Genomic DNA, 72,089 nt, shown 5'->3' with positions numbered 1-72,089 from the left:
GGGGGAAGTGGCGTCACTAACGTCTCGTCCCTGGATACTCTGGGTACCAGCGACATCATAACAATGGCACCCCTTTTCTCACCGCACTCAGTGGGGAATTTCCTCCTCCCCATGGATGCTAACCGATAGGGATTGTCCGTGGTCTATCCTTTCCAAGCAAGGAAGCAGCACGTACCATTTTTAAAGTATTTGGTATGACTTGAACCGGTCCAAACCGGATGGGTGATTTTTAGGAGAGACCATCTCCTTACTGGATGGCCCAGTTGGCTCTCCACAGCAGCTCATCCTCCTTTTTTCAGATGTTGTTAGGGTCAGATGGCAAGGTGTCAGTCACCCTCCCCACTAGCAAAGCCAGGGAGGGGTGTCAGTTTAGTTGCCGACAACCCGACCATGCGGCAGGTAGCACTGGGTACCATGTTACCAGTGGCGATCCCAAAAGACTGACCTGACCTAAAATACTTGACAATCATACCAAAAGCTCGGTAAACTTCCTTTGAACATTCGAAGTAGAAGATGTCATTGATTGTGAAATTATATGTATTATGGGTAATCATTTGCTGGTATGTCTGTTAAATATATAATTTTTGCACCGTTTTGCTTCAGTAATTTAAATAATGGCATCTCATAACATAGATGTGGAATAGTGATCTTCAATAAAGACATACGAGCTCTTGTCTTGTTGCATTCATGTGGATGCAGAAAAAATGTTCACAAAATCCACCAACAGAGTTTAAAGAAAATGTAATCCAGATCTGTCTTGTCTAACTTGCCATTTGTTCTCTGTCCTATTAATTGTATGGTGAATCCATCCCCATGTCTTTTTCAACGTACTTACCTGGTCATGTTGTATTGCTTTTGTCTTTGTGTTTGTCTTCGCTCGAGTCTTAAGTCTTGCACGTTATCTCGTTACCTCTGCCATTGCAGGTGGATGGAGGTTACGTTTTCACCCCTGTTTGTTTGTTTGTGAGCAGGATGTCTCAAAAAGATGTGGACGGATGCCACCAAAACTTGCTGGACATGTTGGGTGTGTGACAAGGACGAATTGACGAGATTTTGGTGAAGATCCGGATCCGACAATTTCTTAAGTGATTCTTCATTATTGGGAGATAGGGCCAAAAACGATATATAACACGGTATCTCAAGTTGTGGACGGATTATGACCAAACTAGGTGGATGAGTTGGTTAGGTGACAAGAATAAGCCGATTCGATTTTTGTTCGGTGTACAGAAGCATTTTTTTTAAATAACAATAAGTACAAGGTGCAGGGACGTGGAATTCACTGCACGTGATGTGCAACACATGCAGAGTGAAATTAGTATTCATTTATGTCCGTAAAAAAAGAAGCATTTAACATTAAAATTAATTAATGACTATTATTAGTAGCTCTGTTTTTGATACTTGCCTTGTGTTTCACTCCAAGTCTGTTGCTAACTTACTACATTAGTGCTGAACCTGTCCTTCATGGGAATTCTTATTCAACTCATTCTTTGCCATTGCTCCCCGATCCAAAGATACTGCCCCTCCATTGAAGCCAAAGTCATTCGCTTCCCTGGACGGGAGCATCGCGTGTGGCTGGAACCAGAAGGTTTCTCATCTGAGATGGTGTACCCCCAGGGTCTCTCTGTGTCACTCCCTGCAGACTTGCAAGAGATTATGTTGAGGACCATGCCTGGTCTTGAACGCTGCCAGATGCTCCGTCCTGGTAATTGATTGTGATCGTTAAATGTAGACCGAAGAGTGCCAATTAGAGCTCATGATCTCAGTGCTGATGGTGGTGTGCCATGGTCGCTCCTGCAGGTTACGCAGTGCAGTACGACTGCTTGGATCCTCGGGAGTTGAGTCCGTCACTCGAGAGTCGCCGTCTTCAAAGGCTGTTCCTCGCTGGACAGATCAATGGGACCACAGGCTACGAGGAGGCAGCTGGACAGGTTTGGGAAGATTGAGGTGGACAGATTATGGCAGAATGGATGTTAAAACAAAAGTTTGAGCTGCCCTGTCTCTGTTTTCCAATTCCCCATATCTTTCTCCCTCTCTCTTTTTCATTTGTTTTTTTTTTAATGCTTTTGTATTTTTGCATTCCTTACCTTCTATTATACCTTTATGCCAGGGCCTGCTGGCAGGGATAAATGCAGGCCTCTTGAGCCTGGGAAAGCCTATGATGGAGCTTGGTCGTGACGAAGCCTTTCTTGGTGTCATGGTGAGTGATATGCTCTCTGGGATATCTTCAGATGAGCCTTACCGCATGTTCACCTCTCGTGCTGAGTTCCGCCTCACCTTGCGGCCCGATAATGCTGACCTTCGTCTCACTGCCAAAGGTTAGTAATTATTAAGAATGTGTTTCAGGGTTAATGGCATTGTGTGACTAGGTGTTGATTATGAATGGAAGCTTTTATTTGAAGATGACACGCAATTGATTTGGTGTGAAAGACATGGCAACCATGTATGGTATTGGGTTGTGCTGTAGGATGGGAACTAGGCTGTGTGGAGGAATCTCGCTGGCTCAAGGTACAGGAAACAGCCAGGGCTATGAATGATGGCAAACTTGCTCTGTGTTCCATCCGCTGCTCATCCCCCCGCTGGGCAAGTGCTCTTCCTGACATTCAGATCAGTCTTCAACGCACCAACGTTCTCAGGTTGGTATATGTACGAAGCTTTTCCAAGAAAGTTGACCTCATTGCTTTTGGTTTTTAATCTTTCTGGCTTCTCTTCTTTTGCAGTGCATTGGACATTCTACAGTACCCGGGAGTAACCATGGAGATGTTGGCAGCTCTTTACCCAGAAGCGCTTACAAAATATGCTGAATTGGTCGAAATTGCTAAGCGCCTGAAGATTGAGAGTATGTAATCATTGAATCACCTTCACCCATATGATTACATCTGGAAGTCCTAATGCAGTCAGCATCGGTATGCATTATTCGTTGCCGTGGCTGTTGGAGTTCTGCAGAATACTGAAAGGGAAAGGGTGAAGTTCAATTGACAAAAGGGTGAGATAGGATGAGGATAAGACATACAAGGAAAAGGGTATTGGAATCGGGAGGTGGGGGAGAAATGGGAAAGGAGGATGTGATAAGGGAACAATAGGAGGGAAAGGGAGTTTATGAGTCGTATGAGGTTACAACAACACAACAACAGGCATTTTAAGGCCATCTTCCCTGCTAGGGGGGGGGGGGGGGTTAGCCTTGCAGTCCCCATGACGATCTTCTCCATTTTGCCCTATTTTCTGCATCTCCCCTTGTTAACCCCCTTGCCCGCATTTCTTCTTCCACCATCTTCAGCCAAGTCTTTCTCGGTCTTCCCCGTCCTCTACTTCCTTCTACATTCATTTCCATCACTCTTCTCAACCAGTCACTTTCATCCTTCCTCAACACATGACCAAACCATCTCAACCTGTTCCTCTTCACAGCATCAATCACAGGCTCTATTCCCATCATCTTTCACAATTCATCATTTGTCTTCCTCTCTCTCTCAATGATACTCCGCACATCCACCGAACCATTCGCATTTCCACCCTTTCCAGCCTTCGTTGCTGCTCTACGTTCATTACCCATGTCTCGCTCCCATAAATCATAACACTTCTGAGTATGATATTGAGTATATATGAGTCGTATGAGATATCAGGATGGAAACTTGTAGATCGATAGCCCATGATGCCCTGTGATAAACTGGGTCTTCAAAAGTCAGCGTTTTGTCATGTGTAATACTGATTGGCTCGTCATACAGCTTATTCGTTGTGTTAAACCATTAATTTGCGTTACTAGGTATGTACGCTTTCCCCATGGAGATGGAGCAGGAGGCAATGAAGGCGGTGAGAAATGAGGCCAACCTGCCCTTGCCCCTTGACCTGGACTATACCTCTCTGCCCATATCACTGTCCGCTGAGGTTCGGGAGAGGCTCGCCACCACGAGGCCTACCACGGTGGGTTTACATTGGATGTGGAGATTATTCTTCGAGATTCAATCGTCGTTTTATGCTGATTTTGTGCTTTGGCACGAGGTTGAGTTGGCATGAGCTCACTGGGTCAAGGTTTGATTCATGTCTGCACTACTCCAAAGACTTGTCACTCCAGCCCTTTTTCCCCCTTTTATTATCCACAGATAGCGGCCGCAAGCCGAACACCTGGTGTAACTCCAGCTGCTATTGTTAACCTCCTGCGTTACGTCACACAAGAGAGACGGGAAAGATCTCGACTTCCATGAGCATCTCCTCATCCTCACCGTCTTATCATTAGATGATGGTAAAAAGGGGGGAAGTTAGGGGAGCGGTAGTGAGAGCTTTCAGGTGAATGAAGAAAAAACCGATGATGATGCAGTGGTGAGGATGTGAGGAGAAAAGGAGAAAAGGAGAAGGCTGTTTTATTTTTCTACATTATTTAAGGTTCATGGAAAGCTTTGTACATGAATTTCATATGGACCAAGGATATTAGGATATTAGTTTGAGTTTTTTTTTTTTTTGTATACAAGATCGAGGCTCATGTAAGAGCTAACATTAATCATAAAAAGATAAACTAACACATAAAACATAAGATAAAGGGAGCGGGAGACAAGATGGGGAGAGAGAGGGAAGCACACAAGTATAACATTTCAGAGCAGGGACATCTGGAGATCTGTGGGAGGAAGAGGGCTTGTGGGGAGGAGGCATGGGAAGGGGGGGGGGGGGGGGAATTAGAGCTAGAGCTCAGTTCATTAGAGTTCATTGTACATTAGAGCATGCTCCCGGTTCATCATGCAGGAAACCAGTATCCTATGTACACGAGAGACATTTTTCATGGACATCAATCCTGTGCTTGAAAGGCAATTCGAGTGAGCCGCTGTGCCCGATGTTGCCCTCGTGTATTTCATGCTTTGCGGCTCTATGCTTTGTAAACTAATAATAATGATGCAATAACTATCACTACACAATTATAAGGAAACGCATTGGTGCTTTCATGTTGTTGGTCCTTTTTATTATTGCAATAACTCTGTAAATCATGCATGAGGGTGCGAATGTGTGTTGTGTTTTTGAAGCGTCCGTAATGATCTCGCAGTTAAAACCTCGTTTTGAAAATGAGATTGAGCGCTCTTCCAATTGCAGAGGGTTGGTGTTTGGAGGCCATGAAAGGAAACTTGTAAACCGATTTATATTATTTTTTTACGCTTCACGTTTGTTCAGTTTCCCTTCATGTGAATGTCATTTTGCAAAGACGATCAACATTTCAAAATTTTGGAAAGAGGGAAAACTCCGCGAGGATTTCAATTTGAGATGTCATTTATTCTGGGATCGGTCATTCGATTCATTTTGCTTCGTTCGGCGAGCTCTGACATCAGCCCACATGAACGTCATGGTAACACATTGCACCTGGACTTGTATGATGTGTTGGGGTGACATGAAAACGCGCACTTGAGTTATCCGACTTGTCATAATTACCCGTGCCCGTAGCGCAAAGTGCGGTTAAGCAATCGGCTCGCTTGGTATGTCTGACAGTGTCAGTCATCAGTCTCAACAGTACTTTAGCTCTGAATTTGGCAAATTGTTTGAGTCTCGTCCTGAAAGCACATGGACAAAGAGGAGTAAGGTGTTCGCTGCAGTCTGTGTGCTTGTCTGGCAGTCAAACACATGAATAACTAATGTAACATGTGAATTAAGGTGGTGTAAAAGTTGCTGCATCGACGACGGTAAACCTCCAAATAAACGTTGCTGTTTTTTTTCCACAACTTGTAAAATTTTAATTTTATTACCTCCACCACCAAAGGTCGTTGGAGGTTGTGGTTTCACCCCTGTCTGTTTATGATGAAAACTGAAAAATTTCGTCATTATGTCGGTCTGCTGTCTCCTTTGTTTATCTGTGAGTGTGATAACTCGCGAACGCTTTCAGTTATCTTCGTCAAACTTTAACAGATGATTCCGAAGGACAAAAGTGAGGTTGTCAATGTTTTTTGACTATATAGGTCAAAGGTCAAGGTTCTCTCGTTTGTCCGGGCGATACCTCAGCCATCCTTTGAGCTCGGAATCTGAAATGCGGCACAATAGTGAACAATTGCTTTAGCCAAAACGGTATTTTTAAATTTTTTTATTAATCAATTTGTTGATTAAATACTTAATTGTTATCGAATTATTAAGTGCTTATTTATTTTCTTGTCTGGGCAATATCTCAGGCACCTTTTGAGCTTGGAACCTGATATTGGACTTGACAGTGACCGAGTGATTTGGTTATAAAGGGTATTTCTGATTTATTGATTAATTGATTATTTATTTATTTGAACAGTTAATTAATTTTCAAAAAGTTACAGATTTGGATGAAGCAGTGGTGGTTTAGGTATTCTATTTGCCAATTGATTAATACATTAATTTTTTTATGCCTCCGCCAACGAAGTCGGAGGCATTATGTTTTCAGGTTGTCCGTATGGCTGTCTGTCCGGGTCACGAAGTCAAAGGTCAAAGTCTATAATAGGTCTATAACTTGAGAACGGCTGAAGTGATCCAATTCAAACTTGGTACAGGTATGCATAATGTCGTAAAGATTAAGTGATTATATTTTCGGGTTAAAGGTCAAAGTCTATAATAGGTCTATAACTTGAGAATGGCTAAAGGGATCTAATTCAAACTTGGTACAGATATGTGTAATGATGTAAAGATTAACTGATTAGATTTTGGTCAAAGTCAAAGGCCGGATACATTATATATTATTCATATATTTTAATTACACTTGATCAATCAATTATTGTTTCTCTTTAATTTCGGCATACCTGTCAGGCCACCGCCTTACACCTTCTTGTTACTTGCAAAATCGAAGATTTTTCAAGTATATTGGTCGGTTGCGTTTGTTATTCTGTCTGTCTGTTTGTTTGTCACCGGCCTACAGGTCACAATTCTAAACCAATCATCGCGAAACTTCACAAAGTTGTCGAGGTCGTCACAACTGAGAAGCCTCTTGATTTTGAGGTCAAAGGTCATCTGGAGGTCAAATTTCTAAAATCCCCATTTTAAATCGGAATGACTTAAACTTAACAGCATTTGTATATTGAGTCTCTAAATTGGGAAACCAACTATTTTTGAAGTCAAAAGGTAAAAAGTCAACTCAAGGTCAAATCTCCAAAATCATCCATTTTCATCCAATTGACTTGAAAATTGAACAGGGTTTGCATATCGAGTCACTAAATAGGGAAACCAACTATTTTTGAGGTCAAAGGTTAACTCAAGGTCAAACTTACAAAATCATCAATTTCCATTTGAAAAATCGTCACTTTTCATCCTATTAACCCGAGCTTTGATCGAGATCGTCAATTTTAATCTGGATGAAATGGACAATTTGATGGATCAATGTCATCCTTTTGGGGGAGGGGGTGGGGAGGGGGTGGATTTTGCAAGTATCGTGCTCTGCATGACGTTTTCTTGTTTGTTTATTGTTTTGTCTGTCAGTTTATCTGTAAGCAAGATATCTCAAAAAGTTGTCTGGATTCAGACGTAATTTGGTGGACATGTTGGGTGTGTGACAAGGACAAAGCTATTCGATTTTGTTGAAGATCCGAATACGGATCCGGATACAAGATTTAAAAAAAAATTAGTCATTCTTCACCATTAAGTGATAGTGCCAAAAACAATATGTGGCATGATATCAAACTTAAATACGCCATTTGTGTCTGTCTGATGAATTTTTGACGCCAATACATTCTGTTGTTCCTTATCCAATCTCAACCAAACTTGACAGGATGACCAAGGGTTACACAATGAACGTTGTAGCGCATTCATTTGCCCCCTCCCCAAGGGGGATTTTGTCCCCCGAGCGGGTTTTCCCCGCCATTGCCGTCAATGGGTTGCGTGTTGAGGTGTATAGCCATATTAAGTTAGCTTTATCGTGGCGTTTTTCCAAGGCCGCTTCGAAACAAAACTAACTATAACAGTTTAGGAGTCGCGGAAGGCGAGAGAACGAGGCCATTCGTAGGGTTCGAAGATGGTTTATTGTAACAGCAAGATCCAGCACACTAAACTCGAACGGAAGTCAGCATGCTTATATAAAGCCAAAATCCCTCTTCGGAGGGCGTGGCTCCGGCAACCGCGCGTGCGTCACGTCCGCACAACCACAAGTCCAACAGGCCCGTGCATTATGCCCAAATAAGGTAACCACCACATGCGGTTACCTGCACACATAAGGTAACCGCCACAACAGCGTAATATTAATGTTATTACAAAAAAAAATAATACCAATAATATCGCATCTCCCCAAGGGGTTTTTCCGGCGAGTCAACGTATATAAATAGCTTATCTTGGCGTTTTCGTGGGACCAACGGCCTCTACCAGAGGTAATGAACAGTAATGAATATTATGAACCACAAACACGTATGATTAGCTTTTTAAACAGTCGCTAATGCTCTTTATAACACTAAATGAAGAAATTTGGAGGAATCCTGACATCCGTGAGGTAAGTTTTACTTACAGAACTGAGCGAAGATCTACTGTACTCTAGGTACCCCATAAGTGTTGGGTTAATAACATGACCCTTCCTCCCGCTAACGTGGCATTTTTCGTGGTGAACTTTTGAAACTCGCTCCTTCTGTCTAACACGAAAGTGAAAGGGAGGAAGCCCGGGGTGTACTCATTTACCAAGCAGCTAGCTAGCGCTTGCCAAGCCAGCCGTTCCTTAACGGTTTTGAATGGAGTGCTTGCTCGAATGCTTAAACCACTTGGCGATCTCGCCATAAGAAACTTTGTAAATGAACACACCCAATGTTCTTGAGACCCGACCATAGATCGACTGTAATCTATGTACCCCAAAGAGGAATGACCCTTCCTGCCCCTCCCGTAGTTAGCGGGTGTACTAGTTTAAAATAAATTGTGGATGACTTATGACAAAACTTGGTTGATGAGTTGGGTAAGTGACGAGAACAAGCTCATTCGATTTTGATTCATGTCGGTTCCAGATCTGACCTATCAGTTGACACAAAATGTAAACTGTTCAGCCTGGTGGAGGTGTGCTCTCTAACGAGTGCTGGTCTAGTTTCAATTGAATTATATGCTTGAACAATGTAGAACACAAATCACCTTGTTTGCACTTACAAAAACATTCAGTTTAGAAGAACAGTACTTGGGCAAAGTCTCAACCAATGAAATGTGCCGTGCACGTTGAGAGTGGAGTGGACAGAGGGTTCAGCTCTGGGCTGTTCCGTTTGGCCCATCAGCTTCATAACCTCTTGTTCAATGTTCACAAACAAAGGTAATAACTAATATAAATCGTGCTCAGAAACGCAAAGCAAGATTTGAAAAGACCCTCCCCATGTTCTTCTTCTCAAGAGTACATGCGATATGGTGTTCTCATGAAATCTCTACTTTACATCTATTTTTAGGCATTTTGAGTTGTCAGGATGCCCCAAAGGTGTGCACACTCACCTCTGAGGTGTCTAGCCTTGGATTGAATTCCGACCCAGCTATAAACGGCCATCCTGGTGTTTCACAGGCAGGTCGATTCATCATTGTGTGTGCTGTCCCATGGATGGGTGTTAAATGGGCGTGCCATCTGCAGGCATTAGTTGGTGGATTTTAAAGTTGTCCTTTGTGAAAAGTAGGTGAGCCACACTACTGGTCAAACGTTTTAGAACACCTCAATTTATCCAGTTTTTATTGAAATTTACGCAGTTTAATGTCCAGTTAATCACCTGAAATGGCACAAAGGTAAGCAGTAAACTGCTCGAGGTTTAAAAAAAGTTTAGGTCAGCAAAAACGGGAAAATAATGTAAATTTCACAGTTATATTGTAAAAAAAAAGCCTTCTTCAGGGAACAAGTAATGGGTTAACAACTTACAGCTGTTGTGCAGCAATGTATGTAAATTGAGCCTTGAAAGTTGATGCAAACAGTTCCTACAGGTGTCCCAACCTCTGCTGATTAATTGATTACAAACCCCCTGTCTGTATGAAAGCAGTATTGGAACAGACTGTTATTACACCCTCTGAAGCATTATTTGAACAATATTGCACTGCAGGAAGTAGTATATTGCTATCATAATGGTGAGAAAAAGGCAATTAACAAAGGAAGACAGACAGACCATTATAACCCTTAAAGGTGTAGGTCTTTCCTTTAGAGAGATTGCAAAGAAAGCCAAGGTGTCAGTGAGTACAGTTTCCTACACCACCAAAAGGCAATTAGAAACTGGAGGAAACTCTGACAGGAAGAGGTCTGGCAGACCCAAAGCCACAACAGAATCAGAAGACAGGTTTCTGAGTCAACAGCTTGCGTGATAGGCGTCTCACAGGACAACAGCTTCAAGCACAGCTTAACACTGGTCAAAGTAAGCAAGTCTCAGTTTCAACTGTGAAGAGAAGACTTTGAGCTGCAGGTTTGACAGGTCGAGTGGCAGTAAGAAAGCCATTGCTAAGATGGCAAAATAAGAAAGAGGCTTGCCTGGGCCATGAAGCACTGCCAGTGGACTACTGAAGCCTGGAAGGTCTTATGGACTGATGATTCAAAATTTGAAATCTTTGCTTCACCACGCAGGGTTTTTGTACACCGTTGAGTAGACGAAAGGATGGTTCCTCAGTGTGTGACACCAACTGTCAAACATGGAGGAGGAAGCGTGATGGTCTGGCGCTCTTTTGCTGGATCCAGAGTCAGAGACTTGCACAGAGTGACTGGCACCCTGAACCAAAAGGGCTACCACAGCATTTTGCAGCGCCATGCAATACCCTCCGGTATACGCCTAGTTGGTGAGGGGTTCATCCTACAGCAAGATAATGACCCTAAACACACCTCCAGGCTATGGCAAAACTACCTTCGAGGAAAAGAACAAGACGGTCGGCTTCAAATCATGGAATGGCCAGCACAGTCTCCAGATTTAAACCCCATCGAGCTGGTTCGGGATGAACTGGACAGAAGGGGAAAGCAAAGCAACCTACAAGTGCAACACATTTGTGGGAACTTCTGCAACAGAGTTGGGAAGAATTTCCCGAACAATATTTGATTTCCATTGTAGTAGAGAATGCCACGAGTGTGTTCGGCGGTTATACCTGCTGAGGTGTGCTACTTTGCTGTCAAAAATTTAAATTAAATCTTTTTTATCTGCAATTGTTTATTTGTTCAATGCTTAATTGCAGAGTACATTGAGACATTAAACGGCGTAAATTTCAATAAAAACTGAAAAAATTGCGGTGTTCTAAAACTTTTGACCAGTAGTGTACGTCACCAGCACCCTGAACAAATTACAACTTCCTGCCTTAACTAACGCTGTGAATGCAACGGCAAACCACCCAGTACAATCAAATCCTTCCCAATAAACTGCGACGACAGCACCTCCACTCTGTAACATTGTACATCAGAGTATTGTACATCAGCATCGTCAGAATAAGGATACGGTTTTAGACAATGGACAATATGACACGGGATTCACTTTGGGATTTGGAGTTAGAATCCCAACTTCAGGTGGCAATGTCATACAGAACCTGGGTGGGATTGATGTTCGGATTCCTCCCACAACATAAACAAGTTTACCCCTCAATTAGTCTTCCACTATTTGCTGACCTGGCTTCCACTGACCTCTGACACCGTCTGTGCTTCACACCCTAAAACTAACAACCTTCACTCGCCACAACCCTAAAGGTCATGGTCGCCTTATCTAAAGTTAGAACCAAATCCAGGCTGCCCCCAGGACCTTCAAAGGAATATCTCATGTTCACGTCTGTACTTGGTGACAAAGTGTAATATACAACTATCGTAAAGTGTTGTGTTTTCGCTGCTTTTACACAAATAATAACACGAAGAGTTCATTTGATTGAAAAGTCTATTTACAATTTGAAAATTGGACTTTGAAAGTAACGTTTTGTTTTGATATTAAATATTGCATCCTATAAATAGATATAAAATATTTCAGGAGGTTGAGTCTGTCATCATCAATGTACCATGTTCTTATACAATGGTGGAGGTGCTGCCGATGTACTCTCACAGCAAGGATTATGATGGGTGGTTTGCCATTGCCTTCTTGGCAGTCAGGGCAGATATTTTAAAATTTTTGGCGAAAGTGCCGGTCCATCCATCATCAACCAATGCTGACAGTTGAGTCCTCGGGATAGGCCAGACAGCTGCAAAACAAGTACACGTACCAGTCGTACCATACCTGTAAAGCTATCCTGCCAGCCCATCAAAGGTGGACACTCCTTACATTTTGCTTCAAAACTTAGTTGGAAGTGGAGGGAAAATTGAGAAGTCTATGATCAGCCTACAGATCACATAAGGGTTATGGTTATGGCTAGGAGTTAGGGCTCGGAGTTGAGGGAAAGAGCGGGAGCTCGGAGTCATGGCTAGGAGTTGAGGGAAGGAGCTAGGGCTCGGAGTTGAGGGAAGGAGCTAGGGCTAGGAGTCATGGCTCGGAGTAGAGGGAAAGAGCGAGAGCTCGGAGTCATGGCTAGGAGTTGAGGGAAGGAGCTAGGGCTAGGAGTCATGGCTAGGAGTTGAGGGAAGGAGCTAGGGCTCGGAGTTATAGCTAGGAGTTGAGGGAAGGAGCTAGGGCTAGGAGTCATGGCTAGGAGTTGAGGGAAGGAGCTAGGGCTCGGAGTTGAGGGAAGGAGCTAGGGCTCGGAGTCATGGCGAGGAGTTGAGGGAATGAGCTAGGGCTCGGAGTCATGGCGAGGAGTTGAGGGAAGGAGCTAGGGCTAGGAGTTATGGCTAGGAGTTGAGGGAAGGAGCTAGGGCTCGGAGTTATGGCTAGGAGTTGAGGGAAGGAACTATGGCTAGGAGTTATGGCTAGGAGTTGAGGGAAGGAGCTAGGGCTAGGAGTTGAGGGAAGGAACTATGGCTAGGAGTTATGGCTAGGAGTCATGGCTAGGAGTTGAGGGAAGGAGCTAGGGCTAGGAGTCATGGCTAGGAGTTGAGGGAAGGAGCTAGGGCTCGGAGTTATGGCTAGGAGTTGAGGGAAGGAACTATGGCTAGGAGTTATGGCTAGGAGTTGAGGGAAGGAGCTAGGGCTAGGAGTTATGGCTAGGAGTTGAGGGAAGGAGCTAGGGCTCGGAGTTATGGCTAGGAGTTGAGGGAAGGAACTATGGCTAGGAGTTATGGCTAGGAGTTGAGGGAAGGAGCTAGGGCTAGGAGTTGAGGGAAGGAACTATGGCTAGGAGTTATGGCTAGGAGTCATGGCTAGGAGTTGAGGGAAGGAGCTAGGGCTAGGAGTCATGGCTAGGAGTTGAGGGAAGGAGCTAGGGCTAGGAGTTATCGCAAGGAGTTGAAGGAAGGAGCTTGGGCTCGGAGTGCGGGATCTTTGTTCCTTTCACATTTCGTTCTACTTTTTCATATTTCTCTTTGTTCATTCTAATTTTTGCTTCTTCTTGATTTCTCTATTTCTTCATCTGTCTTCGGATTAGTGAATTATTGCAGCATTTTGTTTTTTCTGGAAGGTTCATTTGGCCGCGGTTTGAGGGTGGTGGGGTGGCGGCTGAACCCCGAATCCGATCCAGGTTCCTCCTCATGACTCCATCTTTACTCTTTACTTCTTTTTTTTTTTGGGGGGGGGGGGGGGGGGATTTCTGATGACTCCAATGCAGCATTTGGTTTTCTATTTCACAAGACGTCAACTTTTTGTGTGCTCATGAAACAGGTGTACTTCTGTCAACAAGTCCTACATACCATTATTTAATCTGGTCTGGTCTGCAAATATCTTCATCAGAGAACTTTGGTTTCACTGCAGCGCATTCAGTGTGCAATGGCATCCAACTTCACTTCTTTCGATCTGTATAATTATTGAGACGTCGGACATTCCTGGGTGTGTATGAGCAATACTTATGGAAATAAAGATATTGTCAACCTGAGGAACATCTGTGCTGCACATCCACCTGCTCTGGGCTATTATTTTCTCCATCCTTGTGGCACGACCTCCACACCCACGGCCTTCATCTCGTGAGACAAATGAAGTTTGCAATCTTCAGATCAGCACAAAATAAATTGTGCTTCTGTTGGCAAATGTTTGGGACATCTGTTTTGATGAGTAATTGTGTGAATCTTTACTGGTCTCCACTTTGACTGCAGTGGGTTTTTTTATTCTTGTCGAAAAGGACCTTTTCTTTTTCTTTTCTTTTTTCTTTTCTTTTTTTGTAAACAAGATCGTGACTCGTGTAAGACCTAACATTAATCACAAAAAAAAAATACGGTCACATAAAACATATAATAAGGGGAGCGGTAGACAGATGAGGAGAGAGGGGAAGCACAAAAGCACAACATTTGACAGCAGGGACATCGAAAGATCTGTGGGAGGGAGAGGGATTGGGGGGAGGAGGCGTGAGAAGGGAGTTGGGTGCGGGAGAGGTATAAAACACATGGACACTGCAAGGACTTCCAGGAAAGAAGTCGGAATTACACAAAAAAGTGGATCTGGGGTGAATTAACAGGGGTAGAAAACATCAAGATTTTGGATGGGAGAAGATAAGAGATGGTGGTGAACAGCTGTTTTAAAGACCTGGAGGGAGGAGTGGAATTGAAGAGAGTGAGGGAGTTTGTTCCAGAGGTGGGAGAAAAGAGGAATGAAAGAGTGAAGGTGAGCAGAGAGCCTAGATTTTGGCAATTTCATCAGAAGAGGGTTGCTGGCAGATCTTGTGCGACCTGCCGGAATAATTGGGGGACCGAGCACAAATAGAGCTGGGGGAGCTAGACCGGATAGGAGTAGGTAGAAGACAAATGCCCACCTACCTGCCTGCGGTGAGAGAGTGAAAGGCCCTCGGAGTTAGCTTAATCACGGGAGATTCCAGTGATTCTGAAAGCTTTCGTTTCAACAGCGTGAAGACAAGCTAGGTGTGAGGCAGGAGCACCAGCCCAGACGGGAGACCAGTATTCCATTGAGCTGCGGATGAAAGCCTTGTATGTGGTGAGGAGCTCAGGTGTGCCGAGGAAGGACTTCGCATGACGGAGGATGCCCAGTCGGCGACTGGCTTTGGAGGCCAGCTTGAAAATGTGGTTTTCCCAGGAAAGATCATGGCAGATAGTGAGACCCAAAAGCTTGAGTGACAGAACTTCTTGGAGAGATTTGTCCAGAAAGTAGGTGGGAGGGTTGTCCAGACCGTCTTTTCGGAGAGACATAGTAAGATTTGTGAGATTTGTCAGGATTGAAAGACATGTTCCACTTGTTTGCCCAGTCTGTGATTTTGTCCAGGTCTGCAGAGAGTGAGGAGGCTGCAGACTGGCGATCTGAGGGATGAGGAATGGAGTGGCAGAGAGTGGAGTCATCAGCAAAGAGATAGAGAGGATTTTCCAGAGAGTCGGAGAGATCATTGATGAAGACCAGAAATAGCACAGGGCCCAGAACACTGCTTTGGGGAACTCCAGCCTGAAAAGGAAGGGGAGATGAGAGACCTCCATTCACGGCCACACGTTGACTACGACCAGAGGGGAAGTCCGCAAGCCATGCATGGAGATTTCCAAGGATACCATAGGAGGAGAGTTTGGTGAGCAGAGCTGGGTGCCAGACCGTATCGAAGGCATGTGATATGTCAAGTGAGACAGCTCTGATTTCCTGTTTGGCATTGAGGACCTCCATCCATTGTTGAGACAGCAGAAGCAACATGTCCAGAGTGGAATGACCTGGTCTGAATCCAAATTGATGATCAGAGATCAAGCCATTGGAGAAGAGGAAGGATTTGATATCCGAAGTAATGATGGATTCCATGGCTTTGCTGATAATTGGAAGCAGGCTGATTGGTCTGTAGTTGCAAGGATCTGTTTTTGCACATTTTTGTGTAAAGCGGTAATGTTGGCTGATTTCCAAGCTGATGGCAGATGACCTTGAGCAAACGAGAGGGTGAAGAGAACAGAGAGAGGGAGTGAAAGGGCGGCAGAGCAGGATTTTAGGACCTGTGGGCTGATGCCGTCTGCTCCAGTTGCAGAATCAGAGTCGAGGATTGACAGAAACTTCTCCATCTTGTCAGGAGAGAAGGACACCGAGTCCAGGAGCAGCTGGGTATGACTGTGTACGGTCGGTATAGAGAGAGATGGGTTTGGGACACAAGATTTTGAGGCAAACACGGAGTTGAGGCATTCACCTTTTTCACGTGCGGAGTCAGCTGTCTGGCCGTTTGAGGTAAGGGAGGGGATGGAGGGGGAACAAACACCACAAAACCGATATATATTTTTTAATGAAATCGGTTGTTATTGATTCCGATTGTTAAAATTACCATCAATATCGAAAGCATCAGCGTTACGTTTCTTCCAACAAAACGGTACGTACGCAACCCTTGTGGGGTATAATCTAGATTACAGTAGATCTTCCCTCAGTTTTGTAAGTAAAACTTACCTCACGGATGTCTGGATTCCTCCAAATTTCTTTGTTTAATGTTATACACAGCATTAGCGACTATTTAAAAAGCTAATCATACGTGTTTGTGGTTTATAATATTTTACAAGCCCGGCTGCCCCGCTGTTAGACTTTCGGTCTTGTTATATGCAGATTAACCTTCTGTAGGGTGGCAAAGGGCCTGTGAACAATGTAGAGATCGAATGTCCTGCGAGGGAGACTGGGAGAGACTATTTGCGTTTTTTGCCTGTACACGTGCCACAGTGCAAGTGGTTTATTGACCCCTGCTGTACACAAGTGGGGAGGGGGGGTTGGGGTGGGGGGTATGGTTATTGTCCACGGCAAAAAATCTATTTGCTCCACCTCTACCACTATCCCACCAGGCTGCCCCCCAAAGGGCACGTGTATTTATAGTGTAATGGAATTATGTAATATCATGTAATAAACGAATATGCACAAAAACGTAATTGTACTGGAGATAAATACTAACTTCCATCGGGTAACAAGATATTGTGGCCACCTGTACATTATTGGAAGTGAAGCAAAAGTTAGGAATTTTTCATGGGGGTTATAACGTCTTGATGAACATCTTGCATCGTTTGTATAGCATGAGGCATAAAAGTGGGAGAGTGTTTCAAAGAGGGAAACTTGTATAGAATTTAGATTATTGTTACTTATTCATTGCATTAGGATGCAGGAAATTCACACATTTACTTCATACTTCATTGTTGTTTTCAGAACGCATTACCGTCAGGTGTTTTAAACCAAATAAAATAAGGGGTGGAGTCCATTGCAAAACACCTCGAGACAAGATTTCAACATTCTCACAATCTTTACACAACTTACTCCCCTCCTTATGTTAATTTTAAAACAACCTACCCCCCCCCCCCCCCTCCTCCACCAGCGCAATTTTACGAAACCCCACCCCCTGTAGCCATATATGTGTCCAGTGCCCGACACCACTGGGCTTGGGTTATTGCATACCTGTGGAGCTGAAGTCTCCCTCGATGCTCAGATCGGTTGTTCTTGGAAAGAGTCTTGTTGTACCTTAATATTTTCTGAAGCTGTTTCCAACACCTGATCGATACTCGTGAAGCTCTTGACTCATTCCTGGGAGTCTCCCATCCTTAACCCCTCTCTCTGTCACATATGTACCTTTTTCTTGGTGTATCTCATACAACGTTTTATACAATTTGGGTTTTCCATTGTGCTTTTCCTTTTTATTGCATATCCGATCATTATTTACCCTGAAGACGCCATGTCGTCAGTAACCCGGAGACGTAGCGTTGATCAAGCGAGACAGACTCTGCCAGAAGTCCTTGAGTCTGGAGGAATCGTGTATAAGCTTGGCCTAGCAGGGGATGTCAACAAATATGTCTCGGATTCCAGGGATGGAGAACCTCCATCCACCAGCAAGTATCCTGGGTCTTCAGGCTCTGTGAAATATGCTTTGTGGCCAACAGGAGGGTGGCCGCTTGTGTTGGTGGGAGTTGTATGGTTACTTCTATTTGGTGCTGGAGTAATCTCTCTGATGTACATCAGTGTGACGGTGGGAAACCTGGACCAAAGGGTCAATCCAGGTGTTGCTCCAGTGTGGATTCAGGTAAGTTACCTATGATCACACACTTGAAATGGTTTCTCATGATCCAAAGTCAACTTTTTGGCCTTGTCTGACACCAGGTTGACCTTTGCTTACTTGGTTATTGTCTGGCCTCCACTTGCTGAGCTAATCCCAAAGATGTCTGTTCCATCAGGTGGCTCCACATAAACTGTATGGCCCTCCATCTCCTGGAAGCATCTCTTCCAATAACGGAGGTATTTCTTAGGAAACTTGGATGCAGTTATCACATTTTACATTTTATTGAATGATACTCAGTATTGTAACATTGAAAAACAGTTTCTGCTTCATCTTCGTGTTGTGGTATTTAAAAAATCGCATCCGTGTCCAAAGTAAGCGGTTCAGTTTGACATTTCTAATATGAAATAGGTGAAGCCTATAAACCAACGAAACCCATTATAATTACCCTTTAGAACCCCTTAGAATTACCTTTTAGAATCCTTTAGAATTACGCTTTGGAACCCACTAGATTACCCTTTGGGAACCCATTTTAATTGCACTTTAGAACCCATTATAATTACCCTTTGGAACCCATTAGAATTACCTTTTAGAACCGATTAGAATTACCCTTTAGAACCCATTAGACCCATTAGGATTACTCTTTAGAATTCCCCTTTGAAACCCATTATAGTTACCCTTTGGAACCCACTAGAATTACCCTTTAGAACCTACTAGAATTACCCTTTAGAATTACCCATTAGAACCCACTAGAATTACCCTTTAGAACCTACTAGAATTACCCTTTAGAATTACCCGTTAGAACCCACTAGAATTACCCTTTAGAACCTACTAGAATTACCCTTTAGATTTTTACCCTTTGGAACTCGCTAGAATTACCCTTTGGAACCCATTATAGTTACCCTTTGGAACCCACTAGAATTACCCATTAGACCCACTAGACTTACCCTTTGAAACCCATTATAGTTACCCTTTGGCACCCACTAGAATTACCCATTAGAACCTACTAGAATTAATCTTTAGAATTACCCTTTGGAACCCACTAGAATTACCCTTTAGAACCTACTAGAATTAATCTTTAGAATTACCCTTTGGAACCCACTAGAATTACCCTTTGGAACTCGCTAGAATTACCCTTTAGAACCTACTAGAATTACCCTTTAGAATTACCCTTTGGAACCTACTAGAATTGCCCTAAAGAATTACCCTTTGGAACCCACTAGAATTACCCTTTGGAACTCGCTAGAATTACCCTTTAGAACCTACTAGAATTACCCTTTCGAATTACCCTTTAGAACCTACTAGAATTACCCTTTAGAATTACCCTTTAGAACCTACTAGAATTACCCTTTAGAACCTACTAGAATTACCCTTTAGATTTTTACCCTTTGGAACTCGCTAGAATTACCCTTTGGAACCCATTATAGTTACCCTTTGGAACCCACTAGAATTACCCATTAGACCCACTAGACTTACCCTTTGAAACCCATTATAGTTACCCTTTGGCACCCACTAGAATTACCCTTTAGAACCTACTAGAATTACCCTTTAGAATTACCCTTTGGAACCCACTAGAATTACCCTTTAGAACCTACTAGAATTAATCTTTAGAATTACCCTTTGGAACCCACTAGAATTACCCTTTGGAACTCGCTAGAATTACCCTTTAGAACCTACTAGAATTACCCTTTAGAATTACCCTTTGGAACCCACTAGAATTACCCTTTCGAATTACACTTTAGAACCCACTAGAATTACCCTTTAGAATTACCCTTTAGAACCCACTAGAATTACCCTTTAGAACCTACTAGAATTACCCTTTGAAACCCATTATAGTTACCCTTTGGAACCCACTAGAATTACCCTTTAGAACCTACTAGAATTACCCTTTGAAACCCATTATAGTTACCCTTTGGAACCTACTAGAATTACCCTTTAGAACCTACTAGAATTACCCTTTAGAATTCAACACTGTGGGGTTGAAAGGTTCTCCTTCTACATTTTTGACGGATGTCAGGAAGGACATAGCAAATATAAAATAGGCTTCGTCGCTTAAAAATAATTTCTATATCTACTCACTGAAACAACAATACTGAGTATCATTAAATGTAATCAAATGCATGCACGAGGTTGGGGATTTGCTTGTTTAATCAGGTGATTTTGGGGTTGAGCCCAAATTGATGGCAAGTGTTCAGAAGATCAATGGCACCTCTATTCCATTACCTCAGTCATGAACTGTGTACGAACCTTCTTTAAAGCTCACCCAGACATAATCATTGGGACCAAAGCGTCAGCATTTCAGTGGCCAAGCATACCTTCCTGTGCCCCTTGACCTGCTGCACCATCAGTCATTATACTTTCTGCCAAGAATTTTCGTCAAACATTATCGGATTTTTTTTCGACAAGAAATTCATCTTCAAAGTGTTTGTGGCTGGAGGGTTGAATTGGTTCGGGGTTGTGAAAATATCTATGCAATTTATGTGGTTTTTGATATTAAAATTATTTGTTATGGTACAAATTGGTTCCGTGGTTTTAATATCATGTGGTAATTTGCCTGGTCCTGGTATCAGAATAAGTGGCCATCTATTTATTATGTATGCATGAGGTGAAGGAGAGCATCATTTGGACTGGTGCATGTAAGGTAAGGTGCAGGAGGAGAAGGGGATCAACAATTCTACCATATTTGTGCACCTCGTATAAATTCTGAAATGTAAAGGTTTGGTAAGAACAAGGCAATGATTACGAAAGACTGATTAAAGATTTTGAGGTTTCCAATTAAATATGGAGCATTGAATAGATTTGTTTAATACTCAAGAGATAAATCAAGGGAGGTGCAAAGCGCTCCTCCCTTTATATAAGGGATCGTTTCTCTGCATGCACCTTTAACATGGGGACTGAAAATGCGTTTCTCAGCTTCTACTGGACGAAATTGGCTGCAAATTTCAGAAGTAAATGCTTTGTGCGTCCAGGTAATATGGTACAAATTTCAGCAACGTCCGTTTCCACATTCTTGAGTTTTATTTAGAAAATCCTCAAATTCACGTAGGTGTCTGTCAGTCCGTCCGTCCGCCCAAAACGTGTCGGCGCTCATATCTCAAGGGCTATACATTGAAACTAACTGAAACTTGGAATATACATCGGCCAATACATCTAATTAATGGGTTACAAAAGAAATTACACCTAAGTGCCATAGTTTTTACTTTCAAATTAAATATCTATAAATATAATATACATTCTTGGGAAAAATTCCAAGCGCATAGAAAATGCCCCTTTATATAAGGGTATGTGCCATGTGGCAAAGTAGAGAAAAGAAGGGACATTCCATAGCATGGGGCAAAGTATAGAAACGAAGGGACGTTCCATAGCTTGTAGAAAATGCCAAACAATACAAAATAAGGGGCATTCAAAAAAATCTCGTGTGCATGCTGGACTACCTTTGTGTTCTTTGGAGGAACCAAGTAATGCTCTAGAAAAGTTCATGTAAAGGGACGTCCCACATATGGCAAATAAAATACATTTACTTCTTCATGCAGCTGTATGAATCAAATTGTTGCCCCTTTTTATGAACCTTTCAATTGGTATTAAACCACTTTTGATTGCAGGCAATATATTATTCTGTGGTATGATGTATTTAATGTAATAGTGTATCTTAGAGTATCAGAGATATTGTAAAATCATTCGCCCTGTTGTTTTCTCAGATTCAAACAGAAATCCTGGCTCCTCGAACCCCACAGCCTCTGACGCCATCCTGAAGATCAATGCAGGTGAGATGTGGAGATGAGCTGGGAGATCCTCCATTGCGGCTTCATTAACAGATGCTCCTCAAAATAGCGAGAAGTTGGAATTATATATATATATTTACTTTCATATATCAATTATATAAAACATGAGGACAGAAAGTGAAGTCCACTTTACCATAAACGTCTTCATTTCTTAAGTTTTCCTCTGACTGGCCATGTATAGTTCAGGATTGACTGTGATTTCATCTACAAAGTCACCTGATTTAGTGTTAATAATTTCGATGTATTAATTACCCTGCGCTCACGAAGAGAAAGGCAGGGTTAAGCATTCGGGTACGTACGTATGTACGTATGTGCGTGCGTGTCTGCATTTTAAAAATGCATTTTTTCGGGAACCATTGGTCTGATTGACATGAAGTTTTTACCATAGGAGGGCCTCCTCCTGTAGAATATTTTAGTGAATATTATGACATCACAGGCCCCGTGGTACTGGCGCCATCTTGGAAAAAACAAAAAAATTTGCACCTCTGTATCTCAAAAACTGCTGCACATAAATAATTGAGACAGGTCTCATTGCAAAGAACTCTCCATGCCGAATGACATATGTGAATGATGACGTCATATGTGCCGCCGTTATGACGTCATAATTCGACAAGTAAAAAACTTTATCCGATCAGGATGAAATTTCTTGAGCATCTTCTCGGTATAAATTGATGCAGAAATAAAATGATAATGACGTCGTAGGTCACGTGGTTCGGCCGCCATATTGTTTTGAGTAAAAAGCCTGGAAAACCACTAAAATCAAATTTTCTCCAAAACGACTGAACAGATCGAGGCCAAACTTTGCATGCAGAATCGCATACCCATGGCAAACAAAAATGTCAGCGAGCATGACGTCATGCATCACATGGTTTCAGAGTTATGACATTTTCAAGCATAAACTTTTAAAACCCTGCTCCTCCCTCATTTTTGATCCTTTCGAGGGGAAACTTCACAGATGTGTCCAGCATATCAGTCTACTAAAATGAGCTTTTTGAATTTGTGATAAGTGACGTGGTTTGGCAGATATAACTAATTAAACGATAATATTATAAAAATTTATAACTCTTGCACTGCTTCATTGATCGACGTAAAACTTTATATTATAGTAGAGGTAATGAAGTGTAACAAGTCTGAAAAAATTTCAAGATGATTGGATGAACGGTCTGGAAACTAGAAGTTTTAATTGTTTGAAGAAGAAGAGGTTTCTAGAGAAGGGCATGGAATTAATTATCACACTGCACATGACGAGCAGGCAAAGTACGGAGCGACATCATGGGGTCATTTTGACCTCAAATAAAATTCTAATTTCAGATTTGTCAATCGCTGAGGTATATTAACACAAGACCAAACAAAATTTCGACGATTTTTGACGAAAATATAACATTTGTGTCTGCATTTCAGTAAAGTAAAGTGTGTGCCGTGTCAGCATTTTAAAAATTGAAACGTGGCTCATTGTAAATAACTCCATATGGGGAATAGGTGTTGTTAACGATGACGTCATTGGTGCCATAATTATGATGTTGTAGCGGTTACCGCTGGATGTACATAATCGCCTTGCACCGGCCAGAACACGGCCAGACGCGCCTCTCCCGGGCATGCCCGGACTCACTGTTCCCGGGCACGCCCGAACCTCCCGGGCACGCCCGGTCTCGTCTTTCCCGGGCATGCCCACTCTCGCCTTTCCAGGGCTCGCCCAGAGCGTCCGGGCATGCCCGCTATCGCCTTTCCAAGGCTCGCCCAGAGCGTCCGGGCATGCCCGCTATCGCCTTTCCAGGGCTCGCCCAGAGCGTCCGGGCATGCCCGCTATCGCCTTTCCAGTGCTCGCCCAGAGCGCCCGGGCACGCCCAGCCTCGACTTGCCAGGCCGCAGCCAAACACGCCCGGGCAGGTCCAGACTCGCCTTTCCAAGGCTCGCCCTTGATACCCGGGCATGCCCGGTATAGCTTTTGCCGGGCAAACTTCCCGACATAAATGTGTATATATATTGTTGCCCGAAAAACGGGCTTGTGAGAATACCTGAGCTGTTTTGTTTCAATAAAGCAACTCGGACGAATTCCGTCTTTGGTCGCGTTGTTACATATTTATGTGAATGTATGGGAATTACCATTCAGGTCTTTGCTTATCCGTGTGTAGTATATTAAGGGTTGTTGTGATTGGAGGGTCAGGAGCCCTTCTGAACAAGTGGCCGGAAACGGAAGTGACCGGAAACGGAAGGAGAAAAGACACGAGGAAGAAAAGGGACGAGTAGTATTCTTCCTCGCCCCGCTCCGAAAAAAGGTGGGATCGACCTTGCGCTGCGTGGAAAAGCGGCGTTCCGAAGCCTGTCTGGCGAGAGGAATTACCGGGACGTGTACCTGCCCGGTGGAGACGTCAAGTTGACGTGGGGCCGTGCATCGACCCCGCGTCTGGCATCGTTCGCGGCACCGTCTAAACAGACGCGTGCGGGTCGCACGTTGGGGCCTAACGCGCCTTGCAAGCGGCGTGGGGTTTGGCTTGCTCTACCGTACCCGCTTCGCGTGGCCACGAGGGGCTGCAGCCACGGTGCCTGGTACGATACCTGCCCGGTGGAGAAACGTCCACCCGGGGTTCGTTCAACCGCCAGTATCTTGGTCAGGAGGGGCCCAGAGACATTGTGAGGAGCAGAGACCGAAAGGGGGTTGTGAGTACTCACCGGGACACACATATATAAGATGGCCATCTTACTCATAGGGAAGTGTTTGTGAATTGGGAATTGTTGATGGTTGTGTATTGTTGATTGCTCGGGGAAAATCTCCGTGGTTGTGTCATTGAAATTGTATGGTATCATTACCATTGGAAATATATCCTTGAACATCAGTTGTCTCCTGGGTGAAATTCATATGGATTGCGTGGCGAAAGCGCATATATAATACAGCATGCTGGCGGAGTTCCTCTCACGGTCCGGGGGTCACCGAGACCAGGTATTCACCGAGGGGACCACGTAACAGAATTGGGGGCTCGTCCAAATTACGATTTGCAGTTTCGCAATTGGGTCTACGTCCGGGATTTAAAATTGTATAAAATAATAAAATAATAATTTTTTTATTAATTAAAATTTATTAATTAATTATTAATTGGTAAAAAAAAAATTGAGAAATTGGGGTAAAGTCTTGGGTGAAGGTTAACAGGTGTTAACGATAGGCACCATGGCGTTTGTGGCACAGAACTTTGGGGTAACCCCGAGTGAGGCACAGTTCCGAGCGTTGCTAAAGTCGGACCTCTTGAAATTGGCCAAACATTTTAACTTGGAGGTCCGAACTAATTTGAGGAAGGCAGAGTTGCAGGCCACGGTGATACAATCTATGGTGGGATTAGGAACATGGGACGAGTTAGCCTGGGAGTGGCTACCCGAAGAACCAGAAGACGTTGAGCTCCGGAAACTGGAGTTGCAATTACGGAGCCAGGAACGGATCAAAGAAGAAGAAAGGAAAGCAGAAAAGGAAAGAGCAGAAGAAGAAAGGAAAGCAGAAAAGGAAAGAGCAGAAGAAGAAAGGAAAGCAGAAAAGGAAAGAGCAGAAGAAGAAAGGAAAGCAGAAAAGGAAAGAGCAGAAGAGGAAAGGAAAGCAGAAGAGAGGAGAGAAGAGAAGCAAGCAGAGGAAAGGAGAGTGGAACGAGAACTCCAGGAAAGGTTAAAAGAAGAAGAAAGGAAAGCAGAAGCAGAGGAAAGGAGAGTGGAATGAGAACTCCAGGAAAGGTTAGAAGGGAGAAAAGCGGAGGAGAGGAGAGCTGCAAGGGACCTCGAAGCAGAGGAGAGAAAAGCGGAAAGGGAATTAAAGGAACGTGACATGGAGCTTCAGCAAGAAATCAAATTCAAGGAGCTGGAGTTAATGAGAGAACGGGGAGAGGCACCACCCTTGCTGACGGGGTCGACACCTAACCAGAAAACCTGGGATGTGGGCAGACATGTGAGGCTGGTTCCACCGTTCAGTGAAAAAGAAGTCGCGAAATTTTTTCCACACTTTGAGAAAGTGGCTCGACAATTAAACTGGCCGGAGGAGGCCTGGACCATACTCGTGCAAAGTGTGCTGGTGGGGAAAGCTCAGGAAATTTATTCGGCGCTACCAATGGACCAATGTGCAGATTATGAGGTACTGAAGAAGCACATCCTCAAAGCCTATGAGTTGGTTCCGGAAGCTTACAGACAAAAATTCAGGAATGCCAGGAAGAGGGAGAGTGAGACCAATGTGGAGTTTGCCAGAGTGAAAGAAAACATGTTTGATCGGTGGTGTGAGTCAAAAGGAGTCGGGAAAGACTTCGAGACATTGCGGGACTTGATCCTGGTGGAGGAATTCCAGCAGTGTGTCCACGAGGACATCAAAGTGTACCTGCAGGAAAAGAAAGTACCAAAGTTGTGGGACGCAGCCACCATGGCAGATGATTATGCCTTAACCCACCGAATAGGGGTCCACGAACCTAACTCCTCGCCTAGATCTCCGCAGGGGAGGTGGGGAACAGCAGGTGCGGAGAACGACCATACATGGCGGCGGCCTCGAGATGATTATGGGGACAACTATGATACCCCACCTGTTCGAAATCAGAGGGATGCGGGCCCAAGACAAACTTATAGTTCGGGGGGCCCGAGGCAGACCACGAGTTTTTCCTCCGGGCCTACTTGCGCTTTTTGCAAGAAACCTGGACACTTGATGTCCAGTTGTTACCGCATGAAAAGCGAAGACCCAGAGCGGAGTCCGACTACTACGACTCCAAACGCAATGGCCATTGTGAGAAATCGCCATCAAAAGGGTTACCAACCATTTATTTCAGAGGGGTTTGTGTCACGGGATGGAGCCTCGACTAACCGGAAACCGGTTAGGATATTGAGGGACACAGGGGCACATCAATCTTTAATGCTTGAAGGCATTTTGCCATGGTCCGAGGAGACGGCAACGGGGGATAGTGTTCGTTTACAGGGGATCGGGGGTGGTGTTAGTGCTCCCCTTCATGTCATCCATTTGGAGTCCGATTTGGTGCCAGGACCGGTCACCGTCGGTTTACAAGCCACGCTTCCTGTAGAGGGTGTATCTGTGGTTATCGGGAATGATTTGGCCGGGGGGCAAGTTTATGGTAACCTGAGGGTTGGTAAAGAGCCCAGCAGGGAAAATAACGCCACACCAGCTCGGGATGGCGACAAAAGTGCCAAGTTATTTGTAGGGGGACTGAACTTCAAAACAGAGGAAGAAGTTCTGACCTCTGTCTTCAACAGATATGGGCCGCTGGTGGAAGTGCGGTTGGTAAGAGACTGGGAAACGCAACAGTCAAGAGGGTTCGGCTTTGTCACGTTTGCCAGCACAAAAGACGCCAGAGAGGCAGAGAAGAATTGGAATGGCAAGGATTTGGAGGGTCGGACCATAACAGTAGGGAAGGCATTTCGTAGACGTCGAGAGGTCTACAGGAGAGGACAACTGGGCGGTAGTTTTGGTGGTGGCCGCAATCAATATTATTATGGAGGCTCCCTGAGTTACGGCCGCTCCCGAAGGAAGGATTGGCAAAGTAGTGGCCGAGAAGGAGACCGCTATTCCTGGGACCACAGGGACAAGTGGTCCCACCCTAAGTATTAGGGAAGTTCTGAGAAGTTGAAGCACTGAATGCGGCGGAGCCGCCGAGCCAAGATTCCTACACGGATTAACCGTGAACGCCGTTCCTAAAGGCGTCCATGTAGTGAACTTTCATGCACGGACTAACCGTGAACTCCACGTTCCTCAAGGCGCCCATGTAGAGAACTTTCCTGCACGGACTAACCGTGAACTCCACGTTCCTAAAGGCATCCATGTAGTGAATACTCGGCTTGGCCTCCCGGAAAAAGTGCTATCGAGTGGCTTAACTTTGGATCTTTGATCAACCCCTTAACCTTCATTCACAAGAAACTGACGGTCCAATTCAGAGGGTCATGAGATGGAGTTTGATTTGGCAGGGACAAGGTCGTTGCTGGTGCTTAGTCCAGAGTGAGTAATCTGGAGGGGTTGTGGTGAAATTTTGGTTGCTTTATTTTTAAGTGATAACTGTGCCCGGGGGGAACTGATAATGTGGGGGGGTTGAGTTATCTGGTTTGTTTCTCCAAATTGGCCGGCAAAGAAAGTTTTCGCTGGGTTCAAACTTTCTTTCTTGAAGGGGGGGAGTGTTACATATTTATGTGAATGTATGGGAATTACCATTCAGGTCTTTGCTTATCCGTGTGTAGTATATTAAGGGTTGTTGTGATTGGAGGGTCAGGAGCCCTTCTGAACAAGTGGCCGGAAACGGAAGTGACCGGAAACGGAAGGAGAAAAGACACGAGGAAGAAAAGGGACGAGTAGTATTCTTCCTCGCCCCGCTCCGAAAAAAGGTGGGATCGACCTTGCGCTGCGTGGAAAAGCGGCGTTCCGAAGCCTGTCTGGCGAGAGGAATTACCGGGACGTGTACCTGCCCGGTGGAGACGTCAAGTTGACGTGGGGCCGTGCATCGACCCCGCGTCTGGCATCGTTCGCGGCACCGTCTAAACAGACGCGTGCGGGTCGCACGTTGGGGCCTAACGCGCCTTGCAAGCGGCGTGGGGTTTGGCTTGCTCTACCGTACCCGCTTCGCGTGGCCACGAGGGGCTGCAGCCACGGTGCCTGGTACGATACCTGCCCGGTGGAGAAACGTCCACCCGGGGTTCGTTCAACCGCCAGTATCTTGGTCAGGAGGGGCCCAGAGACATTGTGAGGAGCAGAGACCGAAAGGGGGTTGTGAGTACTCACCGGGACACACATATATAAGATGGCCATCTTACTCATAGGGAAGTGTTTGTGAATTGGGAATTGTTGATGGTTGTGTATTGTTGATTGCTCGGGGAAAATCTCCGTGGTTGTGTCATTGAAATTGTATGGTATCATTACCATTGGAAATATATCCTTGAACATCAGTTGTCTCCTGGGTGAAATTCATATGGATTGCGTGGCGAAAGCGCATATATAATACAGCTTGCTGGCGGAGTTCCTCTCACGGTCCGGGGGTCACCGAGACCAGGTATTCACCGAGGGGACCACGTAACAGCGTCAATTCTTTCGACTCGCGTTGGAGCGCAGTTCCTTCATTGGTGACCTACCGACATGGATACGGCAGTGACGCTTAAACTGCCTACCTTCTGGGAGACTCACGCGGCTGTTTGGTTCGCCCAGGCGGACTCCCAGTTCGCCCTGCGAGGCATCACCGCGGACGACACCCGCTTCCACCATGTTGTGGCGGCGCTCGGTCCCGCCACCGCGGCCCGCACCTTGAGCCTCCTCCAGCACCCGCCGGCTGCTGACAAATACGACGCGCTGAAGACGCTCCTCCTCGGCGCTTTCGCCCTCTCACCGGCAGCACGCGCACGGCGCCTGCTTCACCTGCCCGAGCTCGGCGACACGCGCCCGTCCGAGCGCATGGACTATATGCTCTCGTTGCTCGGCGAGCACTCTCCGGCATTCCTGTTCCGGGAGCTGTTCCTCCGTCAGCTGCCTAACCCGGTACGCCTCGCCCTGGCTGGCACGTTGATCACGGATTCCCGCGCCCTCGCCAGGGAAGCCGATAAGATCTCCTCGGCGGGCCAGCACAACGGCGCGGTTACCTGGAGCCCGCCGCCGTCCGAGGCGACGCCCGAGCGCCCTGCGTGGTTGGAGGCCGAACTGCCGGTGCAACTGGCGGCCGCCACGCCGCACCGCCCGCTTCCGACACGACGGCCGGGGCCTCCACCTGACCGGGCGTGGTGTTATTACCACGCCAGGTTCGGACACAAGGCTCGGATGTGCCGGCCCCCGTGCACTTTCGGCAGATCGGGAAACGGCCGGGCCGGCGTTCATTCCCAGCCATGAGCGCCGGCCACTCGGACAACTTGCTGTTTATTCGGGACAAAGCGTCTGGACGGCGTTTCCTGTGCGACACCGGCGCCCAACTGAGCGTCATACCTGCCTCCGAGCAGGACAGGCTGGACGCAGTTTGCGGCCCCTCTTTGGTCGCTGCTAATGGCTCGGCCATACGCACTTTCGGCCCACGCGTCGTCACCCTCTGCTTCGGCAGCCAGCGCTTTCAATGGACTTTTGTTACCGCCAGCGTCCCCGTGGCTTTGCTGGGCGCCGACTTCCTCTGCGCGCACGGGCTGCTGGTCGACGTCAAACGACGTCGCCTTGTCCACGCCGAGACCTTCAGCTCCCTGGCGTGCACAATGAGCAGCTCCGCGCCGACTGAACTGGCGTGCGCCCTCCCGGCAACGAACGAGTTCGCTCGCCTGCTCGTGGAATTCCCGGCCCTCACGCGGCCGACGTTTTCGGCCGTCGCGGTGCGGCACGGGATCGAGCACCACATACCCACTACGGGCCCGCCGGTCTACGCCAGGGCCCGCCGCCTTGACCCAGCCAAGCTCGCCGTGGCAAAGGCCGAATTCGACGCGTTGGAGCACCTCGGCATCGTGCGGCGCTCCGATAGCGCGTGGGCCTCGCCACTGCACATCGTGCCAAAGCCGGGGGGTGGATGGCGCCCGTGTGGCGACTACCGCCGTCTCAATGACGCTACCACCCCCGACAGGTACCCGATCCCGCATATTCAGGACTTTTCCGCCCGTTTGGCGGGACGGGTCATCTTTTCGAAAATTGACCTGATACGGGGCTACCACCAGGTACCTGTCCGGGCGGCCGACGTCCCGAAGACGGCTGTCATCACGCCGTTCGGCCTGTTCGAATTTTTGTGGATGCCGTTTGGCCTCAAGAACGCGGCCCAGGCGTTCCAGCGCTTGATGGACGGCGTGCTGCGCGACCTGCCGTTTCTTTTCGTCTATCTGGACGACATCCTCGTCGCCAGCACGTCCCGCGCCGAGCACCTCCTCCACCTCCGAACACTGTTCGGTCGCCTCAGCGAGCACGGCTTAATTGTCAACCTGGTCAAATGCCACTTCGGCGCGACGACCGTTGACTTTTTGGGCCACCGCATCACCAAGACCGGGGCCGTGCCGCTGCCGACCAAGGTCGAGGCCATCACCACGTTCCCGCGTCCCCGTTCCATCAAGGCCCTCCAAGAGTTCCTCGGCATGGTGAATTTTTATCACCGATTCGTGCCCCGCGCTGCTCAGCTCATGCGGCCCCTTTACGAGACCCTCCGGGGCAAGCCGGCCAAGCATGACATTGTTTGGTCCGCGGCCATGGACACGGCCTTCGCCAGTGCCAAACGGGCCCTCGCCGACGCAAAGCTGCTGGCTCACCCGGTGCTCAACGCGCCCATCGCCCTCACTACGGACGCCTCCAACTACGCGGTGGGCGCCGTCCATGAGCAATGGGTGGACGGGGTTTGGCAGCCACTCGCTTTTTTCAGCCGGCAACTCCGGCCGAACGAGTTAAACTACAGCACGTTCGACCGCGAGCTGCTCGGGCTATTCCTGGCCGTTCGCCATTTCCGACACCTCCTGGAGGGCCGCCCGTTCACGGCTTTCGTCGACCACAAGCCGTTGGTCTACGTAATGGCTAAGGTCACGGAGCCGTGGTCGGCCCGCCAGCAGCGCCACCTCTCCGCCGTGTCGGAGTTCACCACGGACATCCAGCACGTCGCCGGCAAAGACAACGCCGTGGCCGACTGCCTTTCGCGGGCCAGCGCGAACGCGGTCCACCTCGGCGTGGACTTCACGCTCATGGCGGCCGACCAGACCACCGACGCCTCGGTGCAGGCACTCCGCGTGGCGGACACGGGCCTCCGCCTGGCCGACATCCCCGTCGCGGGCACCGTCCTGCTCTGCGACGTCTCCCAGGGCCAGCCTCGCCCCATCGTGCCCGTTTCCTGGCAGCGCCGCATCTTCGCCTCCATCCACGGCCTTTCTCACCCGGGCCGGAAAGCTTCTCAGAAGCTGGTGTCGGCGCGTTTCGTCTGGCACGGCCTTCGACGAAACATCCGCGACTGGGCCAATGCCTGCACGGCCTGCCAGCGAGCCAAGGTCCACCGCCACACCCAGGCCACGCTGGCACCTTTCGCCGTGCCTGAACGGCGTTTCGACCACGTCCACGTGGACCTGGTGGGTCCCCTGCCCCCCTCGCGGGGGTTCACCCACCTGCTCACCATGGTGGACAGGACCACCAGGTGGCCGGAGGCCGTGCCCCTCACCTCAACCACCACCGCCGACGTGGCGCAGGCGTTCATCGCCACCTGGGTCGCGCGCTTCGGCGCACCAGCGGACATCTCGTCCGACCGCGGCCCACAGTTCACGTCTGAGCTTTGGGGCACGGTCGCCCGTTCGTTGGGGGTCACGCTGCACCGCACCACGGCCTACCACCCCCAAGCCAATGGGTTGTGCGAGCGGTTTCACCGCTCCATGAAGGCCGCACTCATGGCCGGCCTTCAGGACGACGGTTGGGCCGACCGGCTGCCGTGGGTCCTTTTGGGCCTTCGCACGGCCCCCAAGGAAGACCTCCAGGCGTCCGCCGCCGAGCTCGTCTACGGCCAGACACTCCGCGTCCCGGGCGAATTCGTGCCTGACGCTACCAGTCCTTGGTCCGCCGCTCGCCAGCGCTCGGACCTCCAGGAGGCCGCCTGACGATTTGCCCCCGTGCCGACGTCCCGCCACGGTGGCCCCCAGTCCTACCCCCCCCCCCCCCGGCGCTTCGCACAGCGGAGTACGTCTTTGTGCATCATGACGCGCACCGGGGGCCACTCCGGCCGCCGTACGACGGGCCCTTCCCGGTCCTGCGACGGGGCGACAAGTCTTTCATCGTCGACTTCGGCGGCCGGCCGGACCGGATTTCTGTGGACCGCCTCAAACCGGCGCACATGGACGTCGACCGATCACCACGGTTGGCCCTTCCTCCGCGGCGAGGCCGCCCCCCGTCCACAGTTCCCCCCGCTCGACCACCCACCACCACGTCAGACCCCTCCCCACGACCCTCCAGGGGTCGCTTCGGCCGGGTCATCCGGACCCCCCTTAAATTGACCCTGCCGGTGCAGGTCGATTCTGGAGGGGCGTGTGTAGCGGTTACCGCTGGATGTACATAATCGCCTTGCACCGGCCAGAACACGGCCAGACGCGCCTCTCCCGGGCATGCCCAGACTCACTGTTCCCGGGCACGCCCGAACCTCCCGGGCACGGCCGGTCTCGTCTTTCCCGGGCATGCCCGCTCTCGCCTTTCCAGGGCTCGCCCAGAGCGTCCGGGCATGCCCGCTATCGCCTTTCCAGGGCTCGCCCAGAGCGTCCGGGCATGCCCGCTATCGCCTTTCCAGGGCACGCCCAGAGCGTCCGGGCATGCCCGTTATCGCCTTTCCAGGGCTCGCCCAGAGCGTCCGGGCATGCCCGCTATCACCTTTCCAGTGCTCGCCCAGAGCGCCCGGGCACGCCCAGCCTCGACTTGCCAGGCCGCAGCCAAACACGCCCGGGCAGGTCCAGACTCGCCTTTCCAAGGCTCGCCCTTGATACCCGGGCATGCCCGGTATAGCTTTTGCCGGGCAAACTTCCCGACATAAATGTGTATATATATTGTTGCCCGAAAAACGGGCTTGTGAGAATACCTGAGCTGTTTTGTTTCAATAAAGCAACTCGGACGAATTCCGTCTTTGGTCGCGTCAATTCTTTCGACTCGCGTTGGAGCGCAGTTCCTTCAATGTCATAATTCGACAGGGACAACTCTTTGTCTGATCAGTTTGAAATTTATTGAGCATGATCGATGCAACAATTATTTAGAATACTAGGGCATGCCCGTACAAAATTATATCCCCCCCCCCCTCTATTTACATGAAATGGTTTGGTCCATTCGCAAAGCCAAAGCGGACGGCTTGTGAGTACGGTGACAATCCCCCCCCTCTATTTACATGAAATGGTTTGGTCCAAAGCGAACGGCTTGCGAGTACGGTGACAATCCCCCCCCCCCCCCCCTCTATTTACATGAAATGGTTTGGTCCAAAGCGAACGGCTTGCGAGTACGGTGACAATCCCCCCCCTCTATTTACATGCAATGGTTTGGTCCAAAGCGAACGGCTTGCGGAGTTTGGTAAAGAAATCGCCATAGCTCGGTAACTACTTCTCCGATTAATATGAAACCTTGAAAAGGCACATCCTCGGGTCCCCAGCAATATACCTGGCAAGTTTCAAGTATATCGGACCGGTAGTTGTCGAGAAACAGCGGTCGCATACACACACACAGACACACACACAGACACACACACAGAGATTACTGGAATTATAGATAGATAAATTTATGATGTCATCGCTCACGTGGTCTGGCACTGGCAGCCATATTGGATCAAAAAAAAAGAAACGGTCAAAAATAGAAGAGTTGGCTCACACCAAGTTGATTGCGCAGGGTAAGTATTCTACGTGTACCATCTAGTTGATGAATGTGCTCGTCGCATCGCCTAAAGTTAGGCACACTCCTCTCGAAGTTGCCCAGCCTGGGTTCAAATCCCGAACCAAGCTATAAACTGTCATCCCTTTGTTTCGCAGCAAGGTGAATCATCAATGTGTGTGCCGTCCCTCGGATTTACCCAAAATGGATGTCCCGTCTTCCAGCATTTGTTGGTGGACGTTAAAGATCCCACTGTGATTAGACGAGCTATTGCAGACACCATGAACAAATTCCAAATTACTACTCTAACCTGCAGGGGGCACTGCATCAGCGGCAATGCCGTGTCCCCAGCGAATGATGCCACCCACAATCATGTGCTTCTTTCGAAAGAAGATTGATTAATCATATTTTTATTTATTTGACAGTAGGATGAGGTTAATATTCCCGATGGAGCATTTCTCGACCATTAAAATAGCAGTTTTGTTGAAATTCCCCGATTCTCATGAAAACATCTTTATTCGGAAGAAAATAGTTTTCCTAAAAATCTGGGAATTGTACCCCCAGTGTTACTTAGTCGTCATTATGAGGAGATATTAACTTTGTAAAACTCCCAGGTAAGTATAAACATTAATAACCGAATGAATCAGAATTCTAATCATAAACACCACAAATGACTTCACTAAATGACTGACTGTTGGTTGTTGTTGTTTTTTGACCTGACTCTTTCTCTTTCCTCTTTTTTTTCTCCCCTGATTCCCACCATTTTTCTCTTCTTTCTCCTACCTCTTTCTCTCCCCCTATTCCCCACCCCTTCTCATCCTATATCTCCTACCATTCCTCTTTTTTCTAATCCTCCTCTCTCTCCCCACCCCAGATTTGGAACATGAGCTTATTGAAGGAGATATTCTTTCCAGTGTAAGATTTTGTATGGCTTGGACAAATTTATATAAGATTCCTTGTATCTCTGCTATACAAAATTAGAAATGCTACATTTCCACAATTGGCATATTCGGTTTATAAAGGCAAATCTGAATCGTATTCCATTTCCAGAAAAAGCCACCTGAAAAACTTACCTTTAAAATCCAAGAGACAAAGAAGCAAGTCATGTCAAACGAAATAGCAGCAGAAAATAGGGCACTCAATACAGATCGTTCTCTGAGCTCCGACTACCACCAAAAATGGTGCACTCAATCCAGATAGTTCTCTGAGCTCCGACTACCACCAAAAATGGTGCACTCAATACAGATCGTTCTCTGAGCTCCGACTACCACCAAAAATGGTGCACTCAATACAGATAGTTCTCTGAGCTCCGACTACCACCAAAAATGGTGCACTCAATCCAGATAGTTCTCTGAGCTCCGACCACCACCAAAAATGGTGCACTCAATACAGATCGTTCTCTGAGCTCCGACTACCACCAAAAATGGTGCACTCAATACAGATCGTTCTCTGAGCTCCGACTACCACCAAAAATGGTGCACTCAATACAGATCGTTCTCTGAGCTCCGACTACCACCAAAAATGGTGCACTCAATACAGATCGTTCTCTGAGCTCCGACTACCACCAAAAATGGTGCACTCAATACAGATCGTTCTCTGAGCTCCGACTACCACCAAAAATGGTGCACTCAATCCAGATAGTTCTCTGAGCTCCGACTACCACCAAAAATGGTGCACTCAATACAGATAGTTCTCTGAGCTCCGACTACCACCAAAAATGGTGCACTCAATACAGATCGTTCTCTGAGCTCCGACTACCACCAAAAATGGTGCACTCAATCCAGATAGTTCTCTGAGCTCCGACTACCACCAAAAATGGTGCGCTCAATACAGATCGTTCTCTGAGCTCCGACTACCACCAAAAATGGTGCACTCAATACAGATCGTTCTCTGAGCTCCGACTACCACCAAAAATGGTGCACCCAATACAGATCGTTCTCTGAGCTCCGACTACCACCAAAAATGGTGCACCCAATACAGATCGTTCTCTGAGCTCCGACTACCACCAAAAATGGTGCACTCAATACAGATCGTTCTCTGAGCTCCGACTACCACCAAAAATGGTGCACTCAATACAGATCGTTCTCTGAGCTCCGACTACCACCAAAAATGGTGCACTCAATACAGATCGTTCTCTGAGCTCCGACTACCACCAAAAATGGTGCACTCAATCCAGATAGTTCTCTGAGCTCCGACTACCACCAAAAATGGTGCACTCAATACAGATAGTTCTCTGAGCTCCGACTACCACCAAAAATGGTGCACTCAATACAGATAGTTCTCTGAGCTCCGACTACCACCAAAAATGGTGCACTCAATACAGATCGTTCTCTGAGCTCCGACTACCACCAAAAATGGTGCACTCAATACAGATAGTTCTCTGAGCTCCGACTACCACCAAAAATGGTCCCATTCATTCACAAGCACTCCCTTTCCCAGGTTATTGTGATTTTCCCTTTCTCATCCAATTTCGTTTGTTTGTTGTCTGTTGGTTTGGTCTTTTTCTGTTTCATTCCCACTTTCCCCTTCCTCTTCTTCCTGTGTTTCATTCAGCTTGTGTAGAGCTTGTTCACCCCCCCGTGTCCTTCTCCCCACCCCTCGATCTCACTCTTATTTCTACTCCACTGTTGGTGCTTCCCTCCTTCTGTTATGTGTCCTTCCATTCTGCCCCAGCTCCTTCACAAGCCTTTATCATGTAGTATATACAATAAAAACATTTCAAACAAAATTTGATGCAAAATCATATAATGCGAGAGAAGAAGCAATGGGCCAAACATGAAAGAGCCCATCTTTCACACTATCAAAGTTCTGACCCTTCCTCTGGGCACGGAAGTTAAACCGGTACCGGGACGCGGTCACGTTCTTGCTTGGCTCGCACAAGGCCTGAAATTTGTCAACGAGCAGGCCTATCATGTCTTGGTCTTCTGAGGAAAACGGCATTGTCGCATGTATCTCCTGGGCAGCTGGACCTGTCACATGTAGGAATGTGGCGTATTGAATATCCTCACTTTTCATCGTAGGTTCTGCCGCCAATGCGTACAGTTTGTAGGCCCGAATCCACACCTGCCAGTTTTTTGAGACATTCACCCTGAAGGGATAAGTGTCCTGGCAGCTTTAATCCGGACATCTCGTCTTTACTTCCGACACCATGTAAAGGTACTCTCCTGATTGAGGTCTCAGCACGCACTCTCTTTATTTCTGCTTCCTCTCTGTAGTGGGCGTGCTCATGACAACACAGTACACTACTTACAGCCGCCATCTTGTTTGCAAATTGCAAATGGCCTCCATCGAGAAGTGCGAAAAGGTTGACAAGCACATCTTCAAATGTGTTTTTCAAATACACCAAGGACAGATACAAATTACACTCTATTTTCAACCAATATATTCGTGCAAATTTCAATGACTACAGTATCTGCATGAATCTGTCAGCAAGTCCCCTCATTGTAATGGAAGTCTGTGCAGTATTTAAATCTCCATTATATCATTTTTTCAACCATTTATTATTGTTAACTCCGCATGACTCGAACTTCTTGTTGTTTTGTCCGGTACGACATCAGGTTCCATGTTTCCAATTTGTCTCACTTTCCGACCCCATCTTCCTCACAGGGTGACACTTCCCGGAGTGTGGTGAAAGATCAGGAGTTACTTTGGCCTCGAGGAGACGATGGGAAAATCCACATTCCTTACGAACTCGACTCGATATATGGTTTGTTTGTCCATTTTTGTTTGTGCATATAGGTGTGTTTGTCCATTTTTGTTTGTGCATATAGGTGTGTTTGTCCATTTTTGTTTGTGCATATAGGTGTGTTTGTCCATTTTTGTTTGTGCATATAGGTGTGTTTGTCCCATTGTGGTGCGGGTGTGTGTTTGTCCCATTGTGGTGCAGATGTGTGTTTGTCCCATTGCGGTGCAGGTGTGCGTTTGTCCCATTGTGGTGCGGGTGTGTGTTTGTCCCATTGTGGGGCAGGTGTGTGTTTGTCCCATTACCGTGCAGGTGTGTGTTTGTCCCATTACCGTGCAGGTGTGTGTTTGTCCCATTGTGGTGCAAGTATTTTTGTCCCTCCGGGCTCCAAGGGTACCGAAAGGTCTTACTGACATTGTGAATCAATATCATCGTTGCAGTATGTTTTTCTGTGTAAACATGTGTGGTCGAATCCCTTGGACCGGTGATAAGCCGGGTGTCCTGCCTGATAGCATTAGTGGGTGAATGTTAAATATCCCACGGTGTCTTTCACGACTAGTGGGCGAGTTATCGCCGGTATTCTGAACCAATTCCAACTTCATGTCACCTCCAGTCAAAGGTCATGAGGCCTGAACAACCAGTTTGTGAATCGGTATCACTAACCGACCACATAGGTAGGTGGGAACAATAGAGACTGTTAGAGTAGTCGGAATTAACATGAAGCACTTTCCAGTCAAGAGATAGTAACATCCCGAAGGTTTAATAACACATTAAGTTCTGTCATCTCTATCTTTTGGGGCAAAAATTGGCAGAACATTGCGTAATGTTTGCTTTATCAGCTTCTTTACTAAAAGACCATCCACAGCATTGCATCATCCTTCTTTAGGTACTTCCATTGTTCCAGCACCGAAAGAGTTAAAATCTCTCTTCCAGTTGGAAAGTGAAACAAACATGCTGGAAGTTTGTATTGTTTATGGTTTTATCACAACACTTGGTATCGAAATATCATTACCAAGTGTGGTGGTGATTTGACCGTTAAGGTGGTGGCTTACGATCTCAGGGTCTTGTGTTGGAGTCCCTCATGTCATGCCATTAGATAACACCACATGGGTGGTGACTGTCATCTCAGCCTGTCATCCTTCCAAGGTCTGCAAATTGAGTACCAGGTTCAGCAATGATGCAACCAGCAGTCACAGACTACATATGAAATGATGAATATCCTTACCGAGGTTCCCTTGAAATTCATAGTGGAGGGGTGAATGACCATTTTGAACTCTGACCTCTCCACAAAATAATTTAAACTCAGATGAGGATTAAACCCAAATATATGTTTTATATTAAACACGATGATATAGATATTGTATTATGTCGGAAGCTATGTTAATACAAAAGTTCTGGATTTTTAATTTTTTTTATGTTGAAGGCTCCAGTCACGGACTATATAGTCCTCATTGATGCCAGGCCTTAAATAAAAGAGGTGCATCAATAGAAAAGTGAAGAAAGAGAGAATAGTCTGAGTTTTTGAGGAAGTAAAAAAATCTGCTTTTGGAAAAGGGGAATGTCGTAAGTGTTTGGAAATACATGAGAGGGTAAAGAGTTCCAGAGTTTGGCAGTGGAGGGGAAGAAACAAATATCATAACAGCCCACCCTTGAGTTGCCAATGGCGTCACAATGATAATGCGATGTCGTGACTTGTGGAGTATTCCGTGGTCTCTCCAATGGCGGAGGCACACAAGCAGCAAGTTCTTGGGATCAGAAACCAAAGTAATATCTGCAGAAAAGAGAAAGAGCCAATTTTGTGGCATCGTTTGAGTGAGTCGAGTTTTGAGGTCAGATTGGGAGAGTTGATAAGTCGGATTACTTTGGATTCAATTCCGTCCAGTAAGTTTGTGGAGCTCGAACCTCCCCAGATGTGAGAGCAGTACCGTAAAATGGGGTGAATAGGGTGAGCAAGGTGAATAGGGACACAAACTGAAAAAAAGTTCGGAAACTTTTTTCACTGAAAATTGATAACCATACTGATTTGTTGATATTTGGGTTCAAAGTATTCTCTTGTTTTTTTAAAAAGCAACTTATAGTCCCTATTAACCCCATATATGGGTTAAAGAGGAATAAATAGGATTCTTATGGCTGTCCCTATTCGCCCCGTTTTACGGGTGAATAGGGACGGTCACTGATACAAAAAAATAATAATCAAGAAATAAGGACAGTTTGGAGAAACTTTTTATCCCACATTTTTTTTCATTGGCACCATGGTTTATATTATGGGTGCATGTTATGTGCATCCATCTGAGCTATCAATTTAGCAATAAGTTGGAAACTCAGGATTGTTTCTTGATTATTATTTTTTTGTATTAGTGACTGTCCCTATTCACCCGTAAAGCGGGGTGAATAGGGACAGCCATCAAAATCCTATTTATTCCTCTTTAACCCATATATGGGGTTAATAGGGACTATAAGTTGCTTTTTAAAAAAACAAGAGAACACTTTCAACCCAAATATCAACAAATCAGTATGGTTATCAATTTTCAGCGAAAAAAGTTACCGAACTTTTTTTCAGTTTGTGTCTCTATTCACCTTGCTGTCCCTATTCACCCCATTTTACGGTACTCTATACAAGGACAAATCAATCCTTTATATGGTTGAAGCAACTGTTGAGAGAAGATTCTTCTACATCTGAACAGGACTCCTAGTTTCTTCGAGGCAGACTTAGCTATTTGTGTAATGTGTGGATGCCAAGATAAATTTGATGTTAAGGTAATACCTAGTAGGTTTATTGGATCACATTTACCTAAGATTAGGTAAATAGTCTTATAAAGGAAACATTTACCTAAAAACAGCTATAATAGCTTCTTCTTCTTTTCTTTTTTATAGAGGTTTATCCGACATTAATATAAAATGGAAGAAACGTGCATTATTATCATTATTGCCATGGCGATATTCACACAGATGCAAAAGACAAAGAAGTTTGGGATGAGGCTCTTTCCGAACTACATGAAAAGACTTGCCTCCGCTTCTCCGAGCGCAATGATGAGAGTAACTTCCTCCATGTCACAGACAAGTCCGGGTTAGTGAACATTACATCGTCACGAACATCACACGAACACGCCTCTACTCATTACAACAGATTATGCACAAACATGGTCATGGTCAGCCAGTGTCGACTCCAAAACTTGGTAAAGGTTGTTTTGGAGAATATAATTTTGTTGTTGTTCTACCTGATGATGTTTCAGGTGTTTCAGCAGCATTGGACGCAGAGCCCATGGGGAGACGGAGGTCTCTCTAAGCCGGCGAGGCTGTGTCATCAAGAGCATCGTGCAACATGAACTTCTCCATGCTGTGGGTTTCTACCACGAGCACGTACGATTTGATCGAGACAACTACGTAGCAGTCGTATGGGATAACATCGTGGATGGTGAGAAACTAAAGTTGGATCTGTGATGTGAGTGAGAGATAGCATTGTATTTGGGGGCCAGAAATGAAACAAAACATGGAGTGGGGGTTGTGCAGATATCTACAGATCTTGGGTTGGGGTTGCAAGGACATGGACATTGTATGTGCAAATCAACACAGCAAACGGGATTTGAATCTGGAATTCTAACATCACGACGCTTGTGGTCAGATGGGAAGCAATAGGTAAATCCAAAACTTTTTACGTGTGTACAGGTAAAAGATACAACTTTGAGAAGAAACATTCTAATGATCTGGTGGGACCTTATGACTACAATTCTGTCATGCATTACGGAGCTACGGTATTCTCAAAAAACGGGAATCCTACCATTGTACCAACATCGCCTAATGTGGTGAGGAATTGTTACAAGTCTTGGAAACATTCTGATCATATGTAAATAAATCTGAATGTATATCATCCTCTGGTCCCACCTTCATTATTTCCCTTGTACGCCATCTTTGCAGTACTCTGCCACTTTTGGATGGTAGATCATTGTAATGTCCTGCGAAGACATAACTCACACTTCATCCTGGTTTGCAAACCTCAATTGGACCCTTCATTGAGAAAAAAACTGTCATGAGCAAACACGATTCAAACTCCCCATTAACTCATTCTGCACGTTTGGTACACTGCACTCACCTGTACACTCTCCTCCTCTTGTGTCCTCACTTTAACTGTCGGTCGTGGGCAATCCAGCTCTGTTCCAATGCAAATCACATCTCAAAAAATCGGTAATTATTTGTACACGTGTTCCCGTGAACAGGACACCATGGGAAACATGGAAGGGGTGACTGATGGTGATATTGCAAAGATTAACAACCTGTACTGCAGGGTTGGTGAAACACAACAGGCCAAGCGAATGGTGCTTCCCACTGCAATGAAAGGTAGATAGCACAGCTACCCCCCACCCCCCCCCCCCCCACCCCTCCACTCCACTCCCACACTGACCTTGCTTGCTGAACACCTATGTACACCAGAGGCCTGTACGACTTTGATTAGGGCAAAACAAAATGGCGGATGAAGACCCCAGCGAGGTGAATGCGGGCTGACTAAGGGTTTTTGTTTTAATTTAATAATCCCATTGATTATATCTTCAAAAGGGGGTGTTTAACTTTAACCAAACACACAGTTTTCATTCACTCACTTTCTCGGAGTTCCCTTCGTATGCTTGCAAAGTTTCGGGCCACTAGGTTTCATGGTTTTGGAGTTATGGGGGAGACTGACTGACTGACTGAGTGACTGAGTGACACACACTCTTTCATTATTATGGATTACTAGCAGAAGTACCCAGCGTTGTCGGGTGGGGGAGGGGGGGAAGGGGAGGGGAGGAGGGGAGAAAGGGGGAGGGAGTGGGGAGTAAAGGGGAGGGGAAGGGGAGTGGACGGGGGAAGGGGAGAGGAGGGGGGGGAAGGGGGAGAAGGGGGGGGGGGTAAGTGGGAGGGAGGGAGGGGGAAGGGGAGCAGAGGGGGGAAGGGAGGATGTGGGGGGGGGGGGGAACGGAGTGGAGGCAGGAGAGGAAGGGGGTTCCTATATATGCTGGTAGGTGAATGTGGTGTTCATCACGTTTCTGAGTTAAGTGTGATGCCGATCAGGAAGAAGAAGAAGCCATACTACCAACTTCGTACACTTCCGGAATTGTTTGATTTATTTGTATTCAAATGTCTGGTGATTGTTGTACACTGCTCCTTTCCTATGCCATCTCCAGGCATTGCAAAACGTCATTGCCGGGCACCGAAGGGGGCTCGGCAGTGACGCACGCTGAAAGGGGAGTACTCAGTTTTCACTCTGGTTGTTTGTTTGTTGTACACCGCTCCTTTCCTATGCCATCTGCAGGCGCTGCATATCGTCATTGCCGGGCACCGAAGGGGGCTCGGCAGTGACGCACGCTGAAAGGGAGTACTCAGTTTTCACTCTGGTTGTTTGTTTGTTGTACACCGCTCCTTTCCTATGCCATCTGCAGGCATTGCAAAACGTCATTGCTAGGCACCAAAGGGGGCTCGGCAGTGACGCACGCTGAAAGGGAGTACTCAGTTTTCACTCTCGTTGTTTGTTTGTTGTACACCGCTCCTTTCCTATGCCATCTGCAGGCGCTGCATATCGTCATTGCCGGGCACCGAAGGGGGCTCGGCAGTGACGCAGGCTGAAAGGGAGTACTCAGTTTTCACTCTGGTTGTTTGTTTGTTGTACACCGCTCCTTTCCTATGCCATCTGCAGGCATTGCAAAACGTCATTGCTAGGCACCGAAGGGGGCTCGGCAGTGACGCACGCTGAAAGGGAGTACTCAGTTTTCACTCTGGTTGTTTGTTTGTTGTACACCGCTACTTTCCTATGCCATCTGCAGGCGCTGCATATCGTCATTGCCGGGCACCGAAGGGGCCTCGGCAGTGACGCACGCTGAAAGGGAGTACTCAGTTTTCACTCTGGTTGTTTGTTTGTTGTACACCGCTCCTTTCCTATGCCATCTGCAGGCATTGCAAAACGTCATTGCTAGGCACCAAAGGGGGCTCGGCAGTGACGCACGCTGAAAGGGAGTAGTCAGTTTTCACTCTGGTTGTTTGTTTTCTTTATATCTTTCTTGTTTGTCCGGGCGATATCTCAGCCATCCTTTGAGCTAGGAAGCTGAAATTTCGGCACAATAGTGAGCAAGTCCTTTGTCAAAACCGTATTTTTTGTTTTTTGAATAATCAATTAATTGAGGAGTTATTTAATTATTAGCGATTAATTCAGTACTTATTTAATTAATCAAATTTCCTTTCTCTTCTGACCATTAACTCAGGCACCTTTTGAGTTAGGAAGCTGATATTTGGACATGACAGTGACCAAGTGATGTGGCTATCAAGGATATTTTTGATTTATTGATTAATCATTTAATCGATTAATTATTTATTGATTAATCAATTAATTATTTAATTTTTTTTATTAATGACTTATTTAATTATATTTTTAAAAGATACATCTTCGGATGAAGCACTGGTGGTTTAGTTATGCTATTAGCTAATTGATTAAGAAAATATTTTGTGATAATCTTTTCTTGATTTTAATTATGCAATTAATCGATCAATTAGTGTACACCTCTCCCTCCCAATGCAGTTTCTATGAGCTGCACTGCGGTATTGCTGGGCGCCCCGGCAATGCCGCGCTGTAGGATATTTAATTATTTGGCATGGGAGCGTGGAATTTGAATGTATCTTGACTTGTCTTGTTTTGTATTTATTTATGCGAATGTGTACTTGTAAATAACTGTCATTAATTTTTAAAAGCTTAGGCACTATCGAGCGATTTTTTTTTTTAACTCCAAAAAAACGATCTTTTTTTTTTTCATAATTATTAATTTATTTTTTTTGGCATATAACGCTCCCAGGCACTCACTGATGAACCTCTGAAAGTTTGACGAAGGTCCGATCAGTCATCTGAGAAAAATGGCGACACAGACACACACAAACACACACACACACACACACACACACACACACACACACACACACACCAATAGCTCTCTTATATAGATTATCTCCTGTTTCCAGCAAGTGTCATACATTTTTTTTTCCTGAAGACATTGAAATACAAGTTATGTTTTGGCTATGGGAGTTTTAAAACAAGAAAATGAGATATTTTGATTCCACCACATACCTTTGCATATCCATCTGGTCTATGTACCTGTAATTCACCGTACCTCTCCTCCTTTTCCTTTTATTATCCTCATTCATGCACCTCGCGTGTGCAGAACCTGCCCTCATTCCCTCTCATTACCCCCTGCACTCTCCCGCAGAATCGGTGTGCAATGTGAGCTTGCATGGTAATGAGGGTGAAGTGGTCAGTCCCGGCTACCCTGGTAAATACCCAAACGGACAGGACTGCTACAGCCATATCAGCACCAAGCCTGGGACTCGCATCTCCCTCACATTCCAGTATGTGCCTCTCCAACACCACTGGCTTGATCATGTCGGTCCAGGTCTATATGGAGACTATCATTAACATGGCTTATGAACAACAATAATGATCTGCATAAGTTTAATGATTTGATGATTAAGAATTCCGTGCACACCGCTGAAGTTATGGCCCCACAAATGCTATAATTACCATGTGCGCATGAAGCTAAACTAAGGTTAAGCATTTGATTCATTTCTGTCTGTAAACATCAGTTTATGATTGAAGAACTATCAACCACTGACTTATGAATGGATCTTTGCTATTACCTGTAATTCTGTACAACAATAACTCACAGATGTGATTAATTCATGTAATTCTGTGTATCAGTTAAGTTTATTGTACTCATTACTCCATTGTACTCTCTCTTATAGCGCACTGTTCAATACACCTCCTCTGGTAACCAACTCTGTATGCTCGTGGTCATTCGTGTGTGTGTGCTCTTTGTGTACACTGCTCCTTTCCTATTCCATTTCCAGGCGCTGCATGACGTCATCGCCGGGCACCGAAGGGGGCCTGGCGATGACGTGTGCTGAAAGGGAGTACTCAGTTTTCACTCTGTTTTCTTGTTTGTCCGGGCGATATCTCAGCCATCCTTTGAGCTAGGGAGCTGAAATTTGGGCACAATAGTGAGGATGCTCTTTGGCAAAAACATACTTTTTATTTTTTGATTAAACAATTAATTGATGAATTATTATCGATTTATTAAGTACTTATTTATTTTCTTTCTCATCTGGGCAATATCTCAGGCACCTTTTGATCAAGGAAGCTGATATTTGGACATGACAATGACCAAGTGATGTGGCTATAAAGGGTATTTTTGATTTATTTATTAATTAAATAATCGATTATTTATTTAATTATTCGATGAATGACTTAATTAATTATTTTTTTAACGTTACAGATTCGGATGAAATGGTAGTGATTTATGTATTCTATTAGCCAATTGATTAACTATTTAATTTTTTCGTGATTATTATTTATTTATTTTCATTATTAATCATTTATTTATTTTCTTTCTCATCTGGGCAATATCTCAGGCACCTTTTAAGCTTGGAAGTTAATATTTGGACATGACAGTGACGAAGTGATGTGGCTATAAATGGTATTTTTGATTTATTGATTAATCAATCAACTTATGAATTATTTATTGATTAATCAATTAATCGATGTTTTTTTTTTTGATGAATCCATTGTTTAATTTTCAAAAAGCTACAGATTCGGATGAAACACTGGTGGTTTAGGTATGCTATTATCCAAATGATTAAGAAATTACTTAATTTATGATTGTTATTTATTTATTTTAATTACGCAACTGATCAATTAATCATTGCACACCTCTCCCTCCCAATGCCATCTATATGTGCTGCCAAGGGTGCCCAGCAATACCACGCGCTGGAGGATGTTATTTATTTATTTGGCATGGGGCGGTGTACTTTGAATGTATCTGTACTTGTTTCACTTCTTGTTTCCCATCCTTAAGCTCCATGAATGTGGAATCCAGATCCGGCTCTTGCCCTTACGACTATGTGGCTGTTTATGACGGCACCTCTACCGAGAGTTTGCAGGTATATAAACCTCAATACACATTATATACAGTGTATGAAACTGCTCCAATAATCTGTTCAATTCCTTTACTCCTGTGTTAACACCACTCACATAAATAGGACTACTGCATTATATATATATATATGGTCTTATTTCACCTTTAAAACATAATCTATTTTAGATTCAACAGAAGGAGCTTCAAAAGGCTTTTGCACCAGTTTAAAAAAACACAAAAAACTCCAATGAGGTCGTTAACCGTGATGGTATTTGATATCAACACATAGGCATACATTAACAAAGGACACCATGTGATCATTGAGGTAAATATCAGGGATGGGTGCAGGTGGGAGTGCCCGAGTTGTCCGTGATACTTTGATCACTCTTACTCCAAACACAATCGTTAATATCCACCAACTAATTCCAGCAGATGGGACACCTGGTTGAACGTACCTCCGAAGGATGATGCACTTTGTGATGCATGTATCATCACTCCCTGCCAATCACCAATGCAGCAGTTTATAGTCAGGCCGATAATGAAACCCAGGCTAGACAGCTCAAAAACAAGTGTGATACCTCTTCGCCATCCTGTGGTATGAATCACAAACTTCCTCCTGATTATATAACTCATATGGACGACGTGAAAGATGTTCTGCATGTTTTATCCATTCATTAAGCTGATTTCAGGTTCTCATCATACTCTTACATGCCCATCATGTCATAAAATAATTATTACTTTTTATATTCCACCTTAAAACTCTTCACAATTTCCTTTTGATGTTGTCGTTATTTCTCCCCCCCCCCCCCCCCCCTCCCCCTACCCTCTCACACACTGTAATTAAGGCCTCTCCTTCTCCTCACCAGCTGGGCAAGTTTTGTGGTTGGACGGCTCCACCCCCTGTGACGTCCACTGGACCCGCCCTTCTTGTATATTTCCACTCAGACTTCAGCCTTCGGGGGACCGGCTTCCGAGCCTCTCACGCGTCACTGTACACCTAGTGTAGCTGGATCCTCATTGGCTGGTTCATTCTTCAGGTTTCTATTTGCTCCATTAGTGTCACCTCCTTTATTTGCTGTCCTAGTGTACTACACCTGATATCTGTCATTCCTTTCACAGGTATCTCCATTTAACATTTTCCCTCCCATGGTGTTTCCTTCATTGTTTCCATACTCTGTTACCATTTTATCATTTATATCAACTTAATCAACAGCAGTGTGAGACACTAACAAAAGTTCCCTTAACATCGTCAACAACAAGAATGGAGCTGAATGTTTGTGACTTCTCCATGCCACAGAATGTGTTGTGAAAACAAAGATTTTACCTTGAGATAAAACAGGTGAATATTTGAAACAGGAAGCTACATATGAGCTTTTACAAATTTTAAAAACTCCACTAAAGTGCTAAATTTATATAAAACTCTTCATGTGAAAAGGAACATAATGATTTAGGAAGTGAGACAGATTTGACCCCATGACCTCTGTCACTTGAAATCCTTGAACTTTCATCCTCACAACGTTTTAAGTATGAAACATGGCCGTGGTTCTGATGTGAAACATCATTCTAGATACGAACGGAGTACCCAACCCACCACATGGCCATGGTTCTAATGTGAAACATCATTCTAGATACAAACAGAGTACCCAACCCACCACATGGCCATGGTTATAATGTGAAACATCATTCTAGATACGAACGGAGTACCCAATCCACCACATGGCCATGGTTATAATGTGAAACATCATTCGATATAGAACGGAGTACCCAACCCACCACATGGCCATGGTTCTAATGTGAAACATCATTCTAGATACAAACAGAGTACCCAACCCACCACATGGCCATGGTTATAATGTGAAACATCATTCTAGATACGAACGGAGTACCCAATCCACCACATGGCCATGGTTATAATGTGAAACATCATTCTAGATACGAACGGAGTACCCAATCCACCACATGGCCGTGGTTCTAATGTGAAACATCATTCTAGATACGAACGGAGTACTGAACCCACCACATGGCCATGGTTATAATGTGAAACATCATTCTAGATACGAACGGAGCACCCAATCCACCACATGGCCATGGTTATAATGTGAAACATCATTCTATATAGAACGGAGTACCCAATCCACCACATGGCCATGGTTCTTATGTGAAACATAATTCTAGATACGAACAGAGTACCCAACCCACCACATGGCCATGGTTCTAATGTGAAACATCATTCTAGATACGAACGGAGTACCCAACCCACCACAACCGTGGTTCTAATGTGAAACATCATTCTAGATACGAACGGAGTACCCAACCCACCACAACCGTGGTTCTAATGTGAAACATCATTCCATATAGAACGGAGTACCCAACCCACCACATGGCCATGGTTATAATGTGAAACATCATTCTAGATACGAACGGAGTACCCAACCCACCACAACCGTGGTTCTAATGTGAAACATCATTCCATATAGAACGGAGTACCCAACCCACCACATGGCCATGGTTATAATGTGAAACATCATTCTAGATACGAACGGAGTACTGAACCCACCACATGGCCATGGTTATAATGTGAAACATCATTCTAGATACGAACGGAGTACTGAACCCACCACATGGCCATGGTTCTAATGTGAAACATCATTCTAGATACGAACGGAGTACTGAACCCACCACATGGCCATGGTAATAATGTGAAACATCATTCTAGATACGAACGGAGTACCCAATCCACCACATGGCCGTGGTTCTAATGTGAAACATCATTCTAGATACGAACGGAGTACCCAATCCACCACATGGCCATGGTTATAATGTGAAACATCATTCTATATAGAACGGAGTACCCAATCCACCACATGGCCATGGTTCTTATGTGAAACATAATTCTAGATACGAACAGAGTACCCAACCCACCACATGGCCATGGTTATAATGTGAAACATCATTCTAGATACGAACGGAGTACCCAACCCACCACAACCGTGGTTCTAATGTGAAACATCATTCTAGATACGAACGGAGTACCCAACCCACCACATGGCCATGGTTCTAATGTGAAACATCATTCTAGATACGAACGGAGTACCCAACCCACCACAACCGTGGTTCTAATGTGAAACATCATTCCATATAGAACGGAGTACCCAACCCACCACATGGCCATGGTTATAATGTGAAACATCATTCTAGATACTGCTACGGATTCGGCACTAATTATTGTTGTTATTATTATTATTGTTGGTTCTCAGTATTATGGTTATTGTGGTTTAAGGAAAAGGGTTATTGTGGTTAAAAGGTTTAAAAGCGCTCATGATAAAAATGATGCCTGAAATCGGATAGTGCACCGGAAGAGGTCAAGCGAAGAAGAGGAAGAGGCATGGAGAGAAGTAAAAAGACGATCTTGGTTGAAGCTCTGGACCAAGCGGTCGAGCATACAGTGCGAGTGAACTTTGAGTCCTTGAAAGGAAGTTCGTGCAATAGGTGATATCGCCGGAGTGCTGTGGAGCCTGCATAGTCGGGTATCTGCATTGAGGTTCCAGTGTATCCTTGCCTCGAAGCCCCGGCTCGAGTGAAAGCCGTCCGCCATTTCGCCACGCGCGCTGCCTTCAGTGAAAAGGTTTTTGTCGCGTCGGCCGGGCATTATTCCCCAGTGGGTTCCCGGGGACGGCTGTGCCAGAAAGTGGGTTTTGAAGGATTATAAGGAGACTCGCTGATTGAATCGCAAATGTGTACGTCGGAGCGCGTCTTTGGGAGGTTTTCCATTCCACCGCTATTTTGCTGGGTGTTGGACCACGTGACCTCTGGGTTGCTTCGATGGTCCACGCCTCAATTGATTTTGATCGGACATTGATCCAACGATCTCTGGAGCGAATCGACTTCGCCTTGGAGGGGTGCAGAGACATTGGGGAAATGCCTTGGTTTTGGGTTAAAGGACTAGATAAGGTGGTACCCTCTTAAGAAAGTGATTGTAGGGTGAATTGCTATTATTATTTGTGTCGTGATTCCGGTGTGATTTATAATATATTATTGTTTGTTCATAACCCTTGGTGTGGTTTCATTATTGATTTGCTTGTTTCATTTGATGGTTTCATTGAGGGTTTCATTTTATTGATAGATTTCAACCAAGGATAACATATCTTTCTGCCGGGGACCCTCTTGGGGTTCAGAGGTTTACCGAGACCAGGGATAGGAGAGGCCCCGTAACAGAAATTGGGGGCTCGTCCAATTGATATTTGTGGGCTCAAAATTGGGTCTGCGTCCGGGATATAAAATTTCCTAAATTTAGTCCGGGAAAGAATTCCCTAACATTCCCAGAATTCCCAAAATTCCAACTTTTTCCAACATTCCAAAATTTTTCCAAACAACCCAATTTTTTTTTTCTTGTGTGAAGGTTAACAGGTCTTAACAGTAGTCACCATGGAGTTTGCCGCAGAGAAGTTTACAGTGACCCCTAGTGAAGCACAGTTCAGAGCGTTAGTAAAATCGGATCTCTTGAAATTGGCCAAACATTTTAGCTTGGATGTCCGAACTAATATGAGGAAGGCAGAGATGCAGACAGTGGTGATACAATCTATGGTGGGATTAGGAACATGGGAAGAGGTTGCCTGGGATTGGTTACCCGAGGAACCAGAAGAGGTGGAGCTCCCGAAACTGGAGTTGCAATTGCAGAGCGAGGAAAGAAGAGCCGCACAGGAACGAGAACTCCAGGAAAGGTTAAAAGCAGAGGAAAGGAAAGCAGAAGAGAGAAGAGAAGAGAAACAACCAGAGGAAAGGAGAATGGAACGAGAACTCCAGGAAAGGTTAAAAGCAGAGGAAAGGAAAGCAGAAAAGGAAAGAGCAGAACAGGAACGAGAACTCCAGGAAAGATTAAAAGCAGAGGGAAGGAAAGCAGAAGAGAGAAGAGAAGAGAAACAAGCAGAGGAAAGGAGAGTGGAAAGAGAACTCCAGGAAAGAAGAGAAAAGGAACAAGCAGAGGAAAGGAGAGCTGCAAAAGAACTCGAAGCAGAGGAGAGAAAAGCCGACAGGGAGTTAAAAGACCGTGAATTGGCGCGTCAGCAGGAAATTAAAGTCAAGGAGCTGGAGTTAAGGAGAGAACGGGGAGAGGTACCATCCCTGCTGACTGGTTCGACACCTAGCCAGAACACCTGGGATGTTGGCAGACATGTGAGGCTTGTTCCACCCTTCAATGAAAAGGAGGTAGCCAAGTTTTTTCCACACTTTGAGAAAGTGGCTCGACTGTTAAACTGGCCTGAGGAGTACTGGTCCATACTAGTGCAAAGTGTTCTGGTGGGTAAAGCTCAAGATATTTGTTCGACTTTACCGATTGACCAATGTGCAGATTATGAGGTATTGAAGAAACACATTCTCAAAGCCTATGAATTGGTCCCGGAAGCTTACCGGCAAAAATTCCGGAATGCCAGGAGGAGGGAGAGTGAGACCCATGTGGAGTTTGCCAGATTGAAAGAAACCATGTTTGATAGGTGGTGTGATTCAAAAGGAGTTGGGAAAGACTTCGAACTATTGCGACAATTGATCCTGGTGGAGGAATTCCAACAGTGTGTCCATGAGGACATTAAAGTACATCTGGAGGAAAGGAAAGTACCAAAGTTGTATGAGGCAGCAAACATGGCTGATGACTCTGCCTTAACCCACAGGATGGGGTTCCACAAACCTAACTTCTCGCCTAGACCTAGCCAGGGGAGCTATGGTACATCAGGGGTGGAGAACGAAACTTCATGGGGGCGACCTCGCGATGACTATGAGGACCACTCTGATACCACGACTCCTAGAAATCTGAAGACACCAGTTCCAAGGCAGACTTATCCTCCGGGGGGCTCGAGACAAACCATGAGGTTCTCCTCCGGGCCTACTTGCGCTTTTTGCCATAAAACTGGACACTTGATGTCCCACTGTTATGCTCTGGGAAAGGAAAATCAGGAGCGGAGTTTGACTAGTACAACTCCGAATGCAATGGCCAATGTGAGAAATCGCCCTCAAAAGAGTTACCAACCATTTATTTCAGAGGGGTTTGTGTCGCTGGATGGAGACTCGACCAACCAGAAACCGGTTAGCGTATTGAGGGACACAGGAGCACATCAATCTTTGATGCTTGAAGGCATTTTGCCCTTGTCAGAGGAGACGGCAACTGGTGATATTGTTCGTTTACAGGGGATTGGCGGCTGTGTTAGAGCTCCATTTCATGCCATCCATTTGGAGTCAGATTTGGTGTCAGGACCGGTCACCGTAGGTTTACAAGCCACTCTTCCTGTAGAGGGAGTATCTGTGGTTATCGGGAATGATTTGGCCGGTGGTCAAGTTTATGGTAACCCGATGGTTGTTAAAAAGCCCAGTAGGGAAAATAACACCACACTAGTTGGGGATGGCGACAAATTTAGCAAGTTATTTGTAGGGGGACTGAACTTCAAAACAAAGGAAGATGTTCTGGAGTCTGCCTTCAGCAAATATGGACCACTCTTGGAAGTGCTGCTGATAAAAGACAAGGAGACATAAAAGTCCAGAGGGTTTGGCTTTGTCACGTTTGAAAACTCAAAGGACGTCAGAGTGGCAGAAAAGGATCTGAATAACAAGGAGTTGGAAGGTCGGACCATAACAGTAAGGAAGGCATTTCCTAGGTGTCGAGGGGGCTACAGAGGAGGACCACGGAGTAGTAGTGGTGGTGGCCACAATCGATATTATTATGGAGGCTTCCAGAGTTATGGCAGCTCCCGAAGGAAGGATTATCAGAGCAGTGGCCGAGAAGGAGACCGCTATTCATGTGACTACCGTGACAAGTGGTCCAACCGGGATTGTTAGGAAAGTTAGAAAGAGTTGAAGCACTGAATGCTGCGGAGCAGCCGAGCCAAGATTCCTACACGGATCAACCGTGAACGCCGCGTTCCTAAAGGCGTCCATGCAGTGAACTTTCTGACACGGATTAACCGTGAACTCCACGTTCGTAAAGGCGTCCATGTAGTGAACTTTCCTGCATGGACTAACCGTGAACTCCACATTCCTAAAGGCGTCCATGTGGTGAATATGTCCAGGCCTCACCACCCAACCACCATGGAACCTGGCCCTCAGCTCGGCCTCCCAGAAAAAGTGCGACCGATTTGCTTGACTTTGGATTTTTGATCAACCCCTTAACCTTCATTCAAAAGAAACTAAAAGTAAAAATCAGAGGTTGATGAGATGGAGTTTGGCTTTGCAGGGGTAACTTGGAAATTGAACATGTAAAGGGCAGGGACAATGTCGTTGCTGATGCTTTGTCCAGAGTGAATTAACTTTGGAAATCTATGTAAGTTGTTCGAAGTTTTGTTGCTTTTTGGGGGGGAAATATTGATTATTGTTGCCCATGGGAATTGCTGATGTGGGTGGTGAGTTTACTTTTGTTGGTTTCAAGAATTTGCCGACAAAGAAAGTTTTCGCTGTGTTCAAACTTTCTTTCTTGAGGGGGGGGGGGAAGTGTTACGGATTCGGCACTAATTTATTGTTGTTATTATTATTATTGCTGGTTCTCAGTATTATGGTTATTGTGGTTTAAGGGAAAGAGTTATTGTGGTTAAAAGGTTTAAAAGCGCTCATGATAAAAATGATGCCGGAAATCGGACAGTGCACCGGAAGAGGTCGAGCGAAGAAGAGGAAGAGGCGTGGAGAGAAGAAAAAGACGATCTTGGTTGAAGCTCCATACCAAGCAGTCGAGCGTACAGTGCGAGTGAACTTTGAGTCCTTGAAAGGAAGTTCGTGCGATAGGTGATATCGCCCGGAGTGCTGTGGAGCCTGGGCAGTCGGGTATTTGCATTGAGGTTCCGGAGTATCCTTGCCTCGAAGCCCCGACTCGAGTGAAAGCCGTCCGCCATTTCGCCATGCGCGCTGCCTTCAGTGAAAAGGTTTTTGTCGCGTCGGCCGGGCATTATTCCCCGGTGGGTTGCCGGGGACGGCTGTGCCAGAAAGTGGGTTTTGGAGGATTATAAGGAGACTCGCTGATTGAACCGCAAACGTGTACGTTGGAGCGCGTCTTTGGGAGGTTTTCCATTCCACCGCTATTTTGCTGGGTGTTGGACCACGTGACCTCTGGGTTGCTTCGATGGTCCACGCCTCAATTGATTTTGATCGGACATTGATCCAACGATCGCTGGAGCGAATCGACTTGGCCTTGGAGGGGTGCAGAGACATTGGGGGAGTGCTGTGGGTTTGGGTTAAAGGACAAGATGAGGTGGTACCATCTTAAGATAGTGATTGTAGGGTGAATTGCTATTATTATTTGTGTCGTGATTCCGGTGTGATTTATAATATATTATTGTTTGTTCATAACCCTTGGTGTGGTTTCATTATTGATTTGCTTGTTTCATTTGATGGTTTCATTGAGGGTTTCATTATTGATTGATTTCAACCAAGGATAACGTATCTTTCTGCCGGGGACCCTCTCGGGGTTCAGAGGTTTACCGAGACCAGGGGATAGGGGAGGACCCCGTCACAGAAATTGGGGGCTCGTCCAATTGATATTTGTGGGCTCGAAATTGGGTCTGCGTCCAGGATATAAAATTTCCTAAATTTAGTCCGGGAAAGAATTCCCTAACATTCCCAGAATTCCTAAATTTCAAACTTTTTCCAACATTCCCAAATTTTTCCAAACAACAGAATTTATTTTTTTTACTTCTTGTGTGAAGGTTAACAGGTGTTAACAGTAGTCACCATGGAGTTTGACGCAGAGAAGTTTACAGTGACCCCTAGTGAAGCACAGTTCAGAGCGTCAGTAAAATCGGACCTCTTGAAATTGGCCAAACATTTTAGCTTGGATGTCTGAACTAATATGAGGAAGGCAGAGATGCAGACAGTGGTGATACAATCTATGGTGGGATTATGAGCATGGGAAGAGGTAGCCCGGGATTGGTTACCCGAGGAACCAGAAGAGGTGGAGCTCCGGAAACTGGAGTTGCAATTGCAGAGCGAGGAAAGAAGAGCGGCACAGGAACGAGAACTCCAGGAAAGGTTAAAAGCAGAGGAAAGGAAAGCAGAAGAGAGAAGTGAACAGAACAAGCAGAGGAAAGGAGAGTGGAACGAGAACTCCAGGAAAGGTTAAAAGCAGAGGAAACGAAAGCAGAAAAGGAAAGAGCAGAACAGGAACGAGAACTCCAGGAAAGATTAAAAGCAGGGGAAAGGAAAGCAGAAGAGAGAAGAGAAGAGTGACTGTGATTGTAGGGTGAATTGCTATTATTATTTGTGTCGTGATTCCGGTGTGATTTATAATATATTATTGTTTGTTCATAACCCTTGGTGTGGTTTCATTATTGATTTGATTGTTTCATTTGATGGTTTCATTGAGGGTTTCATTATTGATTGATTTCAACCATGGATAGCATATCTTTCTGCCGGGGACCCTCTCGGGGTTCGGAGGTTTACCGAGACCAGGGGATAGGGGAGGACCCCGTAACAATACTAACGGAGTACCCAACCCACCACATGGCCATGGTGCTAATGTGAAACATCATTCTCGATACGAACGGAGTACCCAACCCACCACATGGCCATGGTGCTAATGTGAAGCATCATTCTAGATACGAATGGAGTACCCAACCCACCACATGGCCATGGTTCTTATGTGAAACATCCTTCTAGACATGAACAGAGTACCCAACCCACCACATGGCCATGGTTCTTTTGTGAAACATCATTCTAGATATGAACGGAGTACCCAAACCACCACATGGCCATGGTTCTTATGTGAAACATCATTCTAGATACGAACGGAGTACCCAACCCACCACATGGCCATGGTTCTAATGTGAAACGTCATTCTAGATACGAACGGAGTACCCAACCCACCACATGGCCATGGTTCTAATGTGAACCATGGCCATGTACATACGTACACACTGCATACATGCATACCACAATACAGATTGCATACATACATACAATCATATTACATACATATATAAATGCACATTACATACGTATCACATACATACATATTACATACATACATATTACATACATACATGCATATTACATACATACCTACATGCATATTACATACATACTCACATGCATATTACATACATACATACATGCATATTGCACACATACATACACACATACATAGTCACGTGAAAAAGTAAGTGCACCCCATGTAAAGTTTTGACTTTTTCAACATATTTCAACATACAGCTATTTGATCTTCATTTCAACAATATTGATAGATAAAGGTGATATAATATAACAAATATCATGAAACATTTACATTTTGTAGTCCATTGTATAATTTTAATAAACATAAATGCAAATTTCGCATGTGGAAAAAGTAAGTACATCCCGACATTTATCACTACAAATACCTAAAATTAGAATCAGGTGCACCAGCTCAGGTGCAAATGATTAGAACATCGTTAGAGAGGATCTTGGAGGAACCTGTCTTGTTTAAACCTCAGACATTTAGTTTGGTTTGCTCTTTGTTGTTGAAGTGTGCGGCGTCACCATGCCGAGATCAAAAGAGCTCTCTGAGGCCTTCAGAAAGAAGGTTATAGATGCCTACGAGTCTGGGAACGGATTTAAAAAGATCTCCAAACAATTTGAAATCAATCATTCGACTGTCTGGAAGATCATCTGCAAGTGGAGAAGATTCCAAACAACTGCCAACTTGTTCAGGCCAGGCCGCCCCAGCAAGTTCAGCCCGAGACCGCAAGATGCTGAAAGAAGTCTCTAAAAACCCCAGAATGTCATCACAGGACCGACAGGTAGCTCTTGCCACTGTTGATGTCAAAGTGCACGAGTCTACCATCAGAAAGAGGCTGCACAAATTTGATCTACATGGGAGGTGTGCCAGGAGGAAACCTTTGCTGTCCAGAAAGAACATCAGGGCAAGACTAAAGTTTGCCAATGAACACCTCCGCAAAGACCAGCACTTCTGGAACAATGTGCTCTGGACAGATGAGTCAATGGTAGAGCTATTTGGCCACAGTACCCGAAGACATGTTTGGCAAAAACCAAAGACAGCATTTGACCACAAGAACCTGACACCAACTGTAAAACATGGTGGTGGAAATATTATGGTTTGGGGCAGCTTTGCTACATCAGGGCCTGGGCAGCTCACCATCATAGAATCCACTATGAATTCTTCATTGTTTGAAGAATGGTTGTTTGAATGAAGAGGGTGCTTGAGGATAATGTGAGGCCATCTGTCGGAAAGTTGAAGCTCAACCGAAGGTTGACCTTGCAACATGACAATGACCCTAAACATACCAGTACATCCACCAAGGAATGGCTGAAAAGAAAGAAATGGAGGTTCTGGAATGGCCAAGTCAAAGCCCGGATCTAAATCCCATCGAGATGTTGTGGGGGGATTTGAAACGAGCTGTGCATGCAAGAAACCCCTCAAACATCACACAGCTGAAAGAATTCTGCATGGAGGAGTGGGCAAAAATTTCTCCCAGTCGATGTCAGAGACTGGTAGACAGTTATAAGAAACGCCTACTTGAGGTTGTTTCTGCCAAAGGGGGCAATACCACCTATTAGAGCCATGGGTGTACCGTGCTTACTTTTTCCACCGAAGGAAATGGCATCTCTGTTAATTTTTTGTTGAATAAATTATTGCAAAGTCAATTTTTCATTGTTTTTTGTTCAATTAGATCACCTTTATCTATAGATACTGTTTAAATGAAGATCAAATATTGATATGTCCACATATGTTAAAAAGATTTTAAAAAACATTTCATGGGTTGTACTTACTTTTTCCACATGCGAAATTTGCATTTTTGTTTATTTAAATTATACAATGGACTACAAAATGTAAATGTTTCATGATATTTGTTATATTATATCACCTTTATCTATCAATATTGTTGAAATGAAGATCAAATAGCTGTATGTTGAAATATGTTGAAAAAGTCAAAACTTTACATGGAATGTACTTACTTTTTCACGTGACTGTATGGACCTCTGGTAGCTTGTAACTGTTGCTGCGTTTTTGCCTGAGGAAGTAATGCTGAAATCTATCTATCTGGCTTCTTCCCAACATCTTTTTCGGGCTAGGAGTTAGGGCAAGGAGCTAGGGCTAGGTGTTAGGGCTAAGTGTTAGGGTGAGGAGTTAAGGTGAGGCGTTAAGGTGAAGAGTTAAGGTGAGGAGTTAAGGTGAGGAGTTAAGGTGAGGAGTTAGGGCTAGGAGTTAAGAGAAGGAGATCGGGCTCGGACTTAGGGATCTTTGTTTCTTTCACATTTCTTTCTACTTTTTCACATTTCTCCTTATTAGTCCCCTACCGGTGTACACCGGAGGGGACTATAGGTTTGCACTGTGTCCCTCCGTCTGTCAGTCCGTCAGTCCGTCACGCAAAGAACAGTTTTCCGGAATTTTTTTCTAAACGCTTAATGCTAATGATTTCAAACTTGGCACATGGTTTCCACATGATAAGTTACAGATCAAGTTCGAACTTCACGACGTTTTGATTATTTTTAACGAAGTTATGGCACTTTGGACTTTGGGAATTCTGATAATTCTGATGAACCCTAACTCAGTGCCATTTTAAGTTTTAATTACCTTACCAATTTCTCTGCAATAATAGGACCGATTGAGATCAAATTTTCATCATAGGAGGTACTCGGTCTGTAGAATATTTTAATGGTAATTATGACGTCACAGGTCACGTGGTTCGGCCGCCATATTGTTTTTCGTGAAAACACGAAAAACCCCTTTTCTCTGCAACGGCTGAACAGATCGAGGCCAAACTTTGCAGGCAGAATCGCATACCCATGACGAACAAAAATGTCAGCGAGCATGACGTCATGCGTCACATGGTTTCAGAGTTATGACGTTTTTAAGCATGAACCTTTAAAACCGAGCCGCTCCCTCATTTTTGATTCAATCGAGGGGAAACTTCACAGATCTGTTCAGCATGTCAGTTTACTAAAATGTCCTTTTGGAATTTGCGATAGGGCACGTGGTTTGGCAGATATCGCTAATTCAACGAAAAAAAAATTTAAATGGATATCTCTTGTTTATTCTAGTGTTCTCCTCAAGCCGCACCGCGCGCCCTCAGCCTCGTCTCGCGAACGTCAACAGCGCGACACAGCGCGCGCTTTCCGGATGGGCGGAGCCAAGCCGAGCAACATATATATACACATCGATCATTGATCGTGAACCGGAAAATATAATAAATTACTGATATTTAGCGACACGAAAGGTTCTTTATCAACAACTTATTTTCTCGTGCTTCTGCTGACCTATCTGCAAGGTGTATAAATCTAAGTCCCGAGTGCGAATCACAGGTGAGCCCGTCCTGAGGTAATTAGCGATTGGGAACGATTCAGAACCTGTGGATAAATAACCCTTTGGTAATTTCCCCAAAAGTTTTCCGGACGACAGACTGCCGGTAGGGGACATGAATTGCAGCGCAATACTCAGAATGCTTGTTCATTGTATTTTTTGCTGTTCTTTCTTTCACTCTTTCTTCATCTATCTGTCCAAGGAGAAGTGAATTTGCTTGCTGAGATTTTTCTGGAAGGTTCACTTGGCTGCGCCTGGATGGGTTTGAGGGTTGTGGAGTAGCGGCTGAAACCCGAATCCTATCCATGTTCCTCCTGATGACGCCATCTTTGCTCTTTGCTTATTCGGGTTCCTTCTGATTACTCCAATGTAGTATTTGGTTTTCCGTTTCAATACATACATACACTTGCCCCATTATATATGGATTTACTTTATTAAAGAGTTAATGAGGAATCACTCTGGTACGATCACAATACTCACCGAGTTAACCTGCTGGTAATGATTATCATGTTGCTCTGTTTATGGTTTGTCATGAGGTGTGGGATTGGGTTTGGGATAATAAAATCCATAATTGGCCTGACACTGTTGGGAATGTGGTATATTTGAGTGAAATCTTTCAATGGAGGATTTTTTGTACAAAAATAAAACTTGGAAAAGTTATTAGTCCCCTACCGGTGTACACCGGAGGGGACTATATGTTTGCATGCCGTCCCTCCATCTGTCAGTCCGTCAGTCCGTCCGTCACGCAAAGAACAGCTTTCCGGACTTTTTTTCTACACGCTTAATGCTAATGATTTCAAACTTGGCACATGGTTTCCTCATGATAAGGTACAGATCAAGTTCGAACTTCACGACGTTTCGATCATTTACGACAAAGTTATGGCATTTTGAACTTTAGTAATTCTGATAATTTTGATGATCTTTAACTCAGTGCCATTTTAAGTTTTAATTTCTTTTTAAAAGCATTTTCTCTGCAATAATTGGACCGATTGAGATAAAATTTTCACCGTAGGAGGGACTTGTTCTGTATAATATTTTAATGGTAATTATGATGTCACGGGTCACGTGGTTCGGCCGCCATATTGTTTTTCGTGACAACACGAAAACCCCTTTTTCTCTGCAACGGCTGAACAGATCGAGGCCAAACTTTGCAGACAGAATCACATACGCATGACGAACAAAAAAGTCAGCGAGCATGACGTCATGCATCACATGGTTTCAGAGTTATGACGTTTTTAAGCATGAACCTTTAAAACCGAGCCCCTCCCTCATTTTTGATCCAATCGAGGGGAAACTTTACAGATCTGTTCAGCATGTCAGTCTACTAAAATGTCCTTTTGGAATTTGCGATAGGTCACGTGGTTTGGCAGATATCGTTAATTAAACGAATTTTTTTTTTTTTTTAATGGATATCTCTTGAATCGCTCGTACCTCAGACCGTGAGTTGGTAATTATATAATTCACACAGTGCAATACGTGCAGGCCGCTCCACGGAGCGACCTCGCGGGCTTATCAACGAGGCGAGGCATGACACACGTGTCTCAGCATACCTCAGATCAAGTTTGACAACCAGCATCAACCGTGCATAAATTTGCATATTCGATCATTTTTGACAAAGTTATGGCACTTTGAACTTTTGTAGGGGACATGTATTGCAGCGCAATACTCAGAATGCTTGTTCTTCAGATTATACGTTGGCCTTGATTCTGGATGATCATATCATTACAGATACTAGGGCATGCCCGTACTATATCTATATCTAAAATTATATCCCCCCCTCTATTTACATGAAATGGTTTGGTCCATGAAATGTTTTGGTCCATTCGCAACGCCAAAGCGAACGGCGAACGCTTTACATGAAATGGTTTGGTGCATGAAATGTTTTGGTCCATTCGCAACGCCAAAGCGAACGGCGAACGGCTTGCGAGTACAGTGACAATCCCCCCGGGGTTTTTATTAGTTTTAAAACATAGTTTAACGCCAACATAGCGCCAACATAGTTTGCAAACGTGAAATAAATGAATACGCTCTCAAATGTGCCATCCGAGGCAGAGTGTGTCCGCCACGTTCGGCACACGCGATAGCTTGCTGCTCTCTGATTGGTTGAATCGTTTTTTGGACATAGCTCGGTAAGTAATTGTCCGATTAATATGAAACCTTGAAAAGGCACATCCTCGGGTCCCCAGTAATATACCTGGCAAGTTTAAAGTATATCGGACCCGTGGTTGTCGAGAAACAGCGGTCACAGACAAACAAACGTACAAACAAACACACAGAGATTACTGGAATTATAGATAGACTAGGGCATTGCCCGTACGTGGGTGCCCGTTCCTTGCCAAAAAAAAAAAAAACGCTACCCGTACGCTCTACCCCGCCCGTACGCCCGTAAACAAAAAAAACAACGCTCTTCGCTTCCGCCCTTCGCTCTGACTGAATTGGGAGAAATAATGCGCATAAGAAATCGAATTACGTACCGTAATGGCGGTCAGCTCGTAACGCGCTCAGCTCCGCTCGTCTCACATCGGCCACGCCTACGCAACAAAGCGTTCTGTGATTGGCTGCCGGAAGTTCGCAAATCGTCGCAGTTACGATGAATCGTTTTAATTTAATCGCAGTTTGAATTCGTTTTAAAACATAGTTTAACGGCAACATAGTTTTCCAACGTGAAATAAATGAATACGCTGTCAAATGTGCCGTCCGAGGTAGAGTCTGATCGCCACGTTCGGCACACGTGATAGCTCGCTGCTCTCTGATTGGTTGAAGCGTTTTTTGGACATAGCTCGGTAAGTACTTGTCTGATTAATTTCAAACCTTGAAAAGGCACATCCTCGGGTCCCCAGCAATATACCTGGCAAGTTAAAAGTATATCGGACCCGTGGTTGTCGAGAAACAGCGGTCACAGACAAACGTACAAACGTACAGAGATTACTGGAATTATAGATAGATGATCACATTGGCAGAGCAGAAACGGTTGAAACTAGAACCGCCACTTTATAACTGCTGGCAATGATGACCGGTTTCCTCCGCATTTCCGTTTTGATACAACCCCGCTGTCATCGGACCCGCATGACACATGACATCCTCTTTATAACACTGAATTCAGGATTTTGTGTTTAAAAATTTTCTTCAATTAGGGGTCCTTAGGGTCTTTTGGGTCCTTGGATTCATCTGGTTCTTCGTGGTATTTGGTGGTCTTTGGGGTATTTTTGGTTATTGGTGGTCTTAAGGGTCTTGGGGGTCTTAAAGGTCCAATGGGTCTCAGCAGTCCAGTGTCGAAAGGTACATTCCGATAGTACATAATTAATAGACGTAGGTAATTAATATATAGGTATCAGACACGCGTGACATATGACGATTATGACGTCCTCTTTATAACACTGAATTCAGTATTGTATGTATTTTTTTTCTAATGACAGGTCCTCATGGTCTTTTGGGTCTTTTGAATCGTCAGGGTCTTTTGGGTCCTTAGGGTCTTTTGTGTCATTGGGGTGTTTTGGGTATTTTGGGCCTTTTGGTTCCTCTTGGTCTTTTGTGTCATTGGGGCGTTTTCAGTCCTCAGGGTATTTTTGGTGTTTTGGGTCCACGAGATCCTCTGGTTATTTGTGGTATTTAAGGATCTTCGGGGTATTTTTGTGTTTTGGTGGTCATAGGGGCCTTAGGTGTTTTGGGAGTCTTAAAGTTCCTTCAAAGGTCTAATCTAATGGGTCTCAGCAGTCGAAATTGTCGAAAGGTACATTCCGATAGAACATAATTAATAGACGTACATAATTAATAGACAGGATGCCACTGAGTTCAAACAGTACATCATAGATATAATGTGCTGTAAAGTCACAAGGCTGGAGAAGAAAATATGTGGAGTTTCTTCTTCTTCAAAGAATGACATATTGTGGCTGCCAAACTGTACAACCAATCATGTTGAAATTAAATACACGTATTCCACTTCAGGGCTTCTATATTACTTTAAAGTTTCACGACGATCAACGAAGTGGTTCAAACGATAGAATTTTAAAAAGATTTTCATTCAATTATTCAAGGCTGCCAAACCATGTAACGTGTCATTTATTCCAAAAGACAATTTTACAGTCAAAACATGGGGAACATACTGTCGTGTGTCTACCCTGTAGTGAACACCGCAGGGCGACAGATGACCAAACGAGCTTTAACTCTGAGGTGTTCAGTCAAAAATATAGCGGAGAATTCGCGCGTGGGGGAGGGCGAAGAGCTTACCTTCACGGTTCCCACCAGACATCTTCGAACCTGCGATGATTAATCCCAACCGACACGGATTTAAAATGTACAAAAATACCGGCTTTATTGAAGAAATGCCGGCGAACAAGGAATGCACGATAAAATAAGATTCCTAAATGGAGCGCTATATACACATGCGGACCTGTATACACACTAAAGGAAAAATAAAGGTAAAAATAAAGCATGTTTGTCTTTAGGTACTTAGCTCTGAGCATCTCCTGAACCCCCTCGGGAATCGTCAAAACGCCCGCGTCCTTGGCGGGAATAGCACAGGCCTCCGTGCACAGTTTCCTCACGGGAAACGCAGGCCTTGGTCCGCAGTTCGCTCCTCCTCACGATCACGATGATAATGTCGGAACACGGCCGTTCACCACCAAACCCCACAGCCAAGAGCTCGTAAACTTCGGCCGTTCGTTGAGACTGTCCCACCGCAAGAGAGCTTATCGGCAACCGTTCACTTCCAGATCCAGAAACCAAGAGAGGAAGCCAAGAGGGGAAAATGTCGGGTGGAGCGTTCTTTTGTACTCAAGCTGCACAGTTTCCTCACGGACATCATCCGATGCCATCCGTGCCTGATCCAACCAATGAGTCCCTCTCTTCATTGCTCAACAATCCTAACCAATCACTGCTCTCTGGGGTGTGGCTTCACGGGCCTGCCTGCTCTTGTATTATCACCCGTCGGTGGTATCATCGTTGGTGCTCAAAGTCCTGTTTCCGGTTAGCTTTTATCTAGTGTCTTTTAATGCGCAATTTCCTGGGTTGTGTGTGTGCTGCATTGTCATAAGGAACAGAGGTGAAAGAACAGAGGCAATTACGTACAGGGTATTAATTACCCTTAATCCCTAACTAACATAACTCTGCCCCTTGCCACGGAGACAAGGAAACACTCTTACACAATATCCAGACTAACGGGTTCCTAAATGGGGAAGGGGAGGGGGGAGGGGGGAGGTTCTTCTTCTTCATCGCGACATACGGAGCATGGTAATCTATACAATTCTGCCTGGCTCTAAGGTAATCATTGCCTATACCCCACAAACGTCACGATACTTTTGAAGTTTACACTCGATCTGCTGAATTTTGATGGAGGAGATAGGTTTTAAACGTTTATGCTTCAAAAAAATCATAGCTCCCAAATCATTGGGATTATTTGTTTGTCACGGGTAAGTGGTCATGCTTGAAAAAGTGGTCATGCATAAAGGTATTTTCAACAAATGTAACGTTTAAGCAAATAAATCACAGAAAGAGGTGAAGCCTGAATGTGAAAACACATACTGAAGTTGAAGAATTTGATCGTTTATAACAGAACGTGTTGCTTTGTGAGGGGAAAACCAGGTATCCATATTTAAATGATCTTTCTGAGTGTTATTTCACATCCCAGTTGAATGGTAAGTAAGATCACGTGACTTGGTACAGAGATGTAATTTATTCACAAACAAGCATTAGAATTGTGCATGTCCAATGATACAAACATCACCTTTCTCTACTTATCAAAAACTTTTGATTTTGAAGATTTCACCTTCATGTGATGTGAATAGAAACAACAATCTCCGTGGATTTTCTTCCAGGTAATGATTTTAGTTCAGGTTTCTAGCAAGAACAGGTGTGAATGACGATAGTTTGTAGTGAGCTGTGATCACCACATGAGGCAGAAATTCAGACCCTGAACCACCAGTGTTTTCACCCCAAGGACATCGATGGGGAAGTGAAAGAGTAAACAAGGGAGGAGCTGTTACTGTAACCATGTGAACGAGACAGGTGGGGTGAAGAGGGAGCCATCGTACAATGAAGATGGGAATAAACAGGTGCATTACATAATCACCTGGGCAGAGGTGCAGAAATCCACACAAATCAGCTTTTCCTCCAATATCAACCACAACTTTGGTGCTGAGAATGAGCGAGAGAGAAGTTACAACCGCATTGTTATCCCGACACGTCATACCCCCGACCAGTCTGACTCCACTGTTAATGTTCGTGCTAACCTTGGTTCCTTGTATGACTAGTTGGACCATTTTGGGAAAAACAAGGAAATGATAATTTCAGGAAAGAAGGAACATTGTGATCACGTGTTCTGGCAAGAAGAAAGGTCTTCATAAAGGTCACACATGGACAAATTCATACACAATCAAAGGGTATATAGGCTACTATACCTGCACTGTTTGATTATCCCAACATCACCAGGTACAGCAGGACAGGTACTCTGAACTAAAAACGCACAAATAATGAAAACACAAAAGATAACATGTCTGAACGTGAATATGAACGTGTCTGTTGTTTTAAACAGTTTATGACTCATGAAATGTTCAGACAAATATTCCTTTTATGACAAGGACATGAGACACGAGTTACCTTTTACATGAATGTATATCATGGACATGAGTTACCTTTTATATGAATGTATATCATAGACATTAATCATCTTTTACATGAATGTATAACAGACATTAGTTACCTTTTACATAAATGTATAACATAGACATTACTTACCTTTTACATGAATGCGATAACATAGACATTCGTTACCTTTTACATGAATGTGATAACATATTCATTATTCATTAGTTACCTTTTACATGAATGTGTATCGTAAATATTAGTTACCTTTTACATGAATGTGAGAACATATTCATTAGTTACCTTTTACATGAATGTGTATCATAGATATTAGTTACCTTTTACATGAATGTGATAACATAGACATTAGTCATCTTTTACATGAATATGATAACATAGAGTCATAGACATTATTTACCTTTTACACGAATGTGATGTCATAGATATCAGTTACCGTTTACATGAATGTGATAACATACACATTCGTTGATCAAGGAGAAATCAACACAAGATTGCTGATGGCATTTGAACCCTGGGATCCATCAAGCTTCACCTTCTAAATGTTCATTTGGGAAAAAGCAAACCAGTAAACAAACCCCAAGTCTTTGCTTTCATTCTACATTTTCTCTTCTCCATTTGCTTTTTATCATCAGCGATATCTACAAATTTTGAGAAGGGAAAAGACCCTTTAGACCATTTGCTGTACATGAAGTTCACTCCATTTACCATAAATAATCATTACACGAGAAGGTTTTTCTGGTTCTTCTGCAGATTCCAGAGATTCATAGCTTGGGTGAGAATAAGGCGAAGTTCACTGGATGTTGATTTAATCTTAATTAAAATCTAATTTAACCTTCATTTATAAACTCCTTTAACCTTCATTGATATACGCATTTAATCCTCATTGTACACTCATTTAACCTTCATTATACACTCATTTAACCTTCATTATACACTCATTTACCCTTCATTACACACTTGTTTAACCTTCATTATGCACTCATTTACCCTTCATTACACACTTGTTTAACCTTCATTATGCACTCATTTAACCTTCATTATACACTTGTTTAACCTTCATTATACACTCATTTAACCTTCATTATACACTCATTTAACCTTCATTACACACTTGTTTAACCTTCATCATACACTTGTTTAACCTTCATTATACACTCATTTACCCTTCATTATACACTTGTTTAATCTTCATTATACACTCATTTAACCTTCATTATGCACTCATTTAACCTTCATTATACACTTGTTTAACCTTCATTATACACTCATTTAACCTTCATTATACACTCATTTAACCTTCATTACACACTTGTTTAACCTTCATCATACACTTGTTTAACCTTCATTATACACTCATTTACCCTTCATTATACACTTGTTTAATCTTCATTATACACTCATTTAACCTTCATTATGCACTCATTTAACCTTCATTATACACTTGTTTAACCTTCATTATACACTCATTTAACCTTCATTATGCACTCATTTAACCTTCATTATACACTTGTTTAACCTTCATTATACACTCATTTAACCTTCATTATACACTCATTTAACCTTCATTACACACTTGTTTAACCTTAATTATACACTTGTTTAACCTTCATTATGCACTCATTTACCCTTCATTACACACTTGTTTAACCTTCATTATGCACTCATTTAACCTTCATTTTACACTCATTTAACCTTCATTATACACTCATTTAACCTTCATTATACACTCATTTAACCTTCATTATACACTCATTTAACCTTCATTATACACTTATTTAACCTTCATTATACACTCATTTAACCTTCAGTATACACTCATTTAACCTTCATTAAACACTCATTTAACCTTCATTATACACTCATTTAACCTTCATTATACACTCAGTTAACCTTCATTATACAGTTATTTAACCTTCATTATACACTCATTTAATCCCTGGTGTTGGGCTAGCGGCTAGGGTGCCGGCTTAGGATCCTAAGGATCCTGGGTTCGAATCTCGGTCGATCACCGAATTAATGCCAGGGGGGTTGACTCAGCCTGTCAGCCTGTCAGCCTGTCAGCCTGTCAGCCTGTCAGCCTGTCAGCCTGTCAGCCTGCCATATCCTGTCAGCCTGCCATATCCTTCCAAGGTCGGCTAATTGAGTACCCGTTCACTGGTAATTCCCTGTTTGTCGTTGAAGGTGGCAAAAAAGGGTTGGCGTCAGGAAGGGCATCCGGCCGTAAAACATTGCTTCAAAAAGGGGACCAAAAAAACAACAACTACCACGGTCCCCGAAAAGGCCAACCCCCGCTTTGCGGGGAAAAATGGCCTCTAAACTGTGGTTATACACTCATTTAACCTTCAGTATACACTCATTTAACCTTCATTAAACACTCATTTAACCTTCATTATACACTCAGTTAACCTTCATTCTTTACTCATTTAACCTTCATTATACAGTTATTTAACCTTCATTATACACTCATTAAACCTTCATTATACACTCATTTAACCTTCATTATACTCATTTAACCTTCATTATACACTCATTTAACCTTCATAACACACTTTTTTTAACCTTCATTAGACACTCATTTAACCTTCATTATACACTCATTTAACCTTCATTAAACACTCATTTAACCTTCATTATACACTCATTTAACCTTCATTATACACTCATTTAACCATCATTCTTCACTCATTTAACCTTCATTATACACTCATTTAACCTTCATTATACACTCATTTAACCTTCATTATACACTCATTTAACCTTCATTATACACTCATTTAACCTTCATTATACACTTATTTAATACTATATATTGGCTTGTGGGGGATGGTGGCGTGGATAACTTTTTATAAATGTTCTCAGTTTATGCTCGCAAAAACTGAATAGCCGGGGCACAGGGGCCGCAAATGTAGAGGCAGGTCCCATTTTAATAACCGCAAATAGGTGGGTTCTGCGAATGGTAAATCCGCGAACGTCGGGGTTCTACGGAATTATGAAAATATACACTCAGTGTACAAAACATTTGGAGCATCTTCCTAATATTGAGTTGCGCCCCATTTTGCCTGAAGAACAGCCTCAATTTGGTGGGGGCATGGACTCCACAAGGTATAAAAGTGTTCCACAGGGATGTTGGCCCATGTTGACGCCAATGCTTCCCACAGTTGTGTCACGTTGGCTGGTAGTGGATCTCCACTCCGAATAGCTCATTCCAACTCATCCCACGCATGCCTAATTGGATTGAGATCTGGTGACTGGGCCGGCCACTGCAGTAAGCTGAATTCACTGTCATATTTGTGGAACCATTCCTAGACAATCCTAGACTTGGCATCAGCATGAAACATTAGGAACCAGGATTCATCAGACCAGGCAATGTTTTTCCAATCCTTCAGTGTCCAGTGTTTTCACCCCTTAGCCCACTGCAACCACAGGTTCTAGTTTTTTGCTGAAAGAAGTGGAACTCTGCCGTACCCCATTCTTGTCAAGGTACGATGAGTTGTGCATTATTTTATGGGTCTTGCGGCACCAAAGTTGTACTGGGCTGTCAGGTGACTAACTGTAGCCCGTCTGTTGCTCTGCACAATTCGTGTCAGCCTCCTTTGGCCTCTTTCATCAATGAGTCGTTTTCGACCACTGGCCTGCCATTGGCTGGATTTTCTTTGGGTGGTGGACCATTCTTGATACACACAGGAAACTGTTGAGCATGAAAAACCCAGCAGCGTTGCAGTTCTTGACACACTCAAACCGGTGCACCTGGCACCGACTACCATACCCCGTTCAAAGGCACTTAAATATTTTGGTGTTGCCCATTCACCCTCTGAATGGCACACAAACAAAATCCATGTCTCAATCGTCTCAAGGCTTTAAAATCCTTTTTTAACCTGTCTCCTCTCCTTTATCTACACTGATTGAAGTGGATTCAACAGGTGCAATCAATAAGGGATCATAACTTTCACCTGGATTCACTTGATCAGTCTATTACATGGAAAGAGCAGATGTTCCTCATCTTTTATACGCTGAGTGTATATATTACAACCTTCACTTCACATTCAGGAACATCAAGCATGCCCTGAAATTCAACCTTCACCTCCCCTTCATTGTCAATTGGCTTTTCCTCTTTCACACAATTTCCAATTTCACAATTTTCAATTTCACAATTTCACAATCACAATTTCACAATCACAATTTTCAATTTCACAATTTCACAATCAATTTCACACAAACACACAATTCTTCGCGATCCTCATGCCATCTCTTTCACACTTCATTAACCCCAATGAATAATTGTACATCTATTTTTGATTCTTCCACTCAGTCCATGTATATTTATGCGAGGAGTCTTCTCACTTTCTCACACCACAAACCAACTTCTCCAACTCCTCCATCTCCTCTCATAACCTCATCACTCTCTCAAATCACAAACCAGCTCTTCCATATCCTCCCATGACCTCATCACTCTCTCATATTACAAACCAACTCCTCCATATCCTCCCATGACCTCATCACTCTCTCATATCACAAACCATCTCCTCCAGTGACCCCATCATTCTCTCATATCACAAACCAACTCCTCCATCCCCTCCCATGACCCCATCACTCTCTCATATCACAATCCAACTCCTCCATATCCTCCCATGACCGCATCACTCTCTCATATCGCAAACCAGCTCCTCCATCTCCTCCAATGACCCCATCACTCTTTCACACCACAAACCAACTCCCCCCATGACCTCATCACTCTCATATCACAAACTAACTCCTCCATCACCTCCCATGCCCCCATCACTCTCTCATACCCCAAACCAACTCCTCCCATGACCTCATCACTCTCTCATCTGAACTGGTAGTTCAATCTCTGCTGCATTTTAAACTCTCATCTGTGTTAACATGTTTCCAATTTCTTCCGTCATACATTTTAACAAGCATTTCAATGAACACACATGGTTTCCGCAATTGTGTTTTCGGGAATTTCCTTGAAAACCTCTTCCAGGATGTACCTAATTTTATAGTATTATCTCTACATTTATGTGTTATCTATATTTATCTCTACATTTATGTCTCTACATTTATGTCTCTACATCTCTACATTTATGTATGTGTTATCTCTACATTTATGTTTATGTGAAAAAGCTGAATGCCTCAACTCTGTGTTTGCCTCTAAATCTTGTGTCCCAAGCCCATCCCTCTCTGTACCCACCGTACCCAGTCATACCCAGCTGCTCCTGGACTCTGTGTCCTTTCCTCCTGACAAGGTGGAAAAGTTTCTGTCAACCCTTGACTCTGATTCTGCAACTGGTCCTGACGGCATCAGCCCACGGGTCCTAAAATCATGTGCTTCCGCTCTTTCACTCCCTCTTTCTGTTCTCTTCATCCTCTCTTTTGCTCAAGGTCATCTGCCATCTGCTTGGAAATCAGCCAACATCACCGCTTTGCACAAAAAAGGTGCAAAAACAGATCCCAGCAACTACAGACCAATCAGCCTTCTCCCAATTATCAGCAAAGTCATGGAATCCATCATTGCTTCAGATATGAAATCTTTCCTCTTCTCCAATGGCTTGATCTCTGATCATCAATTTGGTTTCAGACCTGGTCACTCTACTCTGGACATGCTGCTTCTGCTTTCTCAACAATGGATGGAGGTCCTCAACGCCAAACAGGAAATTAGAGCAGTCTCCCTTGACATTTCACGTGCCTTCGATACGGTCTGGCACCCTGCTCTGCTCACCAAACTCTCCTCCTTTGGTATCCATGGAAATCTCCAAGCATGGCTGGCGGACTT

General features: G+C 44.7%; 2 protein-coding genes across 7 annotated transcripts in view; both read left to right on the top strand.

Moving 5' to 3' along the window:
- Positions 1-4,925, top strand: part of LOC137417240 (5-taurinomethyluridine-[tRNA] synthase subunit MTO1, mitochondrial) — a 16,874-nt gene extending 11,949 nt beyond the window's left edge. For 3 of the 6 annotated variants that reach the window (XM_078773974.1, XM_078773973.1, XM_078773972.1), the window contains exons 8-14: positions 1,512-1,702; positions 1,798-1,928; positions 2,108-2,315; positions 2,465-2,633; positions 2,718-2,836; positions 3,758-3,915; positions 4,095-4,925. In XM_078773974.1, coding sequence (XP_078630100.1) covers positions 1,512-1,702; positions 1,798-1,928; positions 2,108-2,315; positions 2,465-2,633; positions 2,718-2,836; positions 3,758-3,915; positions 4,095-4,196 — 1,078 coding nt within the window. In that variant the 3' untranslated portion in view covers positions 4,197-4,925. Of the gene's footprint in view, positions 1-1,511; positions 1,703-1,797; positions 1,929-2,107; positions 2,316-2,464; positions 2,634-2,717; positions 2,984-3,757; positions 3,916-4,094 lie in introns of those variants that run through there. The other 3 variants (XR_013622815.1, XR_013622816.1, XR_013622817.1) reach the window with 3 other exon arrangements.
- Positions 4,926-16,711: 11,786 nt separating this feature from the next.
- LOC137417238 (astacin-like metalloendopeptidase) lies at positions 16,712-48,031 on the top strand. The gene is made up of 12 exons (XM_078773977.1): positions 16,712-17,832; positions 17,984-18,044; positions 21,504-21,569; positions 34,724-34,764; positions 37,456-37,555; positions 40,481-40,598; positions 40,765-40,946; positions 41,198-41,334; positions 41,746-41,866; positions 44,752-44,890; positions 46,393-46,477; positions 47,319-48,031. The coding sequence occupies exons 1-12, from the start codon at positions 17,488-17,490 to the stop codon at positions 47,451-47,453; spliced, it is 1,530 nt and encodes a 509-aa protein (XP_078630103.1). The 5' UTR covers positions 16,712-17,487; the 3' UTR covers positions 47,454-48,031.
- The last annotated feature ends 24,058 nt before the right edge of the window (positions 48,032-72,089 follow it).

The sequence above is a fragment of the Myxine glutinosa genome, chromosome 3, assembly GCF_964187855.1.
Source record: "Myxine glutinosa chromosome 3, kmMyxGlut1.1, whole genome shotgun sequence".
In the NCBI taxonomy this organism is placed as follows: domain Eukaryota; kingdom Metazoa; phylum Chordata; class Myxini; order Myxiniformes; family Myxinidae; genus Myxine; species Myxine glutinosa.
This window is presented reverse-complemented; position numbering and strand designations above follow the sequence as displayed.

What these genes read in the sequence shown, in the direction of transcription:
- LOC137417238 (XM_078773977.1), top strand. Translation starts at nt 17,488, where the DNA reads ATGTCGTCAGTAACCCGGAGACGTAGCGTTGATCAAGCGAGACAGACT. An exon ending in CATCTCTTCCAATAACGGAG is followed by an intron (nt 18,045 to 21,503) that starts GTATTTCTTAGG and finishes TTGTTTTCTCAG; the next exon opens with ATTCAAACAGAAATCCTGGC. An exon ending in AAGGAGATATTCTTTCCAGT is followed by an intron (nt 34,765 to 37,455) that starts GTAAGATTTTGT and finishes TCTTCCTCACAG; the next exon opens with GGTGACACTTCCCGGAGTGT.